The sequence below is a fragment of the Pseudocercospora fijiensis genome, assembly GCF_000340215.1.
Source record: "Pseudocercospora fijiensis CIRAD86 unplaced genomic scaffold MYCFIscaffold_2, whole genome shotgun sequence".
Lineage (NCBI taxonomy): Eukaryota > Fungi > Ascomycota > Dothideomycetes > Mycosphaerellales > Mycosphaerellaceae > Pseudocercospora > Pseudocercospora fijiensis.
The window spans coordinates 7,729,853-7,800,069 of NW_006921533.1; the positions used below are offsets into that span (position 1 = coordinate 7,729,853).

At 45.2% G+C, this 70,217-nt stretch overlaps 13 protein-coding genes across 13 annotated transcripts in view; 6 read left to right on the top strand and 7 right to left on the bottom strand.

The window, feature by feature from the left end:
- Positions 1-1,589: 1,589 nt before the first annotated feature.
- On the top strand, positions 1,590-3,844 carry MYCFIDRAFT_172649 (uncharacterized protein; the record flags this gene model as incomplete). Its single annotated transcript, XM_007925873.1, has 13 exons — positions 1,590-1,679; positions 1,718-1,855; positions 1,892-2,223; positions 2,263-2,284; positions 2,312-2,372; positions 2,413-2,431; positions 2,466-2,501; positions 2,566-2,628; positions 2,658-3,211; positions 3,244-3,264; positions 3,309-3,672; positions 3,698-3,801; positions 3,825-3,844. The coding sequence occupies 13 exons, from the start codon at positions 1,590-1,592 to the stop codon at positions 3,842-3,844; spliced, it is 1,824 nt and encodes a 607-aa protein (XP_007924064.1).
- A 696-nt stretch (positions 3,845-4,540) lies between these two features.
- Positions 4,541-5,074, bottom strand: MYCFIDRAFT_122414 (uncharacterized protein; the record flags this gene model as incomplete). The annotated part of the gene is made up of 3 exons (XM_007925874.1): positions 4,541-4,669; positions 4,725-4,826; positions 4,880-5,074. Coding segments are annotated over 3 exons (426 nt in total), but the record flags the coding sequence as incomplete, so codon positions are not given.
- A 10,891-nt stretch (positions 5,075-15,965) lies between these two features.
- MYCFIDRAFT_162549 (uncharacterized protein) lies at positions 15,966-16,780 on the top strand (the record flags this gene model as incomplete). The annotated part of the gene is made up of 1 exon (XM_007925875.1): positions 15,966-16,780. A coding segment is annotated over exon 1 (795 nt), but the record flags the coding sequence as incomplete, so codon positions are not given.
- Positions 16,781-17,351: 571 nt separating this feature from the next.
- MYCFIDRAFT_207008 (uncharacterized protein) lies at positions 17,352-18,339 on the top strand (the record flags this gene model as incomplete). Its single annotated transcript, XM_007925876.1, has 8 exons — positions 17,352-17,536; positions 17,563-17,709; positions 17,755-17,859; positions 17,902-17,913; positions 17,948-17,961; positions 18,020-18,076; positions 18,124-18,152; positions 18,326-18,339. Exons 1-8 carry the CDS (start codon positions 17,492-17,494, stop codon positions 18,337-18,339), a joined length of 423 nt encoding a protein of 140 aa, XP_007924067.1. The 5' UTR covers positions 17,352-17,491.
- Positions 18,340-20,995: 2,656 nt separating this feature from the next.
- MYCFIDRAFT_118421 (uncharacterized protein) lies at positions 20,996-22,074 on the bottom strand (the record flags this gene model as incomplete). Its single annotated transcript, XM_007925877.1, has 4 exons — positions 20,996-21,138; positions 21,188-21,440; positions 21,502-21,688; positions 21,743-22,074. Coding segments are annotated over 4 exons (915 nt in total), but the record flags the coding sequence as incomplete, so codon positions are not given.
- A 736-nt stretch (positions 22,075-22,810) lies between these two features.
- Positions 22,811-24,133, bottom strand: MYCFIDRAFT_56178 (uncharacterized protein). The gene is made up of 2 exons (XM_007924410.1): positions 24,015-24,133; positions 22,811-23,962 (listed from the first exon to the last, which is right to left on the bottom strand). Exons 1-2 carry the CDS (start codon positions 24,040-24,042, stop codon positions 23,085-23,087), a joined length of 906 nt encoding a protein of 301 aa, XP_007922601.1. The 5' UTR covers positions 24,043-24,133; the 3' UTR covers positions 22,811-23,084.
- A 16,015-nt stretch (positions 24,134-40,148) lies between these two features.
- MYCFIDRAFT_29348 (uncharacterized protein) lies at positions 40,149-41,999 on the bottom strand (the record flags this gene model as incomplete). The annotated part of the gene is made up of 1 exon (XM_007924140.1): positions 40,149-41,999. The coding sequence occupies one exon, from the start codon at positions 41,997-41,999 to the stop codon at positions 40,149-40,151; it is 1,851 nt and encodes a 616-aa protein (XP_007922331.1).
- A 321-nt stretch (positions 42,000-42,320) lies between these two features.
- MYCFIDRAFT_63182 (uncharacterized protein) lies at positions 42,321-44,235 on the bottom strand (the record flags this gene model as incomplete). Its single annotated transcript, XM_007924490.1, has 2 exons — positions 42,321-44,151; positions 44,210-44,235. The coding sequence occupies 2 exons, from the start codon at positions 44,233-44,235 to the stop codon at positions 42,321-42,323; spliced, it is 1,857 nt and encodes a 618-aa protein (XP_007922681.1).
- A 1,069-nt stretch (positions 44,236-45,304) lies between these two features.
- MYCFIDRAFT_132486 (uncharacterized protein) lies at positions 45,305-47,446 on the top strand (the record flags this gene model as incomplete). Its single annotated transcript, XM_007925878.1, has 2 exons — positions 45,305-46,510; positions 46,631-47,446. 2 exons carry the CDS (start codon positions 45,305-45,307, stop codon positions 47,444-47,446), a joined length of 2,022 nt encoding a protein of 673 aa, XP_007924069.1.
- Positions 47,447-47,862: 416 nt separating this feature from the next.
- Positions 47,863-49,324, top strand: MYCFIDRAFT_210659 (uncharacterized protein; the record flags this gene model as incomplete). Its single annotated transcript, XM_007925879.1, has 4 exons — positions 47,863-47,965; positions 48,043-48,303; positions 48,353-48,409; positions 48,520-49,324. 4 exons carry the CDS (start codon positions 47,866-47,868, stop codon positions 49,140-49,142), a joined length of 1,041 nt encoding a protein of 346 aa, XP_007924070.1. The 3' UTR covers positions 49,143-49,324.
- A 1,190-nt stretch (positions 49,325-50,514) lies between these two features.
- On the bottom strand, positions 50,515-51,700 carry MYCFIDRAFT_77225 (uncharacterized protein; the record flags this gene model as incomplete). Its single annotated transcript, XM_007924564.1, has 4 exons — positions 50,515-50,624; positions 50,724-50,797; positions 50,963-51,202; positions 51,372-51,700. 4 exons carry the CDS (start codon positions 51,698-51,700, stop codon positions 50,515-50,517), a joined length of 753 nt encoding a protein of 250 aa, XP_007922755.1.
- Positions 51,701-67,799: 16,099 nt separating this feature from the next.
- MYCFIDRAFT_63179 (uncharacterized protein) lies at positions 67,800-69,041 on the top strand (the record flags this gene model as incomplete). Its single annotated transcript, XM_007924489.1, has 1 exon — positions 67,800-69,041. One exon carries the CDS (start codon positions 67,800-67,802, stop codon positions 69,039-69,041), a length of 1,242 nt encoding a protein of 413 aa, XP_007922680.1.
- A 389-nt stretch (positions 69,042-69,430) lies between these two features.
- MYCFIDRAFT_107204 (uncharacterized protein) overlaps positions 69,431-70,217 on the bottom strand; it is a gene marked incomplete at both ends in the record, with an annotated part of 2,181 nt that continues 1,394 nt past the window's right edge. The window contains one exon of the mRNA XM_007925880.1: positions 69,431-70,205. Coding sequence (XP_007924071.1) covers positions 69,431-70,205 — 775 coding nt within the window. The remainder of the gene's footprint in view (positions 70,206-70,217) is intronic.

Consider the following 70,217-nt stretch of genomic DNA (forward strand, 5'->3'; position numbering starts at 1 on the left):
TATACCTAGATAGGCGACTAAGCAGTATTTAATTGCTATTTAGTACACGTAGGAGTTGTTAGCAGAACACACCTATAAAGAGCCTCGCCTTATAATCTATAACCGTAATAAGGCACTAATAAAGGCGCTAGCAAGCGACTAGACTTATTTATATATATAGCTCTACCGCTAGCATATTAGACGCGTAGTAGAGGCTAATTCGAAGGCCTTCCTTAGTACTAGACCGCCGGATCTAACTATAAGGCATAGGCTATTAAGTATAGCCGCACAGGACTTTATAGACCTATTTAATAAGGCTATTAACTTACCGTCGGTTAAGTCGTTTATAACTAACTCGAAGGCCCTCGAGAACGGTAAGATTGCCGCTAGTAAAGGCGAGCCTATACGCGACTACTCGGACAATAAAGACTAGCAATCGCTAGCTAGCTATATAGCTAATATATAGTAGGTCTATCGACAGTACTATATTAAATACTAGATTAATAGGACGCGGTATTATAGCAATATAACAACCTCGCTAGTAGAAGGTTGTTACGCTAGTATTAAGGCATAGTTAACGACCTATAAGAACGATATCTATAGCTTTATTAATAGGATAGTGCCCTACTTCTAGTACTAAGTTAACCGCTATAGGCTTATAGTTAGAGCCGAGATTAGTCGACCTACTATACTATTCTTAAGCGATCTATTCTACGCTAAAGTTGTTAGCTATATTAGCACCTTCGCTCTACGTAAAGTAGCCGAGCGAAGGGCTCTCGTACGCGCCGAGCTCGAGAAGCGGAAGTCTAATAGTTATAGGCTATTAGATTATACCTAGTATTATCGAAGGGTCTATAGCTTAAATTATATATACTAGATACTAGCGCTTAAGGAGTCTGTAACCGGCATTCTTACTATTCGTATGTTCGAGAAGTACTAGCGAGTGCTACGGAGCGATTATAATAGTAACGAGACAACTACTTACCGTACCTTAGAGCTACTTAAGCGGATTAATAAGCGGCTTAGTCGTACGACTCGGCGTAAGGCTACTAGACCTAAGCTAATTAAATAGGCCGCTAGACAGGCCGCTAGATAGGCCGCTAGACAGGCCGCTATTAACTAGTAAGAAGCGATAAGACAGGCCGAGCCTAGGAGGCCTATTCTACCGCTACTAGTACTACGAGAACGTTTACGTAAGGGCTATATATATAAAATGGCCTATAGGAGGTGCAAGTACGTTAAAGATAACGTAGACTACTACTCTAGCTATTACAAGTATAGGCAGTACGATAGAAACCCTATATCTACTTATTTACCTACTTAGGAAGGACCTCCGCCCGCTCCGAGGGCTCTACTAGTACCTATAGCGCTAGCAGTAATGCTAGAATACACTAAGATCGTATAGTAGGAGCTATACGTTAATGCGAGGGTCGTAGAACCTTATTTGCTAGGCAGGTAGTATGCCTAGAATAGTTAGGATTAGCTATATTGTCTAGTTCTATATCTATTATTTACTTAGTTCCTCTTTCTTACGTTATAATTCTACTTAGCGCTAACGAGAGCACTAGAGGCCTCTATTGCGATATTCTATAGTGTAGATTACTAGCAATATGGTCTCACCGAGGCCGGAGCCGGCTCTCGGTCCGCGGTCTACGAATAACCAGGGCAGGTTTATGAATAGTCACGCCCAAAATGGCGCTGTAGCCGCGTTTCCCGTAACTACAGTATGCAGCTGCAGCCTATGACTGGAGGCAATTCCTACATGTGTGCTGGCACCGTTGTATGCTGCCTGCCATGTGTCGTGGCCGTTTCGAAATGCTTGGTGGACATGTGCACGCCATGGGGGACGGGCCATGAGCATGAGCATGAGCATGTTGTCATGTCACTAGCTGCCTGCCATCGCGGATCATAGCGTGGTAGCGAATCTGGTGATCGCAGCACCTCACGGCAACTCCTCCGTCACATCACACATCCCGGCCATCGCTCTCCATCTGACAGCACAGACATTGGCGGTGAAAGAGAGCGAGGCACGCGACTTTCTCCCACTTCCGCTTCAAGCTCAAGCAACCACTATTATTTGCATTTCACTGCTACGCTTCATGATTATTCATCTGCTCACAGGACATCTCATCTCCGCCTAACTGCGACATTGGCGTGTCATGTCTCAGTGCCAGCACCTGGACCTTGCTTGCTTCTGTCAAGATTTAAGATCGGCACGCCTGGCTTTGCCCTCCCAAGAACTCGGTAAATCTAGATCAATTTTAAGCACGAATATATGCTCAGGCTCATTTGGCGATTAATACTCGTGCTTATCTGAATGATCGCGTCCAAGGGCATCCGATTCAGGACAGCACGACAGCACGACAGCACGACAGCAAGATGGCAGCTCAAGCGTGTAGGCATCGCGTATAGTGCGTGAACGCCAATCCTAAGAGAAGCTGCCAGTGTCGCTGTTCTATAATAGTAGTGTCTGTTATTAGACTCAGATGGCAGCTCGCTTCGACCTGTCTCCACCACATCCTGTGCGATGATCTGCAAACTTGCATGGGACCTCAGAGCAAACTGCGGCTGAACTGATTTCGCAAGCTTTTACCAACTGACAGACTCACAGACAGAGCCACAGTTCCTCATCAAAATCCAGCCGACACCGTAATCGAAATTGCAGGGCACTGATCGAGGATGCATCAACATGATTCTCCCCTGGGCAAACATTGCGACTCGCCTTCATTCGACACAGTAAAGTCAGCATGCTCTCAGTCATCCCAAGGGAACATATCACCGTATAGTCCAACATCAGCGGCTCCACATCTTCAAAACATATGTGCTGTCTTTATACGAGCAATCAATGAACGCGACTTGTACCCAGAAAGCCCAGCCTGGGCCGAAAATTGTCATCCCAATTTCACAGCCGATCACGACTGTCCTGTGCGGAAGAGGAAGATCATCATGAACCTTAAAGAATGGCTTCGAACAAAAAGGGACATGATTGCAGGCGACTGCCCAGAATTCAGAATCGAGATTCCGGAGCAAAATACCACCATCTACCAAAATGAAAGAGCTGCTGAGGTTTTCTTGGTCGTTAAGAGTTTTGGCCTTATTGAAGGCGTGGTGGCTCAGGATGTCGGAGTGTTTGAATTCAAGTATGGGAGAGGCCGATGGCTGGCCACCAAGTATCGAGGACTGAGAGGACTCAACGATGCACTTTCTGTATATGGCGCACCCGACCACAGCGGTGCATAAGTTTTAGAACCAAACTCTTTCAAGTTACTGCTGGGTATTTCTTGAGTACTAAGACATATCTTGGCTGCATGGCTCATGCAATCAGCCAGGCAAAGAGCAGGACTCGCTCAAGCATTTCATCCTGAACTGGACCTGCGTCAGACGAGATTTTCACCTCCTGCCAGAAAAATTCGAACACGTATCACTCGATATTGGCAATACAGATCAACGGCCAGAAATCCCGCGACCAGCTCCACAATCATCACACATCTACTCACCACACAGCCGACCCTTTCATCGACCACGACAAGTACATCTATCTAGTCATCTACGAATCACAATCCACTCCAGCAGACATCCATCCTCCAATACTCTGACCGCAAACCTCATCAACATCATCAAACAGAATTTTCCTAATGGCTGGAAAAATCTCATCTTCATCGACATGAGCCTTGGCGCCGGATTGGAAGAGCTGTGAAGTTGTATTATGATGATGGAGGGTTTGCTATCATATTCATGCCATGCTGGGTAGAAAGTTGATGTGGTTGGTGAAGGTGCGGGAATTCAATATGGAAGAGGAGGGGCGGGTTGAAGGATATGAGTGTGAGGGAGTGCGGGGAGGTGAGTTGATGGAGGGTACATGTAGGGGTTGAGTAGAAGGACTCGCGGGATTAGATGGGCTGGAGGTGCGCGCTGTGCTTTGGCTGAGGTGAAAAGTTTTGGTGTCTTGTTCTTGTTCGTGTGTCAGATTGTTGGCTTGTGAAAGTCCTGCTCTTCCCACTGCCACTGCCAGCTACATCCACAGTATGAACCAAGTAATGACAATTCAGCAAAAACTTGTCTCATGAACTCTCAATCGCTCCTCCTTCGCAACCGAACTGTCGACTTTCATTTGATGTTTGTCATTTCGATGACGTAGTTCTAGAATAGCGATTGCTTGGTTCTTGGTGTGTGTAACTTCAGCAAGAAGAAGCAGATTGTGATTCCCATTTGAACGCGAACACCAGCATTATTCTCTCATAGTAGGCCTGGGAGTCAAGATGTTCGGCAGGGAAGAGCGCTGCTCGTTTTGCTGACTCGGGTCCCGACGACTGCATACATCTCTTATATGCATCAAGGAATTGCGCATCGCCACGATTTCTTGAGGGAGGCCCACTTTGTTGAAGAAATGCCGTGGTTGTATTCCGTATCTTGTGAAGGGAAAGATTGATGGGAGTGGAAGGGGGTATAAACCGAAGCGAAAGGACGACGGTGGGAACACGGGTGTTCGTCGACACTACTCGCACGACATTACTGTGACTGATACGCCTTATAACTTGGACCATGGCGGGTTTGGAATATGCTCTTCTTTCAACTCTTGGCCTGCGATATCGAAGGGAACACATGGCAGAGTACAGGCGACGAATCGAGCAGGCTTGTCCTTCGATGCATTGGACCAACGATGATATGTGCCTCGCTGCACGATATGGTCCTTTTGAAACTTAGCAATATTATACCGCCACGCACGCACGCCTCCGAGATTGTACTGTACTCAATCCGGGATACAGACGCACTTTCTCGCCACTATCCAATTCATGGTCAGTTTCGCCGACGCAGCAGATGGAGAAATCTATGGATACGGTTCGATGCTACCGAGGTAATGAGCAAAGTACGCAGACCATACCGTCAAGCCTGCACGAACCATCATGCTGACAACGCCAGGCTCCAGATCGACGACGAGCAAATTGGCACCAGGCTGAGGCGGAACAATGTCGCGACGCCGGAAACTCGTTACTCCATCCTCAGCCTGGTATGCCTTGATATCGATGCCATCCTCGAGCACGGCAGGAACAGACCCCACGCTGTAAGACCGTGCCATGCCGCCGAGATCCTCGACAGTATGGAATACTTGGCCGGCGATTCGGCGTACACGCTTCGTCCGTTGGCATCGTGTGTTGCAATGTACCTTTTGCAGGGTTTCAAGGCCTTGGCACCCGATCCAATGCTCTTGATGAATCTCGTTGTACTACTCTGATGACAGCAGTAGTAATGTCTTCGGCGATGTCTCAAGAAGCTCAGCTTACTCGAACGGATCTTTGTCTTCTTCCAGAATATCGGCGCGATGCTTCCAAGACATGCTCCCGGGCAGACGGCCTTTCAGAGAGGCATCCCATCCTAGCAGCAGCGGGGTTGGCCACATATACGCGTCCGAGGCCATTGTACAGCTCTATCCCTACAGACGACTCTCGCACCTGAGATTCGTCGCTTTTGATGCCTACATTTCTGGACAGCAGATTGGTCAAAACAGCATAGGTGTTCAATCCCTGTATGGCCCGGCCAGGGGGTAAGAGTCTGTAACTGAGCAACTCTCCTAGGCACTTTCTGACTCTTGGAAGAAATGGAGCTTGATACCCGAGGATATTTCATATTTGGTGCTCGAGACGGCCATAACCTTATTCCCTATGCCTGTACTACATGTACACGGTTCTCACACGATCCGAGAACAGATTTGTGTGGTGCTCGACCCCGGGCCGTTGTAATTAGGGGTGCTGTTAATAACACCTTGTCAGTCAATAGCAACGTTAGTATTATACTAACAGTTAGCAACATGTTAATAATAATATCTATGCCTGAGGCCTCTATATAGACCTTATCTTATACTAGCTAAGAGTAAGTAAATACCTTAGATACTAGTATAGTGTGTTTCCTACGCCTTTAGAGGCCTATTCCTTTATAGATCTACCTCTTAAGATTAGAAGGAGCTCAATTGCGTGTAATTTAGCGTAGAAGGTACTTCCGTAGGTCTTCCGAGAGGTTATTACTAGGGATACTAAATCGCTTAGGGTAGCCTAGTAACGAGCAATCGTAGGGTTACGATTAGAGGTGTTGCTACTAATATAGTCCAATCTACCTATAAACCGGATAGTTCGATAGCTATTGTCGAGAGAGAATTAGTATCGTTTTTTCTACCTATTTTGCCTATTAGATCCTCCGTTTTTCGTATTTCTAGCAATTCTACGAATCTTAGAATTCCGACTTTTTAAGATGCCTCTAGCAAAGTACCTAGATAACCTCAACTTCTCCTCTATTAAGACCGACTTTATAGGCAAATTTGTACGCTATATCTAGTACGATAGTAGGAAAGGAACAGTACCGGAGGGAAGCCTATCGCGTAAGTAGAAGTACCTAAAGAAGTATTAGTAGTATCTAGACTATAAGAGGTCTTACTAATCTAATAATAAAGCCGAGGGCTTACTGCCGCGCAAATAGCAACGTATACTTCTATACGGTGTTGCTAAGACTAAGTAGGTACGCGACCTAGCTATTATAAAGGCTATTTTATATAGTAGGAGGCTATTTAATAAAGTAGACGCGAGATTCTACCCCGAATAGCGCGAGGCCTTCTATACCTTCGACGCTAATTATAACCCTCCGAGTCGCGATAAGGTAGTAGATTATATCGATAAGATACGAGCGGAAGTCGAGAAGGACGTATAGGCGGTATTTAATACGCTTCGAGACCTTAACTTTAGCGCCGACGAGAGTAAGAGTCGCGGTAGCACTCGCTTCTATAATCTATTAGCTAATATAGTGTCTAGCTCGTTCTTCTATAACCTGCTAGATATAAAGGACTCTAACGCTAACGCTATAACCCTCGCGAGGCAGATAACTAAGTAGGTAGCGCCCTTCGTTAATAGCGACCTTAAGCGCTAGAATTCCCTCTAAACCGATACCTACGCGATAATAAGAGCGCTCTACGACCGACTCGCCGACAATCTACTTACTAAGTATATAATCTATATATTCTACGACTCGTACGGTATATAGCTATATATTAGCGACTAAGGTAACAATTAGAAGGACTCGTACCTACCGTTCTATAGCGATACGCTCCGCGAAGCGGTATACGTACTTGCCTTATTTAAGAGGTCGAAGAAGGCTTAGAATATTCTTAAGGCTTTTGCTAAGGACAATAAGGCTATATTAAGGGCATTTGCTATCGCCTGTCTTACTCGCTAGGGTTTACACTATACTATAATACATAGCCTATTCGTAGCAATAACCTGCCTTTAAGACTGTACGAGGATTATAGCTTAACGGCTATTTAGAGGCTCGAATAGTCGCCTAGCAAAGGGAGCTTCTACTACCCTTAAGACTATTAACTCGCCTCTGTTCTAGAGCCGCCTATAGAGCCTTTATATACTCCTTTAGCTTATTAACGAAGTACGGCTAGTTAGTAAGAGCGATACCTCGAAGGTTAGTAATATCGTACCTCGCTAGCAGTAGCTACGTCGTTTAATATAGTAGGCGCGCCTGCCTTACGAGAAGGACCTGCTATCGCTCTTCGACCTCCGGTTTACTAAGTAGACTTAACCTATCTACTAGGTAGTATACTCGCTATCTATTAACAAACTAGCAGTTTCTCGAGACTTTAGCGACCGCGAAGAAGAGTGCCGCTCTGCCTTCTTTAAGGGCTATTTTAGCTACGAAGAGAGCGATCTGTTACGGTTACTCGCGACAGATCGTTAGGTGACTTCTTATTACGTGCAAGCCGAGGCTTCTTTAGAGAGGCTAATACAAGCGGGAGGCAGAGATAGAATAATTAGTACAAAGGTAATTCTAATTAGTAAGTAGGTAATATAAGTTGAACGCCTCGAGCTATAAGGGCATTCCGGCGTTTCTAAATACAAAGGAGACATCTTGTCTATAGTCGTAAGCGACGTAAGCGACGCTATCGCTCTCGACCGCTCCTGTCGCTCCTAGTAAGATAGAGCGATAGCTTAGCCTACTAGTCTTAGCGTCGCTCTAAGATTATGTAAGGACTCTAACCAATCAGATCCGTAACACTATCCCCCTCCTTAAGCGGGATAGTCCCTTATTCCGGAACTTTCTAATTCCAACTTCTTTGCTATGCTAAAGTTATTAAAGGACTTGTCTTCTCGTTAGCGTAAGGAAAATATCGTAAATAATATCCTTACCGACTGCCTCGAAATGCCGATCCGCTGCTTTTATTGCGAATAGGCCGATAAATCCTATAAAGTCGATCTCCGTTCCGGCCGCTACTCCGAGTGCGCCCTATACGGCTAGTCCTATAATATGCAAGTTACTTATATAGAGTATGAAAAAATCCGGAAGGCGCGCCTAAAGATAGCTAAAGATCTCGAAGCGGCCGAAGAGGAGGAAGACCTCCTTACGCGGAAGCTTTTCGAGCATCGCGCAAAGGTCCGTCGCTTACGTAAGTCGCTGCGTATAAAGGAAGATCGGGAGGTACAAGCTCTTAAGGTAGAGGAAGCCTCTATTTAATAGGCGGAGGAGCTCGAAAGAGAGCTAGGCTCTTCGCCTATAGAGCCGATAATATTCTCGTTGCCTACTAACGAGCCGTTTCCCCTAGATAGCCGATTATAGATATCGCCTTATAACTAGAGTCGTCTAGATAGGACGTCCTAGCCTACCTCTGAAATTCCTAGTAGGAGTGCCGAGAGTCTAGTGTCTTAAAGGTATGTATTTTCAATGTTTCCTGTCTATTTTATCTTCTAGCTAGTTAGTCTAGTAGTATAATTCTTAGCTATAAAAGACATGGTTACTAGGTACGCTATTAGAGTCCCCGCTCCTCGAGCTATACTGCCCTAAGTCGTTGAGAACTTTAAGGCGCTATAATCGATAGGGTCTAAGAGGTCGTAGGTTCAATTCCTATACTAGTTATTTCTTTTTTGTTCGGTTTTGAAATTTTTTAATTATCTGCTAACAGTTCTATAGGTTTTCTTTTAGTTCCTAGGTGTTTTCTAAATGTAGGTATCCTTTCTATTTGATAAGGTATTTCTAACCTTGCTAATCTAGGATTTCCTCGACTTTAAACTCGTTTTCTTCCTTAGGTTGGAAGTGAAATGTTTCTTAATACGGTGTTTCGGCGTCTATAGGTTCTAGCATAGAGATATAGAATACTAGGTAGATTTTCGCGTCGTCCGGTAGTTTGAGTCGGTAATTAACTGGTCCTTTAGGCTCATTAATCAAAAATGGCCCGACTTTAACGTAGTCTAGTTTCTTAGTCGATCTCCGGGTTTTCAGATTCTTTGTTAGGAGGTAGACCTTATCCCCCTTCTTTAGCTAAGGTGCTATTTTTCGTTTAGCATTATATGGCCCCGTAATCTTTTCTTAAGACTCGGCAATTGCCCTTTACAATTCCTTATGCACCTGCTTCAAGTCTTCTAAAGCGACTATCGCTTTATCCGCGTATAGATACTGTAAATACTGTTCCCCGAACAGCTACAGATGTTTCCTAAAATTAGCGAAGAATAGTATCTCTTTCGTAGTCTTAGATTGTTGGTTGTTTAGTATAAGTTGTACTATAGGTAATAGCGATGCCTAATTGTTTTGTACGTAATTGACGTAGTGCCGTAAGTATACCTCTAAGGCCTGATTCTTAACTTCCGTTTAGCCGTCTGTCTATAGATAGTATACCGTTAATAACTTGTGCTTAATTCCAAGCGTCGCTATAAGCGTCTTCTAGTAGTTTGACGTAAAGAGCTTGTCTCTATCCGTAATATAGGTCTTTGGAAATCCGTAGTATCGTACAAGTCTATCTAGTACGAGGTATCCGAGTTGCTCTACCGTACTTACTTCGTTAGCAGGAATGAAGTGTACGTATTTCGTAAGCCTATCGACTATAACAAGTATTATGTCGTAGCTATGTCCTGTAACCGGATCCTTAGACTTCGGTAGCTTCGTAATAAAGTCTATTGTAACTTCGTCCTATAGTTTATCTAGTAGCGTCCTAAATTGGATATGTCTATATTTAGCGTGTCTATCAGCCTTGTTACGCTAACATTGTAGACATTTCTTAATATATTCTAGAACTCGTTATCGTATATATAGGAATCCGAAGCTTCGCTTAACTAGTTCTATTGTTTTTGAAACTCTAGGGTGTCTATTTTCTAGTCCGTCGTAGTGTTGTCGTATACACTCCGTAACTCGTTCCTTAGGTACTTAGTATTTCCTATATTCGATTAGGAACTATTCTTCTATATCCTAAAGAACTCGTATAATATAGTTGAATTCTTTTATATTAGTACTAAGGCTTCCGTCTTAGTTTGCTTTTAATATCTGCTGCTGCACTAGTTCGTAACCCTCTATATAGTCGCTACGGCGGCTTAGTGCGTCGGCTCGTCCGTTCTCGCGTCCTAGGGTATAGCGGATTTCGAACTTGTACTGCCCTAGTAGTTCCGACTAGCGGGCCTGTCTTCGGGTTAGTACTTTAGTCGTAGTGAAGTAAGTTAGATTCTTATAATTAGAAAGAATCGTAAGACTTAGTACTCCTTCCGCGTATACTCGCTAGTGTTACAGTAATACAACTATTGTAAGTAGCTCCTTATTATAGATGTCGTAGTTCTGTTCCGCGGGTAACATCTTTCTCGAGTAATAGGCTACCGGGTATCGTTTCCCGTTATGCTCCTGTATAAGGTATGCTCCTATAGCCCTATCCGACGCGTCTGTTTCTATCTAGACCGCCTTACTCCTATCGAATAATCGTAGCGTTAGCGCAGAAACGCATTGCTTCTTTAGTTGCCTAAACGCTTCGTCTTCCTTCGTACTCTAGTTCTATTACTTGTCTTTCTTTATAAGCTCCGTAAGGGGTGCCGCTATCTTAGAATAGCCCTCGATGAATTTCCTGTTATAGTTAGCTAATCCTAGGAATAATTGTACGTCTTTAACGTATGTAGGCGTTAGCTATTCCTATATTGACTTGGTTTTTTCTAGATCGATCCTGATTCCTGTAGTGCTGATAATAAATCCTAGGAATTTAACTTCCTTCTTATAGAATTCGTATTTCTTAGGTGCAGTCTTAAATCCTACTTGAGTAAATCGTTTAAAGACGTCCTGCACTATTCGTATATAGTCCGCGAGAGCTCCTTTAGTATAGACTAAGATATCGTCTATATATGCGATAACGCATACATCTAGAAGGTCTCGGAGGACTTCGTTCACAAGGTCTTAATATAACGCTAGGGCATTTGTAAGTCCTATAGGCATAACTAAGAATTCGTAAAGCCTATATCTTATTCGGAATGCTATTATCCATTCGTATCTAGCTGCTATACGTATTGCGTAAAACGCATCGCGTAGGTCAATCTTCGTATACTAGTCTAATCTAGTTAATCGGTCTTGTATTTCTTCGATGTTCGGTAGTAGGTACCGATTCTTAATTGTAATGTCGTTAAGTCGTCTAAAATCGACTACTAGCCGTCCTTCGTCTAATCCGGCTTTCGGAACGAACATTACTAGTAAGGCTGCCGAGGATGTCGACTTCCGTATCTAGCCTTTTTCTAATTTCTCTTTTAGCTACTTGTCTAGGGTTTTGAGCTCTTTCTTAGACATTGCGTATAAGGGTCCCTATAGAGGCTCTTTTCTAGGCTGTAAGTGTATTTTATAATCCTATAGTTAGTATTTAGGTAAGGCTGCCTTGCCTCTCTCCTCTTTAAAGAGTCGCTTCTACTTAGTATACTCTTTAGGAATGTCTAGGTCCGAGATTCTAGCTTTATTCTTCGATAGCGTATAACTTCTATCCTTCCCGTAATTATTATTGTAACCCTCCTAACCTAACGGTAGTGTCGATCCGGGTTGAATACGGTTCTCCGTAATTCCTGTCGACGTAAACGTCTTACGAATCGCCCTGCGTTTATTAATCTTATCTGCCTGCGAACGCTGCCGCTATATAGGTTAAATGCCGATTATATAGTCGCATTCCTTAAATGTAAGTACTCCTTTTCTCTAGTCTACGATTAGGTTATACTTTCTTAACTAAGGTATACCTAATACAATATTATAACTAGCTATGTTAGTAACATCTAAGACAATCTCCTCGTAGTGCTGTTGGATAGCTAGTAGTAACGGTATCGTTTCTCGTTCTACGCTAGGTAGCGGTAACCTATCTACTGCTATAAGTTTATACGCTCCTTCTCTTCTACTTCGGGTTACGATCCCTCGGCTTTTAACGAATAATTCGGAGGCAAAGTTCCCGCTCGCTCCGGAATCTATTAATGCACTCGTCGGGTGCCCGTTAACGATAACTTTTATACGGAAGACTGCTGTTAATGCTTAAGCGCTTTCGGTATTAAGGAACTCTCTTAGAACGCTCTAATCTAGAGAGTTGGTCCGTTTCCCGACTGATTAGTAGCCTAACGTTATTCTAACTAGTTACGGATCCGTAGTCCTGCCGTTCGTGCTTCTTCGGCATATAATTTTTCCTCGAGGGTATCGTTGTATACATCTTGTCCCTACGCTACTATAGCCTTTCGGTATTGCTGATTTAATCGCTAGACCGTCTAACGTATATCTTGAGTAATAATCGTCCTTTCGTCGGGTAGGACGTATCCGTAGGGCGTAATTGTGCTTCCTATCGGTACTCGCTCCGTAATGAAGTTATAGTACGTATAGTCTATAGGTATCCGGGGGTGATTCTAGAATTTTGCCCGTAAGCTTATCTAGAAATAATTAAATTAGATAGGATCGACCTTCCGTTGTCCGTTAACCTTTAGAAACATTTCCTCGTATTTGCGTACTAGATGTAAGGCGATTGTTCGCGCTGCTATAGGTACATCTATTATGAACGTAAGGATCGTATCGTCGTTAATCCCGAATTCGTCTTCACTTTCTTTATTCGTAGTTTCTTCCTCGGTATCTAGACTTCCTTCTAAATCTTCTTGCTGTTCCTCCTCTTACTAAGGGGACTCCGGTACTTCTAGGATAGCTCCTAACTCCTCCCCGGAAGGGAATAAAGCTTCCGGATCTCGGTTTTCTTTATCGTCGGCATCTAAGTAAGATTTATTAATCGTTTCTTCTTCTAACTAGGATTTCGCATCTTCTCGTACGAGTCGCCTAATCTAAGGGAAAAATCCTGCTTCTACTTTAGTAGAATAATGAATTTGGCATTAGTCGTCGTAACAGAATCTCTAGTAAAGGGCTCTATATACGGGTTCTTGTCGTCGTGCTATTATATAGATTTGTCGTAGCTCTTCCTTTACGACCTCTGCGTAGGTCCTCGGCGCGTTATTAATAGAGTATAGCTCTACTACTATTCGGTAGCCTTCTCTGCCCGAGTCCTTTCGTTGCATTATATTAAACTGTTCGCGTCGCACTATATTCTTGCCGCGGTAGTTCCGTACTATATAGCCTTCCTTGCTATACGTATAGCAAGTTAATCTTCCTGCTTTCTTAGGCGAACTCTTGCCTTTTCTTCCTTTAATTGCTCGACCCTTCTAAGTAGCGTCTAGCTCTATTGGTTGCGCACCGTAGTAGTTGTTCCCTTTTAGTTTATCGTAGGTACTGTAGTTTCGTCTATTATCGTATCTAGGAGTATAACTAGCTTTTCTAGAAGTCTTAGAATCGTAACGTCGTTCTAAAGCTCGTTCGTAGAGCCTATCGTCGAGATCGATCGTAACCTTAACTAATATTCCTATATTATCTATTTTTCTACCGTCGCGTATAAGCTCGTCTTTAACGTTGTCCTTAAGACCTCGCCGATATATTGTTATAAGAGCTTCGTCGTCCCAATCCGTAAGTTAGGCGTATTCCTAAAATTTGGCGGCGTAATCGGCATATAACCCCTTCTAAGTTAAATGTTAGATAACCCTAACTGCGGTAGCAACTTCGTTAGAAGATCTAAAGACCTTCTTTATCGTACGCTTGAGATTTTCGTAGCTTGCGAAGATTCTATCCGAATTGTCGGTCCCGTTACTATCTAGATAGGTCCTAAGAAATAGTTTAACCTAATGCTGAGCCCTGCCTCGTATAAACGTCGTTGCGAAGACTAGCTTTAAGTTATCTTAAACCTAGTTAAACATGAAATACATATCTATCTAGCTAACCTAGGTATCGAATTTGTCTCGGTCGCCGTAATAAAAGTCTAGCTTTCCGATCTTGAGAGAATCGTTTCCGGTATAGGTTCCGAGTGCATTACTAGTACTAGAGGTAGTACGTCGAGTACTGCCTGTCTCGCTAGGGGCGGGAGTTCCCCTTCCGACTTGTAATGAGGCACTTATCCTAAGGGCGTTTAAAGTGTTACGGTTACTCGCGATAGATCGTTAGGTAACTTCTTATTACGTATAAGCCGAGGCTTCTTTAGAGAGGCTAATATAAGCGGGAGGCAGAGATAGAATAATTGGTATAAAGGTAATTCCAATCAGTAAGTAGGTAATATGAGTTAAACGCCTCGAACTATAAGGGCATTCCGGCGTTCCTAAATACAAAGGAGACATCTTGTCTATAGTCGTAAGCGACGTAAGCGACGCTATCGCTCTCGACCGCTCCTGTCGCTCCTAGTAAGATAGAGCGATAGCTCAGCCTACTAGTCTTAGCGTCGCTCTAAGATTATATGAGGACTCTGACCAATTAGATCCGTAACACGATCCTTCTATATACGAGCGCTATCTCTAATTTAACGACGAATTTATCGAGTTTCGAGACTCTACGTAACGCTTCTTTGCTATTAGCAATAACGAGCTTAGTCGGCACCGTAAGCGCGGCAATATTACTACTTATTAGGACTTTATCGCTCGCAAAGTACCTCTTATTATAGAGATTGCCCTCCGCCTATATAGAACACCTACTAATTCAGTGCCTTCTAAGCGAGCCTTTAGCGCTATAAACTTTATATAGAACGACTATCGCTCGAAGCTGTCCGCTACTCGTACTAACGACTATACCTATATCTATATAAATAGCCGCGCCTTGCGTAGAAGACCCGTAGAAGAGGTAGTAAGAAGGCAACGACAAGCTAAATTGCGAGAGATATAGCAGCGATAGCTAGCAACTAAGAAGGAGATTAGGAAGGCGGAATTGGACGTATTACTAGCCTTCGAAGAAGCTATAATAAACGACTATTGCCTACTACCGAGTAACCCTCGCTATCTCTATATACCTAACCTTAAACAGCTGTTTAATCTATACGGTCTAGCCGCTTTCTAAGAAGAAGACAACGACTTCGAAGATAAGCTAGTTAATTATAAAGCGCTCTTTAAGGCGCTTCTAATGCCGACTAGAAGTTAACTATTATAGCACTTACTATTCTTTAAGCCTATTAATAGCTAGGCTTCTAGTAAGTACGACCCTCTAGTTAATTACTTACTGTTTAGCTAGTCGCTCTTATAAGACAATAATAGCTAGTAATATCTAGAGACCTATAGTAACTATGCTAGCGTAGAAGCGCTTAGATAAGCGCTCTAGCGGCCGAGCGATTAAGCTTAAGAAGTAGTCTATTCTATAGTAAGAAGTGTCTCGTTCTATAGCAAGAAGTGTCTCGTTCTATAGTAAGAAGTGTCTCGTTCTATAGCAAGAAGTAGTCTATATAGTGTCTCGTTCTATAGTCTATATTACTAGTCGTATATATATAACCTTCTACCTCTAGTTAGCGGCCTTTAGCCCTAGGTTATTAACTACTTAGTCGACTATATCAACGTTATTAATGGTGTTAGCAACGTTGCTAACGTTAGTCGTGATTAACAACCTGGCACCCCTAGTTGTAATGCAGCTCCTACACAGCCTCCAAGAGCCACGCGATCCCTGCTGGCTGGCCCGATGCCCAGCACACCACAAAGTCAGCAGCTGCTCCTTTCTGTGAAGTCCTCCGATATGGCGTGTCGCGGAGATATTTCGGCTTCCCCTCTTCCTCCTCCACCTCACCCCAGTCGATGGCCCCGCGATTATACTCTGCTGGGGTCGCGAGGCATGTCAGCTTTTGGTCCTCTTGGGATGAAGCTCGATCTTTCAACTCACGTTCGCCATTGCATCTCAGCATCCTTCTTGCGCACACAATGCGACGCAACAGTGACGCGATGAGCACCTGCAGAATTGAAAGGAAGAGAGCGCACGACCGTGAAGCGCAGAGAGCGAGCCGTGCGAAGACGAAGGCCTACATCGCCCATCTCGAGAAGACCGTGGCCGACTTAAGCGAAAGCAGTGGAGACAATCGAGCGAACTACTTGGCCCAGCATGCATCTCAGCAAGCGCAAGAAATCGACAAGCTCCAAGGTCTAGTTGGCAAGATTCGGTCGCTTGTCCAAGAGACCGGCAAGGCTGAGCAGAACTCTTCGCCGGAGAAGACGCAAGCGTTGAAATCGGAAAGCGCAGCAGATTCTACAGCCGAGAGCTCTTCTAGCTTCCCGGACCCCATATCTGCCACAAACTGGGACTCTCCCAGCGAGGATCAATGGATTCCAGAGATACCGAAGCCTGTAGACTCGGCGGCAAGAAAGGCTCGAGCGAAGGTGGCACCTGCCTCTCGCAACCTCATCGTACTTGGCATCAGCATGCTATGTGAAGAGACCGATGACACATCTTACTTCCAAAGAGTCAACGCAGCCATCAGTAAGGTCGAACAAACTCCTGACAACCTCTCGACAATAGAAGAAGACATGGATATCCTCAGCCGTGCCATCGTACACGGGTGGGATGCCGCCGAAAGAGTTCATCATTTCGACATTGTCTGGCGTTTCCTACGAGCCTTTGACGAGGGCTTGTGGTACCGCGCCGCGCCCGTAGAGAGATTCGCCCATTTTTGGGGCATGAGATGCCATCTGCTTTACAAAATACAGCCCAAGAATCAGGAGCGCCGACAGACTGCTGCATTTATGAAGCAAACCGCGAGCCAGCAATCGGCTACCCCCCATCCACCAGTTATCGACTATTTTGGCTGGCCTCAGGTGCGCAATCACCTCCTCAAGGAGGGCATCAACAAGTGTGCTGGGAAAGCATCAATCGCCTTTGCAGAAAGCTTTCGCTTTGACTGGCAATACGAACTGCGGGATATGTACAAAGTGAACAGGCAGACCGGGCTGTACTGTTTGTCGGAAGGCTTCTTGCACAACTGGAACGATATCGACAGCTACCAAATGGTCACCCACGAGCTGATCCCACATTACGCACATCCAGTGACAGCACTTCAGACTCCAGTGGCAGCCGACATTGACGACGACGATTCCTCCGTCGACGGTGATGTCGGCACGCAATCCGGCGTCCTCGAAGAAATCGCAGCTCAAACTCAGCATTTGATGAATCAAGTCTCTCACACCGAGGACTGGATGTCGCATTACAGCATGGATATTTCGCAAGATGCTGCAAGTCATTTTGATATCGAGTCTTTCTCCTTGCCGCTCGACAATCATATCACGCATTGGCCCACCATCTGACATGAGGTCGTGGCAGTTTGCAACCAACGAAGCTCACTGCCACGATGAGAAAGGAAAGAATACCAACCAATAACCATTGCAAATTTTTGCATATATTCCGCGAATGAGAAGCGGTCCTGAAATGGCATTATCCGATGTTTGAAAACCACTCATCCCTCACCCGGCAGATGGACGTCATTGTCAGACACAGTTCCCTCCGTTGCAGCCCTTTCCGGTGCAGTATTTTCGTTGCCAGAAGGAAGGTTTGGGGGCGCAGGGCAGTTTCACGTGCAGAGCAACGCGCACGAGCAGAAGTCTGGTCTTGTTCACAGCCTTCCCGCGACGTTACAGCCCTCTCTCAACTCTACCTCGAGTTGAACAACGAAGGGACCTCCCGCCCGATGCTTGGTTGTTGCAGGCCAAGTTCACGCTGACAGAGCCGGCAGCTGTCATACGCTTCTGCTTCTTCTGTTCTGGCCTCACGATGATGGACCACCATTCCAGAGGCTGCTACGTGTTCAACGTGGAGCAAAAACAGCTCGGGCTCTGAAAATCTCGGGATTAGACAAGAGATGGAGTCATCACAGTCTTACTGCTACTCTCGATTGTAGCGTCCGCCGCCCGAGTGGTAGATTACAACTTAATATAGGCACAATCCGCCGCTCTCCCATTGGACAAAACAGCTGTCGCAAGGCTCGGGGGCTCTTCAACAGGGTATATAAGACCGACAATCTGAAGCGGTTGGATTGCTAAGAAGTACTAAACTCAGCTGGTGACTGTTTTGAAGGCCTGCTAGTGCTGTAGACATAAAAAGGAGTGGACTAAGGCGTATAGAAGCTATCTATATAGATTGCTATATAGTAGAAGACTATCGAAGTTAACTAGGAAGATTCTATACGCCTAACGACTAACGCTTATAGACTAATAGCAAGGACATTCCTAGAGCTAGCAAGCCTACCTACAAGGTCTAGCGAAGGGTGCAGTGCTAGCTACAAGCTGTTAAGGCACTTTGTGTCGTACCTTACTAATAGTCGCTACTATAACGTAGTAAGGGGCGTTGTCTTATTAGAGTATTAGCTATTACTAGCTCGAGTACCGGATAGTAAGACGTCCCCTATAATCTTCCTTATTTTTCTACCTTATTAGGAAAAAGGTCTATCCTAGTATAGGTTTTATAATTACTTTACTATATTAAGGACTAGAGATATTGTTTTTCTAGATACGAGTATAAGTAGATAGGTATAGTACTTATAATAACTTTCTTTTAAAGATTAGTACTACTCTCTCCGAGTCCCTCTTTCTATATATATCCCTTCGTAGAATAGTATCTACTACTTTAATAGTAAGAAAAAAACTAAATACTATACGGTCTATACTTACTATCTTCGCTACTACTACTACTACTACGATCCTCCTTTAAGTTACTACTCTCGTATTAACCGTTTTAGTAGATTATAGATATCTATATCCTTACGATAATATTAAAGAATATCTAGGAAAAATACTAGAAACTACTCCTATTAGGTAGTATATAGAATTACTCTTAGGATCTATAGACTATACTATTAACGCTAGATACGACTATAATATAGAGTATAAAGGATATAGGTTTAAGTACTATTAGTAGAAGTAAGTAGGCGAAAATTTTATTTCTTTTTCTTTTTCTTCTTTAACTAGTTCCTAATGGATAGTAGGGGAGATGTGAACGAAGTTTGCGTGCTCTGAGCTCCCTCAGTCGCATGCAGTCTTCTGGCGACCAAAGTTCATTCTGGTGGCTGGTCTCGCTGCGAAGAAAACGGTTGCCCCTTCCCCTGAGTATTGTGTTACACGCTGTTGATGTTTCGGCCTGTCAATTCGGCGATCTCGTTCAGCGTGCAGCCCTGTTGGCGCAACGCCACAACTTGTTCATATTCAGCTTTGGACCACCGCTTCTTGATCTTCTTAGATTCTGTCACATTGGTAGTTTTCGGTCTTAGCTGGTTACCGTGCCGGCCTTGCAGCACAGGTCTTTGCCCGAATGAAGGTATGAGGCATACTGCTGTCCAAGCAGGAGAGGCAAACTTGCGTGCGCGCGGATGGAAGCCGAGCACGTACAGCATTCTGCTCCCGAAGTGAGTACAATATGTACGGAGTTGCCAGGTGTTGTGATTGTCGAGGATTGTGGCAGAAGCAGATCACCAGTGTTGTTATTTTTGCCATCGGACTTTCCTCGGTCCGAGACATCCCCGATACAGTAACAACCTCCACCCAAACTCACACTCTCATCAGACCTGTCAAAAACAATCTCGCTCCCACCACTTCCTGTCCTAGAGCATACCGGAATTCAAAAATTCAAACAAGAAAATCGTGAAACATGACCTCACGACCCCTCCCCTCAGCCCTCGAACCCTACCTCCACCTCCCACCGGAAACCTCTCTCACCCTCTTAACATCCACCCTATCATGCAGCGCCACCTGGCTCACCACACGCTTCATCGGCGCAGCTTTATCACAAGATTCGCAGCAAGGACCGGTATCCATCATACTCATAAGCTGGCTCCACGACCAAAAATTCTGGAAAACCGAAATCCGACGTGGAACGGTAATAAAAAATAAAAACCCCCCCCCCCCCATAAAATCCCTTCCCCCCCCCCCATCCTCCCTCCCTCTCTCTCCCATATCAAAAAAACAACACAAAAACACAAAAACTAAATCCTTTGATTTTTTCCCAAAAATTTCTAGGGTCTCAACATCGAAAAATCAAACCACTTCACCTTCCTCGACAACCTCACAACCTCCTCCGAACCCCAAATATCCCACCTCCTCACCTCTCAAAAAGAAAACCCTCCCCTCCTCCTTCTAATCCTAGATTCCCCCGAAATCCTCCTCTCCACAACCCCAACCACAACGCCAGAACTAAACGCCTTCCTCCTCCGCCTACGAAGTCAAGTGCACTCCACGATCCTGATATCTTCCGCCGACCAACCGCTCGTAAAATCGACGAGACCAACGCCCATGGAAGTGGAAACGGCGGCGTTTGTGACGAGTCAGGCACATTCGGCGGGGTGGGTGCTGAGTGTTCGGGAACTGGAGACGGGAGCGGCGAAGGATGTCAGTGGGGTTTTGAGGATTACGAGGGGGGGAGGGGTTTATCGGTTTGATGGGGATGAGGAGGGAGGGAAGGATGTGAAGGGGGATGAGTTGTTGTATTTGGTGCAGAGGGATGGGAGTGCCAAGGTTTTCGGCAGAGGGAGTGAAATGTTTCATAATCTGTGAACTTGGACCTACTTACTCCCGTGAAGGTGCAGCATGGGATGCTTCGATTCGTCGTGCTATCTTGAGGAATTTCTACTCTGCTGCTTCTCTCATCGTTTCGCAGGCAGCGGTGCCTCCAGCTCGTACCGATCTACCTCGGAGATTTTCCTATGACCAACTGCTATTTCGGTCTTCACTGCGCCATTGAGCCCATTTCCTGGAAGGATTGAATCGATACTACCGCTCGATGATGGAAATACCGCGCTGGGCAACCGCACACCACCGTTGCCAGAAGTCCTCATATTAAGGTCTTCCGGCGCTCCTCCTTCAATGGCCACTGTTCGCGTGGGTGTTGTTCCCGCGCTCCCAACGCCGTCTGCTTCCCAACTTCCGTCGGTGGTTCTTCTGCTTCTGGACCTGCTTGGCATGGAGTCTTCGAGCAGTCGCTTTCGAGTCAAAGTATAAAGCAGTGAGTCTACCCAGCCGCATGATGTCAATAGTGCGCCTGCAATACAGGAGAATAGGTCACTCGTTGGTCTGCTGCCATGTGACATGGACCACATGCGTCCTGCAGGAAGTCAGTAAATATATCAAAAGGCCTGCACAAACACACTGACCAGCAGACAGAGGTAATGTCAGGACAACGTAGACCAGAGGGTACAGCGTCATGAGGATTGTGATGCGGTTCACTGCCTTGATGGTAGCTGGATTTGGGCTGTACTTTGAAATCGTGCTGCCGACTAAGAGCTGGGACGTCTTCTTCCGTAACGCAAGGAACGTCATGAGGTAGATCGCAACGGTCCCTAATTCGACGACGAATATCCATACGTAGTGGCACCAGAGGCGATCAAGCTCGAAAGCAGGCGATACCTTCATTCACGGTCAGCAACAGCAAAAAGATATCTCGACTTTCGTTCAATCTGCAACTCACCCAGCACCATGCCCCGGCAGCAGTGAAGTAGAATTCGTGCCCTCGAAGCCCAACACCGATGGCAGTGAGAAAGTAAACCAGTATCCAGAGCAAGATAATGCAACCTGCGAATGTTTTGTTGCCGACGCGTCTTCCGTAGACTGCAGTGTAATAGGTGTGGCATGCAATAGCCAGGACGAAGAAGCCACTTCCACAGTCAGCCAAAGTCTTCTCACCAAAACGCCTCTCACCATACACCTACCTACTAACATCTCCTGAATGAAGCAACCAACCCTGCGCAAAGCACGCAGTCGAAGGAGCCAAAATCCGATTCTTCCTGAACCAATGCCACTCGATGAGAAACGCCATACTTTGCTGAAGATCCGCGACCAAAAGGTTCAACACCAAGACAACATAATGATTGTAGCCAACGAAGGTCCGGTAGTGATTTTTCCAGGTGATGAAGCGGCTCACGATGAATCCGATGAGGGTGATGGTACTCCCCACAGACAAGGTCGCCAGGACGGCTATCGGGACCATGCCATATCTGAGCGTGCTCGGAAGATCTGGCGCGGAGTAGGGCGGCCGGTAGTAAGTTCCACCATCGATTTCGATGAGAGGGAAGTATGGAGACACCATGCTACGTGGGAGCAGGGTGGCGAGGGTTCAAGTCGGCATGGCCCTCACTCACGCTGAATGCAGCATTCGAGATGGTTGAAGAAGGTGCGCTCGCGAGACTCGTCTTTGAATGAAGATTTCCGCGTCGATGCCGATAGGAGGGTCCGAGGCCGGGGCGAAGAATTCTTGAAAGTGAAGTGAGCGCAAGCAGGTGTCGGTGTCGGTGTCGGTGCGATATGAATGTCTCCCGATCTTTGGTGCTTTCTTTGGTTGCAGGAACCATGTGGCGTGCTTTCCAAGAGAACCGACGCAACGATATCCAGCAACAGGTCGGTGGTGACAGCGTAATAGGGTAGGAAAGAGGCGATGACCAGCGTTGCGGCGCACTGAAGAGTGCGAGATTACATGTGGACGACGAAGATATTCGACTGGGGTGGTGGAGGAGGGCTGTAGATAGGGCGTGGAGCAATGGCAAGACCGACCATGCCTCCTTCCTGCGAACATGATCGTGTTCTTCCCAATTGAGGATGACTTTCTCTCACTTCCTTTTCCGACGTCACCACACAGAGGAGTATGTCCGCAACGGCGAACTACAGTACTTACAATATTCACCCGTCCTCTCCAACTCCTACCCAAAACCCCCCACCCACCTCAAATAGATCTATGAGCTTGATTTGAGACCGGAGGCAAGAGTAGCAAGCCTTCTCGTTGTACGCAGTAGAGGTATTAGATGTCGTGTGATACAGAGATTACAGAGATAGGTTAATAAAAAGCAGCTGGAGCAACGCCAAAACTATCTCATCCTCAACGTTTCATGAATCATCCATCGCAGGCCGGGGATATCTTGAAAATAAAGCAAAGCAAAGCAAAGCGCCAAAGGATCCAAGAAGCACTGTGGGGCGGAGCGATGAGCATCTTTCTCCTTCTTTTCTTCATCCACGCACGACTGAGTGCGATCAAGGCCCTGACTCTCTTGCTTTCTTTCTCTAAACAGTCTCGTTCGCAGGAACAGCGCCAGAGCCATTCTTAACACCATTAGAGCTATTAGTGACGTTGTTCCCATGACGTTTCTCATGAATGACAGGATCAGTACCGTCATAATCACGGATCGAAAGACCAAGCTGAGCAGGGCTGATATTGCGATGTCCCCACAAAAGCAGAGCACCGAAACCCGGCTTAGCGAGGATATCGAGGATACCGTAGAAGACAGCCTCAGAGTCTGGAGCAATGACGTTTCCACCCTCAGATACGCCCCATGCGATGGGGTAGAGGGTCCAGAGGAGAGCTGTCAGCGAGCCGCAGAACATAAAGGCTTTGCCGGCGTCGGAGGAGACGCCGTAGGCGTGCTTGCGAGCTTCCCAGACGAGGACGTAGACGATCCAGATGAGTGCTACGCAGCCGAAGACGAAGTAGCCCCATTTGTAGCTAGAGGAGACGAGAGCACCGACGAGGCCGGTGATGATCATGACTTCGTCGACGAGGATGACCCAGGCGGTTGTTGGCCATGGCATGGCGGCCGTGAGCATCAGGTCCATGAGGAGGAGTGGCGTGGTGATGAACCAGTCGATGTATCGAACGTAGTAGATTTCACGGTTGACACCGGCGACTTTCGGGCCGCTGCGCGCGAACTCGACATCGATGGGAGTGAAACCCAAATGGGAGCCCATGGTGAAGTAGGCGATGGCTGCGACCATGGTCACACCGGCGGTGATGTAGTGGAAGATGCGGTCCTGTCGTGGCTTTGTGGCAGAAAGAGCGATGAAGGCGAAGGTAGCGACGGTCATGACTGCGCACACTGTCCAGTACCAATCGCTACCACGAACGGTAATGCCGATTTGAGCAGAACCGCCATTGACCCGGGCGTCTAGAGGAGATCAGCGCGTGCCTCGTTCTATTTCCGAGGGCCCGTGACATACTGTTGATTTGAAGAGCTTGATTGCCCATGTTGACTGATCGGGGGTGTCTTGTCTGGGAGTGGACGTGACGCTCGTAGGGAGGGATGAAGAGGTGTGTACAGAAGCAAAGCGCGCGACCGTGGGCGCCTTTTGAGAGACGCAAGGGAGAGACAACAGACACAATGCATGACGTAGAAGATGATTCCAGCTCGCGATGCCTTGGCGTGGAAGCTAGCAGCGCATGTGTAAAATTGTAAATTCCTCGCCTGTGCTTCCAAGTAGCTTCCGCACACGCCGACCACGCGTGCGGTGAGCCAATCTTTCGCGATCACAACTTTACGGAGCTCTCGTGGCTGTGAAGCGGTCATGCGTTGTTGGATGTGCTGTGCAACCTGTCAGGCACAATGAAGCATTGTCGTTGACGAGACCGTTATTGTCGCTCTTCACGCTGCTGGATACAAAGCCACCACTTCCGTGATTGTGACCTCTGCTCAGGCTGCTCTCCATTCGGCATATGGTCTCATCGTAGCCAGCCGCTTGGCGATACTCCATGGTGGTGATGGTGATGATGAGGGAGATGAGATCGACAGCGATCGCTCTGCTTGATGCGCTATGGTCACCAGATCGCGCTAGTGTCAACTCTGACATTGGATGCGCTCTGCTTGTGTTCCTCCAAGCCTGAAAATTTTCGAGCCCAAGCGTCGATGATCGACGCGAAGGCTACGAGAAGAAAGCTTGGTCGCGCCACGCCCAGAGCATCTGCAAGTGGACGGCCGCCGACGCGTGATGACTCTTCATCTTGATGACGGAGCATGTCCCGCGGCCGCTATATCAACCAATGCCGACTTTACGCTGGCCCATTCCATACGACACGAGGCCGTAGTATTATTGGCCACCGTGGCAGATGTCTTCCAACACCTCCCCGCCACATGCTTCTGTGGCGCTCTGGGCCGACTGGTGATCTCGTGATGGCTCATGCTCTCATTCTGTGTGGTGTCGGTGAGTGACTCGACTTGCACGCGCAGCGAGAAGCAACGAGGCACGACGACTGCTGATTATGCATCGGCGCGCTCGTCCTTCTGCTGCCGTTTGACCACGACATCGAGGACATGAGTCTTCACAGCAGAAACGCGGACTGCAGTCCGTATGGTTGGTCATCGTGGCGTCCATCATGCCGTGCCGTGCCGTGCCACCAACCTCTTCCTTTTGCACTTGCTTCTGATCGGGATCCGCATCCAGCTTTGTCATCACATACCATCAACATCCGAATTGCATAGAACCAGCCGAGACGGGTACAGTATCCCTATCAAGATTGCTGCTGTTTGTGTTCCACTGTTCTTGTTCTCCGTCGTCAGCGCCATTCAAAAGCCATGCAACACATACTGTGTAACCCTTCCAACTTGTCAGTACGGTCCGCAGAGCCTCCTCCTCCGCAGAGCCGCTCAGGGGTGGGCTAAAGGGGCTGTTTTGTATATAGAATCTAGTGTTTCTTCCTACCTATAGCTAAACAATAGAGAATTAGCCCTTATAAGCGTATTTTGACTGTTTCTAAAGACTATAACCGCAATAATAGCGCTAAGACCGACTCGTACGACTACTAGTATACCGCTAGCGCGATTAGAAGACTAATAAGCTAACTCTATAGTCTCTGCTTTAAAGAAGAAGGTCTAGGAGCTTCTCGAGAAGCCTATTAGTCTACTGCTAATAAAGCGAGGTACTAGTACAACTCGGTAGGTAAAGAGTAGTACTAAGAGTAGGTCTACCGCCGGCAAGAAGGGTAAAGCGACTACTATAGAAGAGCCTAATCTAATCGCAATGCCCTCCGCTATAGGAAGCAAGGAGACCGCTATAGTACTAGCAAAGGATAATAGTAACGTTTGTCTACTAAAAATAGGTACTTCTTCCTCCGCTATTACCTCTATTTTCTCCTCTTTTAACGCTATATAGGAGGCGGCTACTACTAGTAGCAGTACTACTACGCTCGCTACCGGCAACGTTACAGTTACTTAACCTAGCTCTTTCTTAGACGAGACCTTCTATTATAAAGGATAATAGACTCTATTTAATATAATAAAGAAGGGCGCAGCGCGGATAATAGTATATAAACCGATAAAGTTCTTGTCGGCTAACAAGCTAGAAGCTTAGAATAGAAACGCGTAGGCGGCGAAGATAGCGGAGTTTAATAAACTAGCGGCAATTAATCGAGTTATTATCCGTATTAGAGCGGATAGCTAAAAGAACGTATAAACGAGCGATTAGTACTAAGGTAGAGATAATATCGATAGTAACGAGGTTTATAGTAAGGCGCTCGAGGTTGCTAAAGGCCTCGTACTTGCTTTGCGGAAGAATGTCTTTATTAATATTAACTTCTTAACTAAACCGAGGCTAGTTGCCGCTAGACCTTTAGGTAGTAAGAAGCCTAGTAAACCGGCTTCAAATCTAACCTTAATTCAGCTTGCTAACGCCGGCGTTATAATAGCTAAATTAGAGGCCTAGAAGCGGTAGGACTACTATATTATTAGAGACTTCTTATATAGCTATAAAGACTGTCTAAATTATTATAAGGCTAGTAAGTATGCCTGCTTCTGCGATAAGGCCTTAAAGGACTATAGTAAGAACTACTTTCCGTTCTACGAAGCCGCAATAATTAAGGCTTATAAAGCTATCTCTTCTAGCGAGTAGAAGCGTAACGAGACAACTAGTAAGCTCGATAATCGGATGCCTATAAAGATCGAGGTTATAGTTATTAAGAGGAAGATTAAGTTATAGTTCTAGAAGGGCGAGGTTAAAAAGATAAAGGTACGTAGTAGCGAGGGCGACTTACCTCGTAGACCGGCTCCTATCGCTTCTTAGCCTATTATCCTTAATTCCTTTAGTAACGAGATAAGACACTTCTTAGATAGCAAGCTACGTAGATCTAGTATTATTCCTAGTACTCCTTCGAAAACACCTATTCGCGCTCTTGCTCGTACTAGTCTATGTAACCCTCCGGCGATGCTTCGCAATATTATATAGTCCTTAAAGCTAATAGTCGAATTCTTTAATTAGGTTAGCTTATAGCGCGGTTTTTAGGATTGCGACGAATTACGCCTATATATCGCTTATTTCGTGTCTTCTAGATAGACGCCGGAGACTATCTATAACCTAACAAAGGACGACTAGCTAGCGGCGCTAAATAGCGTAGATAGAATACGGTTGAAACTAAAGAAGGCTATTATCGAGTTTATAAGGAAGAAATAGGATAAGATTATAGCGACGGAAGCAGCCGAGGCGGAGGAAGAAGAGAACTTTTAGGAACTCTACCTATCTTTAGGCTTCGATCTTAATATAACTACAATACCTATAAACTTGTAATAAGCGGGAGATTCTTACGGTAATTACACTTATTTAGCCCCTATATAATTAATTAATATAATACGTTAGTTATAGCACAATCTATCGATAGGCAAAGCTAGCGTTCGTATATATTTATTCTCCCCTAACCTGCCTACGGCGCTTGCCGCGCGCTAGCTAACTAATTACATTACTCGAAATCGTTAAAGTTAACCTCTTATTCTTCCTCGTCGTCCTTATAATGTTAGAGCTAAAGAGGCTACACGTAATTGGCATGTAATTAGGCCGAGTAAAGCTAGGGTCTTAGTGCCTTAGGCAGGGCTTAGCGCTTAGCGTTAGGCCAACTCTCCTACCTTCCTCCCTCTCCTCCTAGATCCTTATCGAATACTACTCGTACCTACTACTACCCTATCTACCTGCTAATATACCCTGCTTATATAGTATTCGATCTACCCTTTAAGGGTAGTAGCTAGATAGTCCTTATTTCAAGCTTTTAGCGGTATAGCTACGAACAAGACTAATCTAACTATATTACGCCCGAAGAACGGGACCTACACGTACTATTCTATCGAAGTAACCGTATCCGAGGCTCTGTTATACACTCCGCCCCTCGCCTAGCTCGGGGATTTAAGCCAAACGTAAAATCGCGCTTTCTATAGTAATCTATACGTAAATCTCGATAGAAACGTTCGATAGGGGTGCCATTGTCGGGATATAGACTAATAAGTAGCTTGTAAATAGACAGGTGAATATGTAGAGGTAGAATTGTCGACTAAACAACGTAGATATTAGGTAGTGGCCGTCTTAGCGCATACTTAGCGTCAATTATGTAATCTACGACTTTATAAGTAGGCCTATATCTCGAGCATATAAAGACTACTTCCTGCGCTAGAGTGAATAGCTAGCTACTACTGTCCTATATGTCTTTAATCTTTACTAGACAGGCCGCACTGCTAGTCGCTGTTACCTTACCTTTGTATCTAGCCGACTTCTTTAGTGCTTTATAGAAATATCTCTTCTTCTAAGTAGCCTCCGGTTAGTAGCGAGGGTGTAGTAGATAAGGCTAGAGTTGTAGAAACAGGTTCTTAGCTAGCACCGCTTCTATCTGTTTAAGCCAATTCAATCGTATATCCGGCTCTTAAGAGATTAAGCCGTTTAATCGTTGCTTCGAGGCGAGGTCGCGCTATATTAGAAGGTCGCTTTCTTCGTCCGAGTCGCACGTACGTAAGGGAAGCGATATTAGCTATATAGGTGTCTACGTCGCGGTAACGGTGCCGTCGTCGCTAACCTTATTATATCGCCTATATCTCTTAATAATATCTGCGTACGGATCGCCGATTTTGCGGGTGCTGTCTTTATAGGTAATAGTATTGTCGCGATTAAGAAGTTAAAGGTTAAAGACGCGTAACGGCGGCGGCTTATCGATAGCGACTAACTATAATACTACCTCTGTAAACTTAACTTTGCTATTGTTATTAAAGACAATACGGAAGGCCTTACTACACTTTAACCGATAGGCACGTACCTTAGCGACAGCAGTCTCGGCGTCTCGTAGCCCCCTCTACTAAGTGTCGAGTGCTATTTCCTTGTCCTGTTATATAAGCTAAGAGCGGAGTTTATTAGCCTTAATAGCACCTGCTCGAACAAGGCGATTAGGCTGTTCCTTTTGCCTCTTCCGTACCTTCTCGACAGTGTCTATAGCATTAAACTTGCGCTTATATTCTTTACCTTTATAAAGAGCGGCTTTAATAGATAGGTCGTAGATAGCCTAAGCCTCCTTTATAGGGGATAACGAGAATAGGTTAAACAAGGGCGATAGCAAAGCGAGGTCCGTTAGAGCCGGCTTTAGATAAGAACGTCGGAAGTTACGGCGAGATTGTATAGCCTTACGCGATACCTTAATCGTACGAGGGCTTGTCGAAGCAACGAGCAGCTATTGCGGCAATTCGGGGGTCGGTATGCGACTATATCGGTTTAGTAGAGGCGACGATAATATGCCCTAAGCAATTAAGTTTCCGAGGTCCTCTTTAACGTAGCGATTATTAGCGTAAGACTAGCTATTTAGGTCGACAATAGCGGAATTAGCAGAACGGCCTTGCTTAACAGCAATAAGGTGTTCCTCTATCGCTTCCTCTGCTATCGCTAAGGCTTCTGTTTGCTAGGCTTCTTTCTATTCTAGCGACTCCTGAATTAATTCCTAGTTCTAATCTCTAGTAGCAGCACTATACTGTTCTCGAATATGTCGACAAGGGACCTCCCTATCTACCGGGAATATGCCTATCTTGCGGAATGCCGACCTTATATTATAGGAAGTAAATGTCCTCGCCCGAATAGTAGAAAGAGCCTCTATAAACTTAGGTATTCTAAAGTTACTAACACCGTAGTATATAGCCTCGAGCACTGCTTGTCTATGCCTCGTCTTATATACTTAGAATAGTATAACGTCTAATAGCTGCATAAAGTGTAAAGTATATAGTTATAGGCCCTATAATTAAATCCTATGTCTCTTCGCGAAGGCAGCGAATTCCTTAAAGCAGTAAGAGCCATAATTGTTATATAATAACAGCCTCTATTCGCTCGGATCGTTAGGCCTCGTCTTACGCTTAAACTAGCGGATGTAGTACATTGCAGTGTCGTCGGTTATATATCTAGACTCGTTAATAGTAATCAAGAAGTTGTCCTTACCTAATAACGAGGGTATAGTTAGCAAGTAACGTTGTTATTGCCTTAGGCAGTAGACTCGGACTCGGAAGTAGCAATAGCAGTAGCAGTAGTAGTAGACTTACCTTCCTTCGGCACCTATCGTTCTTATACTATTACACCTTTAACAATCAACTAATAATCTATTACATTGCTATACGCGTTAGCTGTCTCGACGATAGTAACGTAAGTACGATTAGTATCGCATTTAGTCTATATACGGCGCTTCGTATCCTGCGTTACTACGTATTCGCAGCCTCTAATTCTAATCCGAAAACTAGTTTCGTCGAAATTCTATATATTCTAAGGCTTTACCTTCAACCGCCGCAATATAGCTTCAAATCGATTAAACTACGACCTTATAACGGCTAGATCGTAGGCCTCTTTGCGCTGTTTCTCGATCGGTTTAGATTTAACCTTACGGAGGCTATATCGAGCTAGGAAGCGGTCCGCCTAGTCTATACCGAATAGTGCTATTGCGAGGGTACTATTACTAGCCGCTAGCGAGTCAGCCGCTAGCGAGTCCTTTAGCATATCTATAGCAACTACTATAATAAGCGACACCGGAAGAAACATGCCTATAGCGTCTCTTTCTCGACAATAGTCCGCTAGCGCTAATTCCTAGCTCTTGCTAAGTTTGGTGTTAGTTAGCTCGCGACCTAGGTATAAACTACGACCTCGCAATCGCTAATAAACACGCGAATATAGGCCTTCGGCGCCCTCGCTCTTATACAGTTCTTTTAGACTGAAGCGCCTGTCTTGTAACCTCTATTCTTAAGCCTTCGATATAACCCTTTCTACTACCTTCTCGAGCCTCTTAGTCTCGGTAAGCCGTTTAGTACGTACGCGCTTCTTCCTTCTACCCTTCCGAGCTACTATATCGACGGCAATAGCAATAGTAGCGAATACTATATTATAAAGAGATAGAATACGCGCTAGAATAGAGGTGGACGCGCCTACTAAGGGATTATATAATAATCGGCGGCAGTAAGGTCTATAGCCACTACACACTCGGATAACCTCGCTAATATAATATTTAGACTCGCGGTTTAATACTACATACACCTAGATATCTATATAGGACTGGAACCTACTACTATATCGATGTTTACGTATAGCCTACTAAGAAAAGCCGATTTTACGTATAGACTAAATCCCCGCGATTAGCAGGGTGAAGTAACTAAAGAAACCCCGGATACCAATTATTAAGTAAGGCCTTCTATATAACCTATTACACTAAGTTAATCGTACTAGACCGATACCTACTAATTCCGCTATATCCGCATCTTAGGGGCTAACAATACATTATTAGTGTCGCCCCTTATAATAGCCGGTTTATTACGAAACAACAACCGTGCTACCGCTAGTAGCGCTAGTAACGACAATACTAGTAGCATAGTGCCTGCTAAAGCGCCTACTAAAGTGCCTACTAGAGCACCTACTAAAGTGCCTCCTACTAAAGAGCCTGCCGGAGAGCCTACTAAAGAAGAACCTATAATTCTAGGTAACGACCCGGAGTTGCCTATTAACGACATTCTTAACAACATTGTTAATCGACGATATAGCTAACTAGCCTTTAGCCCTTAACTATTAGGGAGACTTCAAGAAGCTACTTAAAACAGGCTTACTGCCCTACGTTAAGAACAATAGCTAAAGGATAATCTCCTCGAGCTCCGTCGCCTTTAGGAAGCCCCGACAACTAAACTAATAGCGGGACCTTCTTTACTACCCGTTTCAGTCTAAAAGAAGGATGCTAAACTCAAGGACTGTACCGTATTTAATAGCTCTAGTCGGAAGCAATATAATGATTACATTCGTAACTGCGAGCTTAACTAGCGCAATGCACTAAGAGCGCTGCTAGATGACTACTTATTAGTCGTCTACGCTATGCAATACATTAATAGCGACCTAAAACGCACCTAGGATAACCACTTTAACTCCCTTACTAATCAGACCGCTATTTAGTAGCAAACCTACAAGACTATTATACTAGACACCCTTAGAAACCCTATACTAAGGCAACAACATGCTTAGGACCTGTATCTTCGAGCTAAACAAAAGACTAATCAATCGGCCCGCTTATTCGAGGCCTATTTAAAAACTCTTAAAGACGACCTTCCGCCTAAGACTAATTCTATATAGATCTCCGAGATACGCCTAAAACTTAGATAGGAGCTTATCCTCGAATTAGACCGTCGCCGTGTATTCGAACAAGCTAATCTAATACGCATTTAATTTATAGTCGAAGTAGAAACAGCCGAACGGGCTGTTTAGCTCTAATAACGACTAGAATCGAGGATCCGACTAGCTAGTACTAACCGCGGCAATTGTAGTAGCCGCGGAGGAAACTAGGGTTCCTACTATAACAATAATACTAACAATAGGAATAGTAATAATAACCGTAGAAGAGGCCGTAGCCGCCGGCTATACAAAGGAGGCCGCGACAGGGGCCGTAGAAGGGGCTCGTATCCCTATAGTACTAACCGCTCAACTAACAACAACAGCTACGGCAGTCTACTAACCGGATTAAAGTGCTTCAATTGTAATAGCACTAGCTATCTACTAGGCTAATGCGACAAACCTAAGGACTAGGCCCGAATTAATCGTGCTTCCGCTAAACACCGAAAGCACCTCTTAGTAGCTAACGCTACCCCTGTAGGCTAACCTTCGAAAAAAGAGTAAGCGCCGTACTAACTATTGGCCTTGTACGGCGTAAGACTATCGACATTGTGCTAGCTATAACACGCTCCTGCCTTATACAGGACACGAAGGGCACTACCTACTAAACTAAGGTTATACTAGATCTAGGAAATTCAGTTAGTGCCCTTATCAGCCATCGCCTAGCTAAGCAATTAGACCTTCGACAACTGCTAAAGACTAACCTGCTAACCCTTGCTTAGTTTAATAACGCTCGGCACTTAACCTATAGGGCCTACTATGTTCCTATAGCTCTAAAGGATAACCTCGGAAATAAACGCCTACTAGACTTTACTGCCTACGCAGTAGATATAGACAACCTATATAGGGGAGCTACTATTGTTATTAGCAACCCTGTTCTTAAGTACTACGCTATAGCTATAGACTTAGGGATTCAGAAGTAGCGATTTAGAATCGCTAGGAAAGAGGACATTAAATACATTAATGTTAGCGAGTGTCCTAATAATATTAGGGTCCTATTTATTAGCAACCTAATACTAGCCTCTGCCTTAGCTAATCCGACTACCGATTTACTCGGTAGTAATAACGATAAACCTGTGCCCCCTAATAATCCTAATTAGCTTGCTCGCATACTAGAGCCTATTCGAGAGACCTATATTAATATATTTAAACATTACCTAGCATCGACACTGCCTATGTTTAAGAAGACGGATTATAAGATTAACATTATAGAGGGCAAGGAGGTTCCTTTTAGCCCCCTCTACAACCTTAGTAAGCGAGAGCTTGCTATATTGCGTAAGTACCTAGAGGAAAACCTAGCTAATAGCCGCATTCGGTATAGTAACAGCCCTGCTAGTGCCCCTATCCTGTTCGTACTAAAGAAGGATAGTAGCCTATGCCTATATATCGACTATCGTAGGCTTAATACTATTACTATTAAAGACCGCTGTCTACTCCCCCTTATTAATAAGACCCTCGATCGCCTTTCTAAGGCTTACTACTACACTATACTAGACATTAAGGATGCGTACTATCGTATCCGTATTCGTAAGGGGGACGAATAGAAAATAGCCTTCCGTACTCGCTATAGCTATTTCGAATACTTAGTTATACTATTTAGCCTAGCTAATGCCCCTACAACATTCTAGTCCTATATCAATCGAGCCCTTTTAGGCCTATTAGACTATCTCTATATAGTTTACCTAGATAACATCCTAGTTTATATACATTTACCTAATATTGCAGAATACTAGGCCGTAGTACGCAAGGTCCTCGACCGCCTACGAGCCTATAGACTATATTATAAACCTTCTAAATGCACCTTCGCTACTAAGGAGGTAGCCTTCCTTAGCTTCCTTGTATCGACTAAGGGTATTAAGGCTAATCCTAATCGGATTAAAACTATTACTAAATAGCCTGTTCCTACGTCTATTAAGGAACTATAGTCGTTCCTCGGCTTCGCTAATTTCTATCGTCGCTTTATTAAGGGCTATTTACGGTATATAATGCCCCTAACTAAGCTTACCAAAACTAAGGCTAACCTAACTAGAGAGTTCAAATAGACTAATAGAGCACAAGCCGCTTTTAACGGCCTAAAGCAACGCTTTACTAATGTCCCCTTGTTGCACTATTTCGTACTAAGCAAATAGATCCGAATTGAGACTAACGCTTTACAGTTCGCTATATTAGCTATTATGTTACAGCAGGCTAATAACACCTACTAGCACCCGATTGCCTTCTTCTCGAGGAAGATAATTAATACTAAGCGTCGCTACGAGACCTACGAGTAAGAGCTCTTAGCTATTGTTAAAGCCTTTAAGTACTAGCGCTACTATCTCGATAGTGCCTAGCATACTATTTAGGTCTATATAGACTATAATAACCTCCGTAGAATTACGAAGGTTACTAGGGTTATAGGTCGATAGGTAAGATAGGCCGTCTACCTCGCTAGGTTTGATTTTAATATATTATACCGGCTAGGCGTAAGTAACCCTGCCGATAGCCTATCGAGGCGACCTAATTACGATAGCGAGACCTAATACATTAATTCTTTGTTTCTAACCCTATAGTATAAGATTGCTATAGCCCGTATTATTAATAAGCAAGCGTAGATTAAGCGGACTTCCGGACCCCGCGGCGACAACAAATACTATAGCGGAGTTGTCGTTCTTCTAGTATACGTTAAAAGAAAGGACATAGATCGCTCGAGCTATAATAACTCGATTAAAGATATTGCTATCTACAGTAATAGCCTATATAGCGACAGCACTGCAGAAGAGGTTATAGTAGTTCCGGCTACTAGTGCTATTAAATGCATACAATGCGTACCTCGTTCGATAGCACGGGTGCTATTAAACGACTTTGCAAATAGGGATAGTTAATCGTTTATAGATAAGCTATTATATACTTAGCAGAGGGACGCCTTTGCTATCGAGCGTATTAATAAGCTTATAAGTAGACGGGCGACTCGATCTAGCAAGAGTAATAACTAGTCGATCGACGATAAAGGTTACTTAAAGTTTAAGGGCAGATACTATGTCCTCGCTAAACAATCGATTAGACAAGAGCTTTTAAAGAGGCACTATAATAGTGAGCTCGCTAGTTACTATAGTATAGAGAGGTCGCACGAGCTACTATCGCGCACATACTACTAGCTAAATAGTAAGCGGTATATAAAGGAGTATATACAAACCTGTATAGTATGCTAGCGAGTTAAAGTACTAAAGCACTTACTATTTAGCGAGTTGTCTTTACTCCCTATTCTAAAGAAGCCTTTTATAGAGCTTATAATAGACTTTATTATAGGTCTTCCCTCTACTAAGCGAAGAGGAAGCAAAGACGTCTTTAACGCTATACTAGTTATTATAGACCGATTTACTAAGGGTGCTCGCTATATTCCTACTCGTAAGGATTGGACTGCTATTAATATAGCAGAGGCGCTATAGAGTAACATCTTCTGCACCTATTAGGGAACCCCTAAGGGGATAGTCTCCGATAGGGGCTCGACATTTATATCTTACTATTAGAGCGAGATTTGCTTATAGCTAAGACTGAAGCATCGGCTATTAACAGCCTTCTATCTATAGACTAACGGTTAGATAGAGAGGCAGAATGCTACCCTATAGCAGTACCTACGTAGCTATATTAATAAGAACCCCGAGGATTAGGTTAACCTCCTATAGCCTACAGAATTCGTATACAATAATAGTATACATTTATTAACCAAGATCTCGCCCTACATAGCTATAATAGGCTAGAACGCTGCTATACTACAAGACCTACTATCGCTCGAGGCCGAGCGCAAGGAAAGGGAAGCGCGTTAAGTACTAGAAACGCTAGCGGCAATAGAACGTGTCTAGAAGATGCGAGAAATCTATACTAAGATAGCCGAGAAGTTGACAAAGGCTTAAGAGTACTAAAAGACCTACTACGATAAGCGCTATATACTAATAACCTTCAAGTAAGGCGACATAGTTATGCTTAGTACAAAGAACCTCCGTATCCGCAAACACCTATTACCTAACGGCAAAACAAGGCCTAAGCTCGCACTAAGATACATTAGCCTATTCCGCATTCGAGAAGTTAAGGGCTCCTCCGTATAGGCCTATTAGTTGTAGCTTCCTCCCTATTATACTATCTATAACACCTTCTATATATCCCTCCTTAAGCTATATTATCTACGCGAGGGGGATGAAGCACCTACTAAACACGAAGACATACTAGCGGATAGGGAAGAGCTATAGTCTATAGAACGTATCCTATAGCACCGGACTAGGAAAGGCAAGAAGGAGTACCTATTAAGATAGCAAGGCTATTTACCTAAATAGGACTTATAGGAAGCTAAAGGTTCCTTTAAGGATATAACCGAGTTGTTAGATAAGTATTAGACTAGCGTAAAGAACAAGAAGAAGGCCAAAAGCTTATAATGTTATTATTAAGGCCTAGGAACAATGCTACCCCCGGGGTGCTATTAAGCTAACTAATTAGAGGCAAGCAATTGTTAGTAAAGGACAATAAGACTATACTACGATAACGGATGCGTACCGAGCGTTAATAAACGCGCTATAACTGTTAACTAATCGACTGCTCTTTCGAGGATTCTACCTCTTTACTAATGCGCCCTATAGGTCCCCCTTTTATTCTTTATTCTATCGAGGCCTCGAGACCTAAGCGTTCGACAAGGGCGACGTGCGCGCGCGTACGAATGACGGTAATAAAGGTAATAGTATCGCGCTACGAGCTAGCAGTGCGCCGGCGGCTAACGCGGCTATATTAGTAACAGTATTACGGAGTATATTATTAGTCGAAGAAGGAAATCGAAAAGCAAGGTAAAGTTAGCGCTAAGACGACTAGCGTCGCTATTGTTAATATTACTTGCTACTATTACTATACCTACGGACACAACCTTACCTACACTACGAGCCTAAGGCACCTTTAATTAAAACTTTAATTAAAACTTTAAGCCGCTTAAAAGATTGAGCGACTAATAGACTAACTAACTAAGGGCAAAACTATAGAGCTAAGCTAGCCGGGGTCGATCTTGCAGACAATAGGTTACTCCTCGATCTATCTAACCCTTTAAGCGAGGCGAACCTCTACTACTGCACTTATAATAGCCTTTACCTATAGAAACTAGAAGAACTAAGTTTTTTAAAAAGATATAATTAGTTAACACTCGAAGGCTGCTAAACCTAACTAATTAGGGCTAGTGAAACTACGATAGTAAATAATGGCCCTCGTAACAATAAGAACAACCCTCGGAAGCGGACAAATCCTCGGAGCGGACATTTCTAGGTCTGTTAGAGTAGACGCAGAGAACTCGTACGACATTACTTAGAACGGAGGCAGTGCTGCAATACCTCGTACGTCTACCTATTATAGTAGGGAAGACGCGCTCGTATTGTAATTAGTCGAAGGCCCTTAATTCTTGTAGATATATATCACTTTATAGTTTATTGTATATAGGGATAGCGCAGTTAGAAGTTAGACATTATATTAAAAGGTAAGGTTTAACATAGTTACATAATTAGGTAGTTAAGTATTCAATTTAGCGCGGGCTAAGCAGCTTATTAGACTTGCTAAGTTAGCGGCAATAGGGGTCGTAGAACATAGACAGGCTACGAGGGCGTAGCCTTTAGAAGGGAAGCGTATATTAGAGCTAAAGAGGCTATACGTAATTGGCATATAATTAGGCCGAGTAAAGCTAGGGTCTTAGTGCCTTAGGCAGGGCTTGGCGCTTAGCGTTAGGCTAACTCTCCTACCTTCCTCCCTCTCCTCCTAGATTCTTATCGAATACTACTCGTACCTACTACTACCCTATCTACCTGCTAATATACCCTGCTTACATATAATCGCTCTTACCGTTATAATACACTATCGACGCATTATCTAGTATCGAAGGCGTAGTATTCTAAGCCTATTCTATCTATTAAGACTCTTCCGGGTTAAGCGCTATTATATTCTAAGCCGCGCTAGTAGTATATTCAAATTCAGCTAGATCGTATAGAATATCGACTCTATCTATATTATAACTAGTATAAGCAAATAGTCTACGCGCCCTTCTGCCCTTATACTTATATAAACACTATAGTAAGTAATCCTAAAAGCTAACAAATTTTAGTAGCTAATCTCTATATTTTTTAATAACCTTCTTTAGTAGATTAAAGCTACCTTCGATTAGGTTTAAATCCGGCGAATATAGCGGTAGAAATTCGAGGTAATAGCTAGCTTCTAGTATTGCCTATTTAATCCTCGCTCTATAGTAGATACTAGTATTATCTATAATAAATATTATCGGCGGACTATCTTCGAGGCAAGGAAGGACTTGTTTAGTTAACTAGAAGTAGAAACGATTACTATTAATAGATCCTTAGTAAACACGAGTATAAGGCAAGTACCCGTATAGCGTAAAGGCTAGCAAAACTAACTATCTAACCTCTCGCTTCGTATACTACGTATCTACGTAATTTATACCTTTCGGAGACTATCTATACTTCCGCTAACCTATCTTCTAATTACTAGTAGTCTCGTCGATAAACACTAATCGATCGACCGGCTATTTAGCGCACCTAATCGTTTATAATGCCTTTAAGAAGGGATTGCGCTCCTTCGCCTCTCGCTATATCTCTTTCCGAGTTAAACCGAGCTTCTTCTTTAGCACCTTCGTTAATAACCGCGGCTTAATTACTATACTATTACTACTCTCCGAAATAGGCCTTAATCGTATAAACTCGTCCTAAAGAGCTTCGATTATCTCTATAAAATATAAGTCCGGACGGTCGATAAGGAAGCCTCGTAGGAAGTCCTATTCTTCGGCTAGTAAGATAGTATAGTATATATTACGAGAAGTGCTAGTTTAAGGCATATATAGCTAACTAAATAGCCTCTACTTAACTTAATAGCGATATACTATCCGTACCGATAATAGCAACTTCGAGAAGGCTAGAGCCTGCTTAGTAGTTATACCTTTGCTAAATAGGTTAGCTAATTAGCCTTACTAGTCGAGGTTAATACAAGCAGTCTTAACTATAGTAGAAACGATAGTAGAAACGACGATTAATAACACCTTAGAAGGGTCTATACTACTAGATTATTAACAACACGATATCTACGATATACTAGAGGATTCTAGGGTTTAGAAAGAGCTAGAAGAGCAATATTTAGTAGATAATAGCGGTATATATGCTTGCTAAGCCTCCTTCGGAGGTGTAGGGTTCTCCCCGCGCTAACTGACAAGTTGGAAGGGTTACATAGTAATGCTCTTCTCATCAATCACGTGTAGTTCTACTGTAAAACAGCCAAGTCATTTTGCTGCTGACTGAAGCTGAAGCCGAGAAAGCCGACAATATTCTACACAGGCTCGATGCGAATAATAAGCTGCACACTCCCCGCAACCCAGAATTTTCATCAAACGCGCCAGAAGTCGTGGGGTCAAAAAATCCATGTCAGAGTCAGACCGCCTGCGCAGATTTTTCCTCTCTGGTCTGGTCAGGTGAAGGCGGGGTTGGTCATATCTTTCCGAAACGGCAACAAGCTGGCAAGGTCCGTAGTCCGTTGATGAGGGGAAGGTTGTTTGGCGAGCTCTCGACGCCTCTCGTCAACCCGGGAGGCACCGGGATTCCAACAGCTTGGCCATGCTGAAGGAAATTGAGCGGTACAGTAGTATGTATGCACCTGACTCAGGAATGGGTCTACATTATTGAGGACTTGTAAAGATATTTTGCGCAAAAGCATCTAGTCACTCACTTACTTTTCTCCCTACAATGAAGGGGATTGACTGGTACCTACCTAATCTGCTGAAAATGTTACCAAAGGCCCAGAGAGGAGAGGAGAGGATGTGGATGCAGATGTCGTGTGTTAGCAGCAGTATACAAGATTAGACGAAAAGGTTTCCAACGGAGCATATAGCATGAAAATTTCAGAAAGCATGCAGATCGTATAACATCAATCACCAAACCACATCCATCAATGACCCCTTCCTCCCCACCACAACCCCAAAATACAAAACACCCAAGGCCCAACCGCAAGCACCAGCAAAATCCCAACCCACTGCTCCCAACTATCCACCCAAACCGGCCTCTCCAAGCGATCAAGTCTCCCCACCCTCTCCCCTCCCCTCTCACTATGCTGCGCCCACGGAACCTCAACCCCAAAATCCTCACAAACCTGCCTCGCAACTAACCCCCCACCAGCCAAACAAATCGGCACACCCGTTCCCGGATGCACACTCGCCCCAACCATATACAAACCCTGTACATCCCTATTTCTCCCCCGAAAAAAATCTATGACAACCTCCAACACACGACCCACCACACCTAATTTCGCCACGTACTTGTCTGTGAGAGGATTCGGTCTTCGAGCTCGGGTTGTAGGTCTGAAGCACAGGACATTGAAGAAAGAATGTGAAAGACCGAGGATTGCGCCGCGGTCGAGATTAAAGGTTTGTTTCCAGGTGGAAGGGTCGTTGGAGAGTTCGTGCAGGATGTTAGGGGTGATGTCGACGCCTGTGCGGGAGGTGATTGTGGAGAGGATGGTTTTTCGGGCGAGGGAGATCATGGAGGGCCAGTCTTGGGTTTTGGTTGTGGTTTTTGGGGAGGTAGGTGTAGAAGTTTGGTTGTCTTCGATGAGGTGGCCGACCGGGACGAGGACGACGATGCTGTCTTTGCCTTCGGGAGCTGCGGTAGGATCGATTCGGCTTGGGACGTTGACGTAGAAACTCGGTTCGTCTGGGATGAGATGTCGTTTGAAAATGCTGTCGAAGCTTTCGCGGTACTCATCAGCCAAGAAGATGTTATGTGCTCCCAACTCTTGGACTTGTCGATCCAAAGCCCAGTAGAAAGATATACTACTACAACTTCCCGGCCGACTCTTCAAACTTTCCGCATACTCACTTTCAGGCAAGAGATTCTCATACGCGTAGACCAGATCCGAATTATTCACCACCACATCAGCCTCCAATTTCGCGCCATCCCCCAGCACCACCCCTTTAACCTTCCCTCCATCCTCACTCAACCAAATCCTCTCCACCGCCGTATCCAATCGATACTCCACCCCCAACCTCTCCCCAACCCTCACCAGCGCCTCCACAACTCTATGAAACCCTCCAACCGGATACCAAATCCCCTCCGCCAACTCGGTATACTGCAACAAACTATACGTCCCCGGCGCCTCAAACGGCGACATACCCATATACATACTCCCAAACGTAAAAACCCTCCTCAACCTCTCGCTCCAAAAATACTTCCTCGCTCTTCCCCAAATACTCTCAAAAGGATGCAACTCAAACAACCTCTTCAAAAACTCCCACCTCAACATACTCCCCAAACTCGTAAAGTTCTTTAACAAAACATGTTCGACCGAAAGTTCGTAATGTCGATGCCCTTCACTGAGGTACTGCAGAAATCTTGAATATCCGGCTTTGCCTTCCCATTTTTCGATTTCGCGTTTCATGAGCGCTAGGTCGCTGGACATTTGGAAGTTTTGGCCGTCGCCGAACCAGATGGCGTAGTTTGGCTCGCATTTTAGGAGGTGCACGCCTTCGGATTCGAGGCTTGTGTCGAGGTCGTGGAAGGTGCGGTGGAAGAGGTGGGGGAGGAGGAGGAGGGAGGGACCTTGGTCGAAACGGTAGGTGGAGGAGGAAGAAGTGTCGTGGGCGTTCGCGTTGTAGTGGATTAGACTGCAGCGGCCTCCGGTGAAGGAGTTCTTCTCGAGGACGGTGACTTTGAAGCCTGCTTTAGCTAGGCGGGCGGCTGTGGAGACTCCTCCGACTCCTGCGCCGATGATGATGGCGGTCTTTTGGCGTGGCTTTTCGGCCATTGAGGTATTTCGTGTCTGGTGTGGGTGATTGCATCGTGGAGATAAGTTGAACGGGAAGAGCAGAAGTGCATGTGAAAGTGGGCTGGGATGGACCTGCATGAAGCATTGACGCTGATCGGATCGCCCGGTGGCGGGGCTTAGCGTGAGATCTTGACAGCGTCCATCAAATTGATGGTGATATTGATATGACATGAGGTGCACGACTCAGATAGGTATTACATTACATTCCTCCGTCAGTCGTTGCGAGAAGGGTATCTTGTGCAACAAATCCACCACTAACGCTATGCTAAATGCAAATCTATGTCACGACATATAACAATATTATCGTTCTTGCGGCGCCGGACTTATCAGTCGCTTCCAAGCCACCCATAACCTTTTCCATTTAGGTACCGTCGCGCGACCAGCCTTCACCAGGTATCCGGGTCTTCGCAGCTCTCTGCCAATCTGCATGTAGCTTTCTACTGCTACCCGCATAGGAGCTCGTGCAGGGCGCGGTAGCTCCTCAATCGCGCCCACAGATTGTCCATAGAAGGAGAAGGCACGATCGAGGAGACGACTGCGGATGAGCTCAACTTTCTTGAAGAAGAAGTCGTCGACCTGGCCTGGTGTTATGAGTCCGGCGACCATAGCTTCGGGACTAAGCTTCTCTTTCTTTAGCCATCCCGGCGGCACGTAGCACCGACCAATCTGTGCATCGACTCCGAGATCGCGAGCAATATTGGTATATTGCAATGCGATGCCCATTTTGTGACCAGCAGACATTAGTTGTCGAGCCTTGGGTTCTGATGCTCCTGGGTAGTGATGGAGGACGAGCTGGATGACGAGTAAAGCGACAGTCCCTGCAACTCTGCCTCCGTACAAGTCCAAGTCTTCTTCACTCTTGATCGGTCCTGAACTTGACCCCTTCTCTTTCTTATCCGCAAATTGAAGGTCCATCTCGAAGCCCTTCAGCAGTTCGTTGAGTGGTTCCTTGCTGAGCCGCTGTGTTGGCAAAAGGAGCAGTGTCAACTGTGCATCAGGAGGGAAGTTATGCATGGTGAAAAGCGTTGCTTGTCCGCGGTTGACGTCTTTGCTCTGAATGACATTGCCTTGGGCATCCTGCTCTGCAGTCGCATAAGACAAGTCAAGATACTTCTTGAGCTTTGCCAGCCATTCTCTCGCTTCCTTCTGGTCCTTGGCGTTGTCGATTAGGTCGTCTGCGACTCTGCAGAAAGAATAGAGTATGATGAGATCAATCCTCAATCGTCCCTGAAATGTGGAGGAAGCCAGATAGAAGCTTCGGCTCTTTCTCTTCAGCCTTTCCACGCTTTGTTGCAATCCAGAGATGCGATCGTCATCGTAGGCACGAGCTGGCAGTAGTAGTGCTTTGACCAAGAGGACGGGGCTTGGCATTCCCGGGACTGTGGGGAAGTGGGCCGGAAAGGCATTGAGTACTGCGATTGCATTGTCGAATGCTACCAAGCCGCAGACGATGAGCAGGTTGGTGAGAAGGAAGAAAATGGCCTCCTCAATTTCCAGTCCTTCCCACAATGTCACACCTGTCTTTGTGCCATGCTCAATCACCCATGTCCCTCTCTTCAATGCTAGTGTATCCACAACCCAGAGGTAGAATGTTGGCAAGGCGATTGGAATTGCTGTGCAGTAGATTGGCAGATTGATGAGAAGTTGGTATCCAAGACTCCAGAGAAGAAGAAGGAATGGGAAAGCCCACACCAGGATTAGTCCCAGGTATGTGTTTTGCTTATTCTCCTTCACATAAGTGATACCTTGCTTGAGCGCCAGGCCCAGCACGAGTTGTCCTCCCAGCTTGATATACTTCCATTTCTGCCCTGTCCGGCCTTGGTCCTCCCTCACCAGGTACACCTCTTTCAAGACGGCCTTGCTGAACAGCAGGTACAGTAGCGTAGTATTGTAGGTCTGTATCACGAAGAAGAATACCTCTTCCAATGGGATGGAGTACAGGGTCGGACCAACAATGACATTTTCCGGATAGGACCAGATGTTGTTCCGTATGAGGTAGCTATCCCAAGGGATGGTGGCAGTAACGGCGATAGTAATTAAGAAGAGTATCCGGTAGAGGTCCAGACGGGTGAGGAGGGGTAGGTAGAGGAGGGTCAGCAAGACGGCGGGCGGGATGGTGTAGGTGAGGTGTCTTCACATCCCAAAAAGTCAGTAGTGATCGTCACCACTCTGTATGAAGAGAGACTTACACGAGTGCATATTCGAAACCACCCATGCTGGCGAATACTACTATGGGGTTGCTCGCGAGAGCTTCGGAATGAGTCTGTTCTGTCTCGAAACGAGTGTGCGGTAGAGTGCTTTCTCTCTTTCATGCCATACTACGACAATGCCAATGCCAACATCACAATCATTGTTTCTGTTTCCCGGCCGTATGCGCTGCACAGTAGACGTGTACAGTAGTGGGCAGTAAGAGTTCTCTCACGCGCAAACACTGCCACGAGTCTTTCCAAGCTCCCGCCCGCAACATGCAACACCAATTGCGCTGACTCCCGCGGCGACAGCGACGCGATGCCAAATGCCAGCCAAGCAAAGGGACGAAAGAGGTGGTTGAGAGTCGGACTAGCCGGGCCACGCGAACTGCTCCACTCCCCGCCATCATCATAGACTTCTCCTAGCCTCCGATGCCCGATGCTCTATACTCTCGCTTCTTCTCCATTCTGGCACTCGCTTAGAGCCACAACTATATCACGCTCATCTACAGCGCAAGGATGTCCACCTTTTCGATCGCTGCCGCAAATGCACGACCAAACCTACTTACTATGAGCTTGCGGAGCTGTTGCCAGCATGACCGTCGTCGACGTCATGATCGAGGCACGGAAAGGCGCGATCGAAAGGTGGTTGGCGTGATGATGAGGGCAGAAGCATTGTCGCAGTGTCATTGTGCTTCACTACACATCTCCAGCAGAGCGGACCGGACCGGACCGGGACAGCGTGGAAGACGAGGGGCATGCGTGTTTGCAATGTGCGGGCAGTGGAGATGTGCGTGTTGTCTTTCGATTTCATGTGAAGATCCGCAACCGACGAGTCGAGTCGTGGTGGAAGTTTAATCGTCTCTCTACCAGGGAAGCTCTACCAGGACTTGGGCTGTTTGTGTTGCTGGGTTGGGACGACCATCCGCTTCAGAGCTGCGACAACAACACCTCTGAGACAGCCTCAAGTGCTGCTACTCACTATATTCACTGCTAATGTCTACATGAAAGACCCCATTGTCCGCCATGGTCTTTCAGCACGCCCGCATCGAAGGAGGAGGAGGAGGCGGCGGCGGCGGCATTGGCGCCACAGTGATGAGTACGCTGGGCAAGCGAAAGAGGTCCCCCTCGACGAACATTGAACGCACACCGCAGCCGAAACACCCATATCTCTCTGGCAACTTTGCACCCATACAGCACACCTTACCTCTCACGCCCTGCACATACACTGGTCGAATACCGGAAGAGCTCGCAGACGGCGAGTACGTTCGTAATGGCAGCAATCCAGTCTCGAATTCCGATCTCGGTCGAGATGCACACTGGTTCGATGGCGATGGCATGCTATCAGGCGTGTCGTTCAGCAAGAAAGAGGACACTGGCGAGATCCAGCCCGAGTTCGTGAACCAATTCATCCTCACCGATCTATATTTGAGCGCGAAGAGCAATGGCAGGCTGCGAGTGCCAATTCTGCCGAGCATAGCTACGCTGGTTAATCCACTGGCGAGCTTGATGTTTGTGACGGTTCGAATATTACGAACGATTCTGTTGGTCATCCTTAGCCATCTGCCCGGAAGCAGGCAGAAGATCAAGAAGATCAGTGTTGCAAACACAAGTGTCGTCTATCACGACGGAAGAGCGATGGCGTTCTGTGAGAGCGGTCCACCGATGCGAATACAGCTTCCCGGGCTGGAGACCGTCGGCTGGTTCAATGGAGCCGTAGCAGAAGGAGAACCGGCAAACGAGTCGAAAGAGAAGGAAGCTGTGTTGGGGGAGAACAGTGGTTTGATCAGCTTCATGCGGGAATGGACAACAGCACATCCCAAAGTTGACCCGCAGACGAAGGAGATGTTGATGTTCCATTCCAGCTTCGCGCCGCCCTACGTGCAGTACAGCATAATTCCGCAGACTGTACGAGCGGCGGCGGAAGTATCACCACCGACCAGGAAGATGCTGAACGCTGGCGTTCCAGGCATCAAGAGTGCGAAGATGATGCACGACTTTGGCGTATCTTCAGCACACACCATAATCATGGACCTCCCGCTCTCGCTCGACCCTCTTAACCAACTCAAAGGCTTACCGCCCGTCGTTTACAATCCCGATCGACCATCACGCTTTGGTGTGTTTCCGCGTCGGCACCCAAAGCAGACGAAATGGTTTGAGACGAGCGCCTGCTGCATCTTTCACACAGCCAACACATGGGACGAAGTGGGACTGGATGGCAGCACCACCTCGGTTAGCATGTTGGCATGTCGTCTCACCTCTGCGACTTTGATCTATGCAGCTGGCAATATGGCGCCGCCAGTTCCACCACAGGCCAAAGCATTACAAGAGTCGGAGGCAAACCACAGGAAGATGCCTTTCTTCTCGAAATACGATCCTGAGGTTGATGCCTCATTCGTGGAGTCGTACGATGAGAAGGAGCCGCTGCTCAGGGTGCCGTCCCTGGAAGAGCACCTACTCAAAGACCCATTCGCCGAAGAGCAATGCCGGCTCTACTACTATAACTTCGACCTTGATTCAGGTTCAATCTCCCACCAATGGGCCCTCAGTGCCGTGCCATTCGAGTTCCCATCTGTGCGGCCGGACCTCGAAATGTCGCAGGCGCGGTTCGTGTACGGATGCTCGACAACGACGACCGACTTTGGCAGCGCTCTCGGGAAAGCGACGAAGATCGACGCTCTTGTCAAGATTGATGCCACCAAGCTCATCGAGCGTGGACGAGCACATCCACCCAAGAGTGTTACAGGTGTGGTTGACGGGCGCACGGTGTCTCAGGTGCTAATTTCTAGAGATCCTCGCGATCCAATCAAAGTCTTCCGGATGCCAGAGGGCTGGTTCGCACAAGAGCCAAGATTTGTTCCTCGTGAGCGAAGTGCACACGAACGCCAGCTGAATGACGAGCCACTCGACGAGGATGATGGATATCTGCTCTTCTACGCTTTCGACGAGACGCAATTACTAGCGAACGGAGAGGTTCCTGATGATAGTGCGAAGGACCAGCGGGCCAAGTCGGAACTTTGGATCGTCAATGCGAAAAACATGCGAGATGTGATCGCGAGGGTTCATCTTCCGCAGCGAGTACCTTACGGTCTGCATGGCAGTTGGTTCTCTGCGGAACAGATCTCCGAACAGAGACCTGTGGACACGATTCGAAGCATGGAAGAAGTCATGAAAGAGAAGAACGATAACGGACTGTGGATGAAGGTTCGGGAGAGGATTGAGACGTTGCTTGGATGATGTTGCTCTTTGTTCCTGCATAATGAAGTATAATGATACTAGCTCCTTTGACATCGAGTCGAAGAGAGGCGATCTTGCACGAATATTGTATAATATAGAAATGATTTGGCGCATCATGGTGTGTCGATAATGGTATTTCTAATGATGACGAAGTGACATGCGAATGTTTCCTCTTCTGAGCACACTCGCCTTCTGAATACAATCGAAAAATCTATCGGCTGCTTATTGAGCAAAGTGGATTTGAGAGCGCTCACTTGATTAATTCTTGTGGTGTAAGGTGTATGAGTCCAATGCAAGGGACCGCGAACCCAGCCAAAGAAAGTGCGTCACACGAAGCCTCCGAATTTCTGCCACCAGAAGCATAGCCTCATACTAGCACCACCCCACCCGTGAGAAACACACATTCCCTCTTCCTTCGAATGGAAACCGCCAAACACACCATCCACGAACAAGGCCACGCAACCGAACTCCGAATGGCCGAATTACCCAGCAACGCCAAGTTTCCTGCAAAGAGGTGCGGTTAGTGAGTCCCTCCCACGGACTTCGAGCCTTTGAGCCTTCCTCCCGCATACTGACCTTTACGTCTTTCTTTCCAGGTGTCCTCGGCGCCACCGGCAGCGTAGGCCAACGTTTCATCCTCTTGCTCGCACAACACCCTCATTTCAAACTCACGGCCGTCGGTGCCTCGCCCCGGAGTGCCGGGAAGAAGTATAAAGATGCGGTGAAATGGAAACAGGCGATGCCTATGAGTCGGGAATTGGGGGATTTGGTTGTGAAGAATTGTACGCCGGAGGAGTTTGTGGGGGTGGTGGATGTTGTGTTTTCCGGCTTGGATAGTGATGTTGCGGGGGATACAGGTGAGAATGGCGGAGAGAGAGAGTGTGTGTGTATACTGATGATGGACAGAAATGGCTTTCCTCAAAGCCAACATCCCGACGTTTTCCAATGCGAAGAATTATCGACGTGATCCTCTAGTCCCGCTCGTCGTACCGACTGTCAACTTACCTCATCTCGATTTGATCCCGCATCAAAGGAAAGAACATAAACTCGAGAAAGGCTTCTTAATAGTTGAGAGGCTGGAATCGTCATTCCTTTCGCCGCTCTCCAAGCAAAATTCGGCCCCATCAATACCGTCTCGGTAGTCACAATGCAAGCAGTCTCAGGAGCAGGATACCCCGGCGTGAGCAGCATGGACATTCTCGACAACGTCGTCCCCTTCATCTCCGGCGAAGAAGACAAACTCGAAACCGAAGCACGAAAGATCTTAGGAGCCATCAACTCAGACAAAAACGCCTTCCAAGAACAATCCGCCCTTCGCATCTCAGCCGCATGTAACCGCGTCCCCGTCCTCGACGGCCATACCGCCTGCGTGAGCTTGAAGTTCTCAAAGCAACCCCCTCCTTCCGCTCAAGAAGTCATCGCCGCGCTGAGAGAGTATACTTCTGATGCCCAGAAATTGGGGTGTCCCAGTGCACCACGCCAGGCGATTGTGGTTTTTGACGAACCTGATCGACCCCAGCCCAGACTTGATCGAGAGCTGGAGAAGGGTTATGCGGTTAGTGTGGGAAGGGTACGAGAGGATGAGAGTGGGATTTTTGATCTCAAGTTCGTGGCGCTTAGTCATAATACTGTGATTGGGGCGGCTGGGAGTAGTATTTTGAATGCTGAGGCGGCGGTTTTGAAGGGCTATATTTAGGAGAGAGCGAGATGGGGGGTTTGGGTTCTATGATGAAAAAGATGTGGAATGGAAGAGGGATTTTAAGTTTGGCCGTCTGGCGTGTGCACGGGTGTGAGGACTTTGCTGTGGTCGACGGCTTACTTTACTGTATACAGAGCGACAGCGACTCTTGAGGCGAATGGATTTCGACATCTTGCACGCCTGCTTATGACCGCGGGTTTGTAGTGCCTCATCAAGCCGATCAGGAAGCCTGTTCAAGCGCACTCCGTCTCAAGAGAACGTCTTCCATGGACTAAGAGCGCACGGCCATACAGAAGAACCTCAAGCTGAGTCCTGACTGGACTGATATCGGCATACCCAAAGAAGCACTTGCGAATCTCTTTGAGAGTAGCTGCTCCGTGCGACGTGAAATGAGAGCTCCTTCAAGGCGTTTGGTCATGTCGTTTTGTATTGGTACTTTAAGACTTGAAGCTGCATTTTCGATGGCATGTTGGAGGTCTTTCGGAGCTTGGGAAGGCTGAGAAGAGTTTGTTGTGATTGGTATAGATAGTTGGAGATACAGTCTGAGCAGAAGAATTCAATCAGATTCTTCAATTCGCGGCAAAGCAAAGCTGTTTGAGTAGAAGGGCCCGTCGACTAGGGTATAGTCGGCTATATAGATCGACGCCTTCTTACAGTTATTCATCTAGGCAAATGATGGAGTTGGAAGTCTTAGGATCGACGGAATTGCTTCGTCACGCTGCCATTGTTGTCTCCACACGCCACGATACTTTAATGAATCCTTGGCCGGCTATTCTATCAGCTTCCTGGAGACTGGCCTATACCGAACGAACACGATTCTGGATGCATGCGTCGAGGTCCACTGGCATCTGACTCTTCCTGCCAAATGATTAGTTCTTGTTGCCGCATTGCTGGAACATTCAACAAGGGGACTCGAGGACTCGCGAATACGCGACTCTTTGATGAATGCCTCCTTCAGGTTGACAATGTGAGAACACCGGTGGGGCTCAAGTCTTCAGGCAAGGATTTTTCTGGGAACGCTGGAATCACAAGCTTGAGTGACGAGGTGTAGGTCTCTTTCTAGGCTCAGAAGGTTGAGAAAGATATTCGTTGGCGATTCAGGTCAGTGCGTACGTATCATACTCGTATATCGGTTGGTCGACTACGCAAGGCTTTGAGCATTTCGCGAACTGAGAGCGGATCATTCATATGCAAGCGTACTTACGGAGCGTCCTGCGTCAGAAAGCGCTTGACGACCAGGCTGATTTACTGGAATCCGAACCAATCTCAGACCCATCATTACGGGACTCTAACACATTGGGAAGAACCGACACCACGAATCCGCAACACATCAATCTCTTCGATAGGCGTACCTTATCAATGAACATGCCTACGTCCTCAACAACCACCAAGTAATCTTCGCAACCTTCAACACCTTCTCCGAACTAGCTCGAACCTCAAGACCACGACCATGAGAGTCGCTATCGATGTCCTCGTCAGCTGCGGGATTTTCAAATTTCTTTGTTTTTCGATCGCCCATCTCAACCATAAGACTTGCCGCAACAGAATCCCCCATCTTCTTCCGTCCCTCGGGCTTACTTTCTGTCGTTCCGTCTGGTACGTTAGTGAATTCGATACCCATGCTAACGCGGAGTTCACGAAAATGTGTCTTTCTATAACACTTATTTGTATTTAGGGAGCCGAGGAAGAAGCAAAATCTAGACAGAAAAATATTTAGAACTCCCATGCATCTATAGACGAGGACGGTCAAGATCAATTCATCCAGCCATCCCTCATTCCACGCATACCTACCTAAGCCCCAATTTCCAACCCCTCACCCACTCGCAGCCGCAGCATTCTTATTCCTCCTATTCTTCTCCTCAATCCCCATTATCGCAGCCATAGCCATAAGTTCCAATTCTTGCCCCAATTCGGTATAAAATTTCAGACTTCTGGATTCTAAAGACCAACAGATGGGTTTTATAGAGACTGCTAAGATGGTTTCGGGAGAGGTGGAGTCGATGAGTTTGAAGTCTGTGGAGCCCCAAGTTGAGGCGCCGAGGGCTTTTTGGTGGGTTCTGGAAGGAAAAGGAGGAGGTTCAGTTGGGGTGGATTGGGTGGGAGGGTGGGTGGGGAGTAAGGATGGTGGAATGTAGGTATTTCTGGATTTTGCTTTGTAGAATTTGCTATGCCATTTCACCACCTCATGGAAGTAAAGGGCAGTGACCAAGGTGTTCGTTGACTCACCTCTTCCACAAAAACCTCCTTCCCCCACACGAAAAACCATAACAATTCCCTCTAAAATTCTCCTTCGCAACATCATTCCACTGTTCTTTGGACGTAGCATCAGGATTTCCGACAATAACTCTACACCCGGACTTCATGGCTCTCAGTTTCGCAGCTGCTAGGATCGGTCCGTTGGAGGATTGTGTTTGAATGTTGATTTGAGGTGGTTCGAGGAAATGTGATTGTGTGTTGATCCATAAGATTGGGATTCCATTTTGGCGGACTTCGAAGTGTTTTGCTCGGAAGGTGTTTTGGTTGATGATTTCGTAGGTTTTGATTGGGGAGGTCATTTTGGTGGTGTTGGTATTGATCTGATTAATTCGATGGTTGCATTCAAGGCTGAGGTCGTGATGTATATTGAGGAGTGACGTTACTGTTCAGCCTCAGACTGCGGTAGGCCAAGGCGCAGCTTGGGTCTTTGTGAGTGGTGATCTTCTGTCACGCGCAAGTGGGTCTCTCTGTGAAACCATTCTTCGTCTGCCATTGGTCAGTTTCCACAAGGCTGTGCAGAGCTGGAGGATTTCTGGCAATGCAAAGTGTCAGATGGAGAATGGCCGCGATCTTTAGATCTTTAGCCGCAGGCAGCACCATTCCGAAGTGTACAGATGCCACGAATCGCCGTGGATTTGAGCTGCGTAGGATAGCTTCATCTTAGCTAGGTCAGACTGGGCCCTGTCTCCATTTAGAAGCTCCGTGGATGCCTCAGGTTCTGCCAAGAACCCGCTCTAGCGGAGCGTCTGACGACAACTTGTTGGAAGCTACAGAATTCAGGCTTCGTATACAGTAGAATACGTTATATACCTCCACAACCGTAACAAATAGTAATAACATTCGCTAAAGGGGGTTCTAGAGCCTACGAAAAAGTATATAACACTTAGATTTTATCTACGAGAAGCGTAAAAGGACAGGCTATATAGACTAAAAACTATAGATTTAGACTAGGCTTCGCGTTTGTCTTTACGGATAGCTATATAGGATAGCAACTACACATTTCCCTAATATCCTAAGTATATCGTCTATATCGCAAAGATCCCCTTTTTTAATCCCCGTTGCCCGTTTGTTTACGCGACATTTCGTAGTTAAACGCGGCTATTAGTCGTAGACCGACTTTAAACCTCGAGGCGGTAATCTTATAACCGCTAACTACTAATTTCCGCCGTTCTAACGATATTAACCTTCTTAATATATCCCTATAACTTTAGCGCGGGTATATTAGATAGATATAGTGCCTCGATCTATCGCAAACTATACTACTTACTATCTAATAGCTGTCGGCGACAACTCGATTGTCGCTATGCCGATTTCCGCTATTCTTTTAACATCTAGCAGCTTCGCGGGCACCTAGAACCTCTTAGCTATATAGTCTCGATCGATAACTTATATATAGGTTATACGCTACCTAAATCTATCTCGGATTGCGCGCTAATATAGCATAGCAGCAGTTAGTCGCGTAAGACTCTTCGAGTAGCGTCGTGTTTACTCGCGGTTAAGGTCCGTGCCTTTGTTTCGTATTACGTGCCGTACCTCTAACCCTGTCTTTTTAAAGCTTAACCTCCTACTCTATATCTAACTTCGATACGCTTCCGCTAACCTATTAATACGCATCGATCGACACTACCGTTATACTAAATTAATACTCTAACCTAAGCAAGAGATAGAAGTAGAAGGCAAAGAAGTTAGCTCGAGATACGAATGCTGCCGCCGCCGCCGCCGGCGGTCTAAGCAATTCCGGCGAGATATCTATACTAATAGTGCAGCGCAACTAGCGCCTATAAGGACGACTCGCTATTAGTCGTTATAATCTAGTCTTCGATATACTACGTCGCCTAGAATACCCGTCTTTACGCGTACTATAAGATCTCCTAGACTATTTTCGTACTCGGGTCGATATAATTCAATTCGAATATCTACTCGAGGAGGTATAGCTATTAGTATAGGATACTACTAAGTATCGCGAGGCGCGTCTATTCTTTAAGGAAATCATTTGCAACGGATTATATAAGATCTTGTATATACTATATCCTAGCATCGTAGACCCGTAGCCGATATAACTACAAGTCGATTCCCTTATGTCCTTAATCTTCGGCTAATAGGACGTCTTTATAATTGCAGCAACTAGCTTAGGTAAGACCCTAGTCTACTAGGCATTTGCCCTCTTAACTAGCATAATTGTATAGTAGTTAGTGCCTTTAACTCGAATCGCTAATAAGTATAGCGATAATATAGAACAAGCTATACGCCGCCTATCGCTATAAGAGTATAGCCTACTTAATGTCGGTATAGTAACTGTAGACACTCGTAGAGAGAACCCGCGCCTCCTCGACGACTTAAAGTCTAGCAAGATCTAGTATATCGTCTGCAGCCCGGAGATAGCTATTATACTAGAGATATAGGAGGTTATTAAGCACCTAGCTCCTCGCATCGGCTTATAGGCATTCGATAAGGCTTATCTTTATTATCGTTAGTTAGGATTCCGCCCTATATATAGCAAGGTTGCGCTAATACGGCATTTACTAGATAAAGATACGCCTATTATCGCTACATCCGCTACTATACTAGATAATATAGTAGACTATCTAATCGACAGTAGCGCTCTCCGCCCGATAGGTAAGAAGCCTCTTTAGAGCATCGTTTAGCGCGACAGTATTAATCGCCCTCTAATAAGCTACATCTTTAAGTCTTTAGCGAAGAACAAGCTAACCTCCTTCGAGAATTGGTACTTCGTCTTGCGATATATAGCGGATAAGGATAGCTTTGCAACTCTAGAGCTAATTTAGAAGACCGCTATCTTCGTTAATAGTCGTAGTAGCATCGATCGTAGGTATACACTAATGCGTGCTTAGTTAGTATAACTAACTATCGATGTTACTAATCTAGAGATAGGTAGCCGGAAGTATACATAGTATAGGCGACTACTAGTACTAGGTATACCGAAGACTATCGATATCCGCAAGGTATGCTCCTTCTATACCGCCTATATCGCGATAGTAGATAAGAACGCTCGATATGCGGAGTTTAAGAAGGCTGATTCTACTATCTGCATTATATAGTATATACTAGCGACTATAACTAGATGCAATATCTCCGATATTAAGATCGTCGGCTAGTATAACCTACCTATTACTAAGGATTTGCTAGATCTGTATTAGAAGCTAGGTCGAGCTAGACGTATCCGAGGGATAAAGAGTACTATAGCGTTCTTTATACCGTACTATCTTAACGATATAGAGGGTCGCATTCCTATAGGATCTAATTACTAATCGATAATCCCTCGCGACCTAACTCCGGCAGAAGTAGTAGACGAGTCTATCGTATATCGCTAGCCTTATATACTAGCCGTGCCTTTAAGCCTGCGCAATAGCACTATAGTACTAGAGGACCCGAGTATAGAGATTGTACTAGGAAAAGAGTAGGATAATTTCGATAAGTCGCTATTTAATGTCTAATAGGTACTAGATATAGTAGTCTTCGAAGAGGGACAAGGCATTATGTAGCAGCCTCGCTAGTATAGAGACTAGGTTCTACTTTACCCTCTAGACGATTCTAACGATTCTAGAGGTCGGAGTAAGTTCAATATTATAGTAGATTAAGCTATCGCCGACAACCGTATAATACTATAGTAGAACAAAGATAAGATAGCAGTACGCGATAAATATCCTAAGCTCTTCCGCCACTTAATTAATGCGCGATATTATCCGAATAAGGCGTACCGGTAGTATATGCGTGCTATCGGCAACGAGTATCTTAGTAAAGCTAAGTATATATATCCGATACCTGTAGATCGTATAGTGTAGGGCATAGACACCTGTTGCAGTATATATAATCTAGAATTGTTAGAGATTATAAGTTAGTAAGATCCTCCTATAGTACCTAGTCTAGCTAAGCGTCTACGATATAGGTCGCCTTAAGTATATGCTATCCCTCTTATTAGTAAGTAGATCTTAGAGTAGGCTAATCGAGTGTTTTACGACGAATGCGGAAGCCGTGTCTTTAATATCCCTACTAGTGTTCTTATACTAGAAGCAATTATCTAGGCATTATGCGAGGTCTTCTAACCGCCTATATACGAGGAGTGCGGCGACATTAATTAGGCTATAGTCGAAGAGCGGGCACTAGCATTCGTAGTATAGTACTAGAAGGATCTAGCTTCTAATCGAGATAGCCGCGTTAATTGTATTAATCTACCGATAGATAACGTCCTTAGGATGCTAAACCGGATTACTAAGAAGGTCTATAAGGAGCGCAAGCAGTACCTTGTCCGAGGTCGCGAGAAGCGAAAGATTAGCAAACGTAAGAAAGCCGCCGTTAATGCCGGTATTGCTAGACTATCCTAAGAGCCTATAGATACCGACGACCGACGTAGGTAGGGAATAGAGCAGCAAGGTGTCTCTATCGCCGCATCTATCGCTCTACGTTAAGAGCGGTCTAAGAAGCGTAGTAGTAGCGTTAAGACTCGTACTACGGTAGCAGCTCTAGCTTATAGAACTCTAATACTAACACCTACTATAGGCGCCGGCACTAGCATTAGTATTAGCACTAAGTCTCGTTAGGCTCGTCGCGGAGGTCGTTTAGCCGCGACGGGCGAGAAGCGTACCTATAGTGCAGTTACTAAGGCATAGATACCTAGAAATCGTACCGCTAGTCGGATTCGGACGGATAATAATAATATACTAACCCCTACTAATCGTCGTCGGTAAGGAGAGCTAGAGGACCTAGATGCTTTTAGTGCTGTTTAGATAACTGCTACTTAAGCCCGTATAGCTCGCAATATAGTCCTTTCCTTGTTACTAGTACGGGTATCTAGTCGTAGTCGCACGCTAATACCGAAGGCTAGAGACGCCGCTATAAGTAACGTATATATCGATCGAGTTATAAGTCGTATTCTACGTAGCTAGGAAGTAGAGGAAGAGGAAGAGTTCTTCGATACGGACTTTAGTAACAGGGAGATTGTCTTCGATATACTAACTCGCGGTCGTAGTAGTCGTAGTAGTCGTAGTAGCCGCTAAGTTTAGAGTTTAGAGTTTAGAGTTAAGAGTTAAGAGCTAAGAGCTAAATAGCTAAATAGCTAAATAGCTAGGTAACTAGGTAACTAGCTAATTAAATAGCTAGGTAACTAAATAAGTAAGTAACTAAGTAGCAATAGCAATCCGATAGTATTGTCAAATCGTATAGTAAAGGGAACGATAGCGAAGTGAGCCCGAGCTAGTATATATATATTAGACCTCTCGCGGCTTTCTTCTTCCTTTCTTCTTCCTTTCTCTTGCTTCTTTAGCGATATATACACTACCCCTGCCTTCAAATTTGCCGTCGCTATCGCTAACATATCTAACTAAGAATTAGAGAATATCGCAGACTTTATAATAGATTTCTTAGCTTCCGGGGCGCAGGTACTATAGTAGTAGCAGAGCTTCTCGGTTTGGGATGTCGACGCACTAGATAAGTATACTTTCGAGTTTCGATCTAAAGACAGCAGCTAACGTGTCTTAGTGTCGTTAATATAGCGGCCTCGGCGCTAGTGCCTCTAGCACTACCTCGCCGCTCTAGTCTAAGTACGTAGGTACGTCGCTAGTAAGATCGCTCTCGTTAAGGCCTGCCTCTTATCTCTCTGCCTCTAGCTTCTACTTTAACAACTATAACTAAGGCACTACTACCGCTAGTCCTAGCACTAGTACTACTAAATTAGGCTTAGGCTTAGACTTAGACTTAGACTTAGGCTTAGGCTTAGAAGAAGAAGAAGAAGGGTCTAAGTGGCCTACGCATTGCGCTGCGCTATCTAGAGGCCGGAAATGCATACTACTCCGAGTCTACGAAGCTATAGATAGAGAGCTCGAAGGAGACATAGATTAGATTAACGTATGTTAGCCGTATTAAGGAGACAAGCGATAGAGAGGTGCGTATACCTGCTTGCAAGCGCTATGTCCGCTTAGGCTATACTTGTCGTATATATACCGACGAGGGCAAGCGGGCGTATAATAGTAGCGCTAGTAATAAGAAGTGCGGCCGGTGTCGATACCGTAGAGTCGGTAACTACGAGTATATAGACTCTTAAGTTAAAAAGCCTTCTATCTCTTGTCCTATAGGTCTTTATGTCGCTCGAGAATATCGCTTAATAGTATCGTATGTTCGGGTATTATGCGCGCGCCTTAATCTGCCGATCTTGTAGTAGGATATTATTCTTTGTTTTGCTAGCTAGGTATTATCCGCGCGCCTTAATCTCGTATTATCCGCGCGCCTTATTAAGCTATCGATTCTGTATTAGTATAGCATAGGGTGCTATCGTTCCCGGATTCCGTAAAATTTAAGCGCGCGGATAATACCTATAGGTATAGAAACAACGGATTAGACTTAATCGCTTTAATGTTAATAATACAAAGGAGGATAAAAAGTAAACTCGAGGAAGCGATAAGGACGCCGAGTCTCGCTAAGCTCCGGATTTATTATAGCAGAGCGCTTAATTGGCGGGATTAAATATCGCAGCTACTTCCTTCCGTATATTATATTACTAGCTTTACTATACGACTTTTACGACAGCATAATACTAGCACAGCACGTACCGATATAGTACGAGATACGTCGATTAAGCGCATTTCTAGCAAAGCGCGCTAGCAAAAGTGTCTAATACGATAACGACGACCGCAGCCTAAGGTACGAAGAACCGCCTCCGAAGCCTAAGAAGTCGACACTACTAATACTACTAACACTATACTTATTACACCGCAGCTATTAGCACTATAATATATATAGCAAGAATAGATACGTAGAGCGATAACATATATCGAGCGCAAGCACTCTTCGAGAAGCTACGACAGCCCTCTTACGTTAACGCCCTCTATTGCTTAGACTCTCCCTAGAACGATCATTCCGATAACTAGTTACTATACAAGGCAGAGAAAACGAACAGTAGCGTTAGGGGATCTAATTAGCTAGCGGCACTAAGCAGCTTTAAAAGCACACACTCCGAAGTATACTAGAATTATATATAGCCTATATGCTACGCGTAGGGCGACAACAATTAACGCATTCTATTACTAACTATAGCACGCATAACCTTTTAAAAGGACAAGGTATATAGGAAGGGACTTATTAAGCGAAACGACGACAGCTTATTCGCTAAAGCGACACTTATTAGTTCCTAGACAATAATAGAGTATAACCGCGCCCTTAGCATCTCTAAGAGATACCGCGGAAAAAGGTTGTCGAGCGCGTTGTAGTCGTATAGCAATGTTAATACGCTTGCTAAAAGAGGAGGCGTACTATAGTCGGATAATAGTCTTAATACGCTTTCGGTTTAGAGGGATGCTCGAGTCGATACGTACTATAGTCGTATAGCAGTCTTAATACGCCGAGCGCTACAGTCGTGTAGCAGTAAAGACTAAGACTAAGCGCCTTCGGGCTTAAGTACTCGAACGATATAATAGAGGCCCTTACGTAACAACTAAGGTTATTATAACCGACAGTCCTAACGAAGGCTATTAGGAGGCCTAGATTCGAACTAAATCGGGATCTAAACACAACCTATACGTTACGCCAAACTTAACTAGATGCGTTCTCGAGAGCTATTATCCTATAAAGAGCCGAACGTAGGAAGCCTAGCCGCTACTTAGGGTATACCTACCGAGTTAGACCTATAGCAATGCTACGAACCTATCTACTTAGTAGGAAGGCGCTATATCGATATACCTTTAGCTACCTTCGGTATACCTTACTAAAGAGTTTTTACCGTTAGCTACCGTCGGACTCTTTAGCTATATCTATCTAAGACCTCTGTAGTTTGCACTAAGACTGCGATCTAACAAGAACTAATACTTATTCGGTTAAGTACGCGGTCGGCGCCCGTTAAGCTATAGTATACCTACTCGCTAGGAGAGTCGCCTTCGCAACGTCTTGCGTCGGTAAAGCCTATCGGAGACTAAAAGGACTAAACAAACCTACCGATCGAGGAACCTTAACTAACTTAAGCGGTTCTATTAGTAGCAAGCCGTAGGACTAGTTAGGAGATAGTGTTAATCGCTATAGAGCTACCTATATAAGATAAGGAGGTATCGACACTGTTGCATACGCCGACAGCTAGTATATTACTAGGGATGTTAATATATTAGTATATATATAGAAGAAGTTAAGGTTAGAAAGCGGAGGTCGATATATGCGCCGCGTAGGTAAGGTTTGCCTCTACTAATAGCATTGCGCTATTACGACAATAGCAAGGCGATAGTAATAGCTATATATCTATAAGGGGAAAGCGGGCTTATCTACTAATACTAGTATACGCAATGCCTAAGGCCGCGACCGAGGCAGTCGAAAATCTAAGACGAATAGGAAACTAGACGAATATAAGAGCATTGTATTCCGAATAGTAACTCTTAGACTAGCAACAAGTTACGTCCTTAGTCCTTAACTATCAATCCTTAGCTATTAGTCCTTAGTCCTTAGTTACCTACGTACCTCTTACCTTCCTTTACATCGCGGTTAGCCTCTACGGATATTAAACGGCCTATGTCGAGACGACTAGTATACCGCGCGGAGTAGAGCCTAGTTATTAGTTATACTTAGGTCCTAGTAGATAGATAGGTCTGGATAACTAGGCATTATTACCGCTAGAGGTATAGCTCTAGCTCTAGCTCTAGCTCTAATTATGTTGCCTACGCTATTGTCTCCGCTAGTTAGGTCTATTACCTAGACTAGATTAATTAACGTAAAGCTATCGACGGTTACTATCTCCTCGCTATTAGCAATAGCCGCGTCGCTACGATTAGCGCCGCTATTAATACGCTCTCTAGTATCCGCGCTATCGATGTTGTCTATGCTATAGATAGCATTATTATTTACGCCGGTACGAGTAATGCCTATATCGAGGAGCCGATTAGATTCGTTTAACGCATTAACGACACTAGCTACCGCCTATATACTAGCAGTAAAGATATTATTAGAAACACCAAAGTTCCTACCTATCTCTTCCGATAGTAGATTAAACTTAGCTAAGCCCTAATTAACTAATCTCGAAGCGTACGAGAAGATCTAAAGAGCCGCCTTCTTCTCCGTATAGTAGGAAGTTGCTTTTAGGCCTAGAGCTTCTACTATCTTCTAGACATTGACAGTAGCTATCCGGTTCTAAGAAACTAATTCTATAGTAGTAGCAAGGTCGTAGGTAGAGTTAGCATAGGCCTTAATATCTATCTAAAGCTCCTTGTTTAGCATTTCCTATATCTTATCTGCGCCTACACTACGGCTATTACCTAGATCGACGACGGTAGAGGCTAATATAGCCTTCTACAAAATTAGATAAGATGTATAGCTTAGCAGCTAACGGAAATAGACTATCTCGCGACTATAATTCTACTAGCGGGTACCGAGGAATGCTAGTATTAGATAGTCGATTATGCGCCGTAAGTGTCTAGTATCTATCTTGCGAATTGACTTATAGATAGTTAAGTACGTATTAATCTCCTAGAGTATCCGAGCTATAGTAGTAAATGCTAGATCCTTAATATTGCCTTCCTTATTAAGGTCTCTAACCTATGCCTAGCGCGTAAAGAGGGCTTCGTAGATAGCTAGAACAATCTCGATATACTACTCTAGCTTTATAAAGTTAATAACGGCCTCTACGATATCTATACGGCTGCTAGCAATTCGTACGCGTATCGCTTTATTATCCTTATCCGTACCCGCACCTCCTTTAGCAACAGATAATGCTTCTAGATGCTTACCTCTAAGGAACTCGATCGCTCGCGGGTCGGTAGGCATTCCGGTAGCATCGATAAATAACTTGTACTTTAGCTCGATATAGAATCTCGCGGAAATGCGGACTTTATACGACTTATCTATTACCTAGGCGCTAAGGTAGTACTATGTCTTAGTCCTACTAAGACGAGGTATACCTAGGTTAATACTATCTCCTTCGATGTTGTAAGCAAGCGGCTTACCCTTACTATTCTTGTTCTAATAAGTACGGAGCGGCGTATAGCTAGCATTTATCTCGATATAGAAGAAGGCTAGAATCGGTACTAACTAAGCCTTGCTATTATATAGTCGGATACTCTTAGCGCTCTTAGCTTTTACTATACGGTTGCGTGCAATAGTTATCTAGTCTCTAATTACTAAGATTAGCTTATCCTAGAACGCTTCGTTATTTAGGTCGAGCTTAAGGAAGTCTTCGAAGATGTCCTTATATACCTTATAGGTTTCTTAGATCTTAGCCTTATTATGCTATAAGATAGGCAACGGGACGATAAGCGTCTTGCCCTTGTTCTTTACCGAAATGGCTAGCTATAGAAAGCGCTCGTATAAAGAGCTACCCTAGACGAAGACAAAGAGACGCTCGAAGCGATTATCTACTATAGCTTGCTCTATATCTATATCTATATCTGCATCTGCCTATATCTGTGTCTATGCTACAGCTTAAGTTAATCTGCGGCTACTCTTCCGACTGCTAGCAGTAGTAGGCTTCTTCTTCTTCTGCTTCTTGCCTTTAAAGTCGAAGTCCTAAAACACCTGCTTAATAATAGGGAATATAGAGCCTAGGGCCTAGTCGATATAATATAGAGATATTGACTTCTTATACTTATCGCTAGAGATGTTTCGGAAGATGCCTCGTACGTTTAGCTCCTTACTATAGTCTAGTATATCCTTTGTAAGGCCTTCTTCTAGGATCTCTAGGTAGATAGCAAGATACGAGGTCGTTATATTCTCCTACTTAGTATTCGAATCGATAGTCTAAGTTCCTCGTCGATTAGACTAGCGGCAGAAGTTGTCGTATACTACTACCTAGCATCGGTTGCGGCGAACGACCTTAGCGATAAACTTCCGATAGGCACGAGACGTCTTGCGGGCTAGTCGCTAGAGGGTACGATATAATAGGCAGATGCCGAGAGTATAGAGGGTGTTAATAACGCGAGCCTTTATACCGCTAGTATATAGGTACAGCCTAAACTACTTGCTAAACCACTCTGTATCTTAAGCAGCGATCGACTAAGCTATAACCTAAGTAATAAGCATAATACGCTTACGTATACGGCCGAACTTGTCGCTAATAACATCCCCCTACAAATCCTCGTCGGTATCGCTATAAGCAGCTTCGTCGACCTCTGCTTCTACTGCCTTAGTAGCATTAATACTAGTCAATATCTTGTCTATACTATATCGCTAGTTAGGTAGCAATATCTAAAGCAACTTGTACTAGTTAGGTGCAATATTCTTAATAATCTAGTCTATTTCCTCGAGCTAGTATTCCTCGCCCTCTATAATACTCTATAGGTCGTAGATATCGAAGAACTTCTAGCTAACTAGTCGCCTAAGCTCTATGCGAAGAACCTTTACGCTAATAAGGCCCTCTCCTAGTATAACCTTCTTAATAAAGCGATTAGTACGAAGTCGATATTCTCGCTTACTAGCTTACTAGAGATAAAGCGATACGAGCCTAACGATTGATATATATTACTTATTAAGTACGTTTATAACTAGCGTAAACTTCTCTTCCTCGGAAAGCGGGCTCTTACGCTTCTTACGCTTGTTATTATCTTGCTTCTTCGATCTACTAGTAGCTACCTTGCCCTTCGGACCCTTTGTAGCACTAGCGGCCTTGCCCTTCTTACTATAAGCTAGCTATTCCGTATTAGACTCTTCTTCCGACTCTTCCTCTTCCTATTTACGATTATAGGTAGGGTTATAATCTAGTCTATATAGCGCGCGCTCTTCGATAAGAATGTCGTTAGGTACTATATCGCTACCTCCCTTACGATCGGACTCCTCGTCGCTCTCTAAGGCATCCTCGATAGTCGGCTCGGCATACCGCTAGACAATAGGCGCATTACGTAGGCGGAGGCTACGCTTGTTACGGCCTGCCTAAGCAAGGGCATCTTCCGCTACCTTCTATCTCGCGCGCTAGTTACGGCGGAGCTTGTTCCTACGTACTATAATAGCGACTTAGTATGCTAGAAGAGCCTCGAATAGATTACTAGCTAGGGTATCGAGGCCTAATATTAGATGCTCGCCTAGTAGATCTGTATCTATTAGGTCTGCTATAGTAAATCGATAGTCTTCGGTATTAGTTATTATAAGAGACGAGACAGTCGAGGTAGACGGGTCGGGTATTCGTACGTCTATTTGTCGATAAAGAGGTAGAGGTTAAGTTAAAATACGAGAGACGCTTCTTCGGTAGGTTAGCAAGTAGCAGAGGTTAGTGCTTTATCGAATAGACCTACTTTAATAAAGTCGCGAAAAATACGGAAGATTTACTATCTTAAAGGCATTAACAACAGCGATTTACTTATTACTAACATAGTAAGATAGTCTAATCTTTAACTATACGACGCGACTAAGACGCGACAAGACGGACACCTATATATAGTTAAAGATTAGTCGGCTCCGAGACCTATAGTCGCGTCTAATACTATACGACGGTAGTATATCGCGAATATACGAAACCGACATTAATAGATAGCGTAGCGTCTCTAGAGCGAGACGATACACGTATAGGAATATGTGCGTTGTTAGCGCTACACAATATAGATCTCTATACACACTATGCCCTTACTAAAAAGCCGGATTTAGGCTTTTAGAGTAGCTTCGGCGCATTTAATGTATCTTAATACTATAACCTTAGACACTTCCGTGCCTTATATAAAACTAACTTAGGAATAGACGCTCTACCCGATAATGTATGTTTTATATTAGTGTTATAAAAAGCGACATACGACCTGTAAAGCTAGCTTCGAGTATCTAGTAGAAGAAGGTTATATTACTATAGCGCATCGAAATACGACAAATATGCCTATATTAACTCTGCTTAGAATTGCTCGCGCTACAAGCTTATATAGATATTATCGTTAAGCGACAAAAAGCGACATACGGCATATTATAGGCTTAGGTCTTAGCGGCTAGCTATATACGACTCGTCTCGGCGCGATCGTTATAATATAATAACGCTATATTCTATATACTTTGTTAAAATTAGAAATGCCTTCCGATACTATTCTATTTATAATCTAGCAATAAAATTGATATATTTCGCGTTGCGCTATATACCTCTATTTTACGAATAGTTAGATCCGTACTTTTCGACAATTTAGCTTTAGACCCTCGCTTCGCTCGGGGCAGCAAGCCGCTAATAATAGAAGCAGGGTCTAAATAGAGACTAACTAGGCCTATGTAGGTAAACGTCGCGTATATAGAGAGTAGGCGAGCTAGTAGACGGAGTCTCTACTAGAAGTTATAAGATATTCGCTGCTTAAGAACTTAATAAGTTAATTAAAGAGAAATAAAGGAAAGGAAACCTTTACTGCGATAGAAGCTCCGGCCTTAGCACGCCCGACGCCCGACGCCCGACGTTAGCGAGCGAGCTAGCTTCTAATCCATATCCCTAGTAATATAGTCTACTAGCCTGTAAATAGTGTATACAACATGTAATACACTATATATACAGGGGTGGGAAATTTAGCTAGTATATATACCTAACTAGCCTATTATTAGTAGTTATCGGTACTAATAGGGGTTAGAGCCGTCGCTAGCTGCGGCAATAGCTGCTTAGCTAATAAGTTAGCTTTAGTCGATTTAGTCGACTAGACCTCTAGCCCTTAGAAGTATTACATTCTTATCGCTAGAATTCGTGTCTTTTCGCGTTAGGTCCGCGTTTGTATATAGAATCGCGTATAGGATACGATAGGTTATAATAAAAGGGAACATTTAGTATATAGCTAGAATACTATAGCTAGAGAGGAAAATTTTCCTCGTATCTCGAGCGAAACCTAAATAGTATAGAGGCCTTATTTGAAGGGGATATAATAGACTATTTTGCAGTAGAATTTAACTTATTGTCCCTATTAATCGATCCTATCTTGCCTATTAGATTCTATCTCTTTTACTAAGCTAAATAACTAACTAAGCTACTATATCCGACAACTTATCTTCTAGCTAACAACGCCTCTTGCTAGGTGCCTCGGTGCTAGTGCTATTACTAACACTCGGTAAGCGCAAACGAGCGGAGGATCTATACTAGTTGCTAGTAACTCGCACCTATTTAGAAGGCAAGAACTACCTACGAGTTAAGTGTAACTTTTGCGGTAATCTCTAGGTTTCTAATGCTAAAGGAAGGGTTATTAGTTATCTGTCTGTATGCCGTATTCTCCCTAAGGAGCACTAGTAGGAGTATTAGCCTAAGAAGGTAGCTATTAATAAGGATATTAGTACTAAGTTTAAGGCGCCTATTCCTCGAGCTAAGAAGGAACAGACGATTCTAATCGGCGGTAACAGCTTTATTAACTATATGTCTCCTAAAGAGCACGAGGTTGCTTATAAGAGGCTAGTTAAATAGATACTATCGTCTAGTAAGGAGTTATCGTTAACTAAGAGTATTTAGTTTAAATTATAGCTAAAGGCTCTTCGACCGGCCTTTACGCCTCCTTCTCGCTAGTAAATCCGCTATAAGTACCTACCTCGTATTTATAAGAGGCTATAGGCGGAGATAAATGCTAAGATAGCTAAGAGCTCTCGCATTACATATACGACTAATAGTTAGAAAAACACCTAAGGCAGGTCGAATACTAACTATCTCGCGATTACGCTAAGGGCGGCCTTCTTCGTCGGTTATAAGCTCGCTAGTGCTAATCGTAGTACGGCGGTTAACTATACTAAAGGTCTCGAGCGGTCTATAGCGCAATAGGGCGATAAGATTATCGCTTTAGTTGCTAACAATACGAATGTTATAGCAGTAGCCTCGAGGTTAGTATATTTAAAATCCGAGAAGGGCAATCGCAGCGGCGCTACTTATATACAGTCCGCGAGCGGTCCGATTATTAGAGCTTATCTATTAGCTAACAAATTTTTAAGGTTACGGAGAAGAGACCCTACCTCGTTACCTTAGGTTGCTATTCCTATACTACTAAATTGCTTATAAACGATATATATAATTACGATACCGTCGACAGCTTCTATACTAAGATTCTAGCGGTCTTAAACTACTTCCGGAACACCTATCTTCTATTTAAGCTTTTGCTATAGCTTAGTAATAGCAAGGTGCGGCGATTTTAGAGCCCCGGAAACACTAGATAGCAAGGCAAGCTATATTACGCTAGAGCGGTCTTCGAGAACCGGTTCTAGATACAAGAACTTCGTATCTAAGAACACCTTCTTCTAGAGGGTAGTAGCGCTAAGCAGCGCGGTGCTTAGGACTACGTCTGCTATCTTATTAAGAACAATAGCTTCTAGAAGCGCTTAGACGAGTATATCAAACTAATAGAGCTATTCCTTAAAGTTACTATTGCGCTCGAGACCGACAAACCTTCGCTTTCGTACGTATATTCTAACTATAGGTAGCTTTAGAACTAGTCCTTTATTAACGACTTTATTCTAATAAATACTATTACCGAAATAATTAGCATTCGATACGACGAGCTATACTACTACCTTATGCTCGTAGTATACCTCGCAGACGCTAAAGAGCGATAGCAACCTAATAAATAAGCTATCCTCGTTAGTAACGATAAGCTCTACGAACTCGCCGAATATCTTAAAGAATAGTGCACTTTACAAAGCCGTAATAGCAAGCGACCTAGCTTCGAGCACGTACCTAAGTCTACTGCCGAGATTAAAGATAGAGCGGCGCTATTACTCGCTAACCTATATACTCTTCGTAACCGTAGCGGCCTATTTAGCAACAATATCGTATAGCACGCGGCAAAGAACATAAGTCCGCTGCAATAGTAGCATAACCTTATAAGAGACGACTATCCGGAGCTCTTAGAACTATATATACTAGTACTATTAATCTGTCTAACAACTAGCGCTACTAAGCGCAACTAGTTAGCTTATAGCTTTATCTATAACCTCCGCTACAACCGCCTTACTTACGAGTATATAGAGATGTTAGTCTATTACTATTAGAATCTACGTATCAAGTATAAACTTAATGCTAGTACTAAAGACAACGACGACGACTTCTACGATATACTATAAGACCTATTATAAGAGGCTTTTACTCCTATAATAGCCGCTATAGCACAGGCTTTATAAGACAACGTAGGGTTTGACACTGCCTTACAAGAGCTATTGTATTCTCTAGGACTAGACGATAATGTATTAATTTAGTAAGTAGAAGAGTCGGCTATTCGAGAACTAGTACGAGGTACGTAGGTCGAAGGAATCGAGAATATCTAATCCTATAGTATAGGCAGCAGTCGTATCTACATCTTTCCTTATTGGTATTTGCACCCCTACGCTATGCCTATTCAGTTATATGGCCCTATATATCCATGGGTGTACACCAGTATAATATACAGTGTACACAACCTCCATTTCTCAGGGGCTGTAAACCCACAACACTACATGTCCCAGACACGCAAGCTCCATACTACACCATAAAACTCCACCTCCTAAACACACCCTCTCCACACCTCCACAATGTCCTCCGCCAAACGCATCGAACAATGGGAAATCGACCGGTACTGGGAGATCTTCGCCTCCCTCTCGAACAACTCTACCCACCTCGATGGCTCGCAAGCCGCCTCAGTGCTAAAAAACTCCCAACTGCGCGACGACCAACTCGAAAGAATCTGGGACCTGGCCGACGTCGACGGCGACGGCCGCCTCGACTTCGAAGAATTCTGCGTCGCGATGCGTCTAATCTACGACCTCATGAACCGCGAATACCTCGACGTGCCCAAAACGCTCCCGGACTGGCTCGTCCCCGAATCCAAAGCCCATCTCGTACAAGCAACACGCGCAGTCGCAGGCGGAGGAGAAAGATGGGAACGACCGGACTACGACGAAGATGAAGGGCAAGAAGGTCTGAAGGATGGTTTCGATTGGTACATGTCCCCCTCGGATAGAAAAAAATTCGAAGACATCTACACCTCATCCCGCGATTCTCGCTCCGGCCTTATAAGATTCTCCGACTTATCCGACCTCTACGAAAGCCTCGACGTACCCGACACCGACGTGCGCTCCGCCTGGAATCTCGTCAACCCAAAAAGCGAAGAAGGGATAAACAAAGACGCCTGTCTCGCCTTCCTCCACATTCTAAACAACCGACACGAAGGATATCGCATCCCGAGATCCGTGCCGCCGAGTTTGAGGGCGACGTTTGAGCAAGGGAAGATAGAATTTAATCTTGACAGGGTGTCGCAACGACAGGCGGCGGCGGAGCGGTGGGGGACGAATTCTCGAGGGGATGAGAATACGGTGACGGGGAAGAAGGCCAAGTTTGGGGATACGTATCTTTCGAGATTGGGGGTTGGTGGGGAGAGGAAGGTGAAGGGGACGGATTTTAGTGCGACGCCTAGGGATGGGGAGTGGGAGGAGGTGAGGTTGAAGAAGCAGTTGAAGGATTTGGAGGAGAAGATAGGGAGGGTGGAGGAGCAGGCGAAGAGGAGACGGGAGAGGGGTGGGAGGCGGGAGGATAGTAAGCCGGCGCTTGTGAAGAGGGAATTGGAGATGTTGTTGGATTATAAGAGGAGGGAATTGAGGGATTTGGAGAATGGGGAGGGGAAGGCGAAGACGGGGCAGAGTTTGAAGCAGTATAGTGATGAGATTGGGATGGTGAAGGAGCAGGTTGATGGGTTGGAGGCACATTTGCGGAAGAGGGAGGCTGCGCTTCAAGAGCTGCGGGATCAGATTGAGGCGGAGAAGGTTGGTGGGAGGTAGTATTGATTGACATTTGCGGGTTCGTGGAGAGTGTTGATACTGTGCATAATGCGCGCCACACGTTAGTCGAGAGTTGGTACGATACGATACCCTTAGGTGGAGCAATCAATCAATATAAGCTGTAATTCAACTTTCTCGATTCAGATAGGCCTACGTATGGTATAGAACAAAGACTACCACGTTTGATCTTGATCTTCATAATGTCCATTCCAATTCAATCTCAGCAGTAACGTCCTCAAGACCTCAGCATCTTCTGCTTCCGCCGCAGCCAGTGACTTGGGAGGTTTGTCAGCAGTCTGCTTAAGCAGATCTACGAAAGCTTTGACCGAGTCATGGAAGTCTTGAGCGAGAGCTCCGAAGTTGTGCGTCGTGACAGCATATGCAGCTTTGAGCAAAGCAGCGAATACCGTCTCGACAGAATTCCGCAGCTTCTCATGTTTGCGCTTGAGGAAGAGTCTGCTTCGGATGCGATCTAAACATGCCTCGTGGATGTGTTGGAGACCTTCGATGCCGAGGTGGGCGCGGGTGCCGATTTCGTTTTTTGTATCTTCTTCTTCGAGTTTTCGTTCGAGGTTGAGGATTGATTGTATGAGTTCTTGCCAGGGAGGTGCGATACCGAGGTCCATGATGTGGGAAACGAGGATGCTGACGAAGAGTTGAGATTCTTGGGCGAAGGTTGAAGCTATGGCGGATGGTCGGGTCTTGAGCACTTGCTTTGATAGCTCGCCGGTGGCGTGGACTAGTCTCAGGAGTTTGAGCAGGAAGCGGAAAATCTCGTCGTAGTTGTTGAGAGCGTTAGATGTCAGCACCGCATCTAATGGGGCAGTGACATTGTACTGCAGCCTTAAGAAATCCAAGGCATAGATGGAGTGTGGGTCCAGTACTCTATCGATCTCAACTTCTGGCAACTCACGTATCGCAAAGCTCAAGTTTTCTGATATCGAGGCGTCGCCGGCAGAGTCGTCAAGAATACCCATCAACGAAAGTTGCAGCTCAGAACTAGCAGGTGGCCAGCGCTCATCATGCGACGCTCCCAGACGCAGGCCGACGGTCTCTGCTGTTGGGACTGTGCCACGCCTTCGCTCAGCAGATTGCACATCCTCGCTGAATAGTGCTGCACACATTCTTGATACGAAGTTGCCATTGCCGAACATCTGGAAGGACCTCTGAGTAGCG

Excerpts from the sequence above, each read along its gene's own strand:
- MYCFIDRAFT_56178 (XM_007924410.1), bottom strand. The coding sequence starts at position 24,042 with ATGGGCAATCAAGCTCTTCAAATCAACA. Across the intron at positions 23,963-24,014 it reads TCAAGCTCTTCAAATCAACA|ACGCCCGGGTCAATGGCGGT; the intron begins GTATGTCACGGG and ends GATCTCCTCTAG.